The 72,089-nt window shown below is 34.8% G+C and overlaps 1 pseudogene; it reads left to right on the top strand.

The window, feature by feature from the left end:
• The first annotated feature begins 46,494 nt into the window (after positions 1-46,494).
• LOC124994049 (high mobility group protein B2-like) lies at positions 46,495-47,068 on the top strand (annotated as a pseudogene).
• The last annotated feature ends 25,021 nt before the right edge of the window (positions 47,069-72,089 follow it).

Genomic DNA, 72,089 nt, shown 5'->3' with positions numbered 1-72,089 from the left:
AGGACACCAAATATACAAAATTACAACAGATCCACACCAAGTCACATTATAATGAAAATACCTAACATATAAATAAAAGATATAATCTTAAAGACTGCAAGAGAAAAAAATTCAAATTACATTCAGGGGAAAACCAATACTTATTTTTCAAGCTCTGAAAGAAAATGGATGCCAACCAAGAATCTTATACCCAACAAAACTTACCTTCAGATTTGAAGACAAAATAAAATCCTTCCATGATAAACAAAAGCTAAAAGAATTTACAAATAGAAAGTCAGTGCTACAGAACATTCTCAGCAAAATATTCCATAAGGAAGAAATGAAAAACAATGATGTAAGTCAGCATAGGGAGGAACTACCCTAAAGGAATAACCAAATAAAGGAGAAATCAAGTCAAGTTAATAAACAAAAATAAGCCAAAATGACCAGGAATACAAATCATATCTCAATAATAACCCTGAATATTAATGGCCTGAACTCATCAATCAAAAGACACAGACTGGCAGAATGAATTAAAAAGAAAGACCCAACAATTTGCTGCCTTCAAGAGACTCATCTCATAGGAAAAGATACCCACAGACTAAAGGCGAAAGGATGGGAGAAAACATACCACGCACATGGACTCATTAAAAAAGCAAGGGTTTCCATTCTCATATCAGATAAAGCAGACTTCAAGAGAAAATTAGAAGGGATAAAGAAGGACATTTCATACTGCTTAAGGGAAGCATAAATCAGCAAGACATAAAAATCATAAATATTAATGTCCCAAATAATGGCTCAATCATGTTCATCAAACAAATCCTTCTCAATTCCAGGAACCAAATAGGCCACAACACAGTAATACTAGGTGATTTTAACACACCTCTCTCACCACTGGACAGATTTTCCAAACTAAATTTGAACAAAGAAACCATAGATCTCAATAACAAAATCGATAATTTAGACTTAACAGACATATATAGAATATTCCATCCATCAATGAGTGAATACACTTTCTTCTCAGCAGCACATGGATCCTTCTCTAAAATAGACCATATGTTATGCCACAAAGCTACTCTTAGCAAATACAAAAAGACAGAGATACTACCTTGTATTCTATCAGATCATAATGGCATGAAATTAGAAATCAGTGACAAAATAAAAAGCAGAAACTGCTCCAACACCTGGAGATTAAATAATATGGAATTGGATGATGCATGGATAACAGAAGACAGCAGGGGGAAAATAAAAATATTGTTAGAGGTAAACAAGAACAAAGATACAACATATCAAAATCTCTGCAACACTATGAAAGCAGTACTTAGAGGAAAATTCATTGCATGGAGCGCATTGAAAAAAGAAGACAAAGTGAACAAATAAACAACCTAATATTACGCTCAAAGCCCTAGAAAAAGCATAGAGCAACATCAAAAGTAGTAGAAGACAGGAAGTAGTTAAAATCAGAGCTGAAATTAATGAAATTGAAACAAAAGAAACAATCAAAAAAATTGACAAATAAAAGTTGGTTCCTTGAAAAAATAAACAAAATTGATAAAACCTTAGCCACACTAACAAAGAAGAGAGAAAACTCTAATTACTAAAATTTGGAATGAAAACAGAAATATCACAACATACACTATTGAAATACAAAACATAATTTGATACTATTTTGAAAATCTATAACAAAATAGAAAATCTGAAAAACAAAAACAGGTTTCCAAAGACATATGATCCACCCAAACTGAATCAGGAGGACATACACAATTTAAATAGCTCAATTTCAAGCAATGAAATAGAAGTCAACAAAAGCCTACCAACAAAGAAAAGTTCAGAACCAGATGGACTCTCAGCTAAGTTCTACAAGACCTTCAAAGAAGAGATCATTCCAATACTCCTCAAAGTATTCCATGAAATGGAAGAAGAGGGGACCCTTCCAAACTCATTCTATGAACCTAATATCACCCTGATATCAAAACCAGACAAAGACACAATAAGAAAAGAAAATTTCAGACCAATATCCTTAATGAACATAGATACAAAAATTCTTAACAAACATTTAGCAAATCTCATACAAAAACATATGAAAAAGATAGTGCACCATTATCAAGTGGGTTCCTCCCAGAGATGCAAGGTTGGTTCAACATCAGGAAATCAATAAATGTAATTCACCACATCAACAGACTTAAAGTTAAGAATTATGAAATTATTTCAATAGATGTGGAAAAAGCATTTGATAAAACACAGCACCCCTTCATGCTCAAAACACTAGAAAATATTGGGATAGTAGGAACACTCCTCAACATTGTAAAGGTGTCTATGCTAAGCCCACTGCCAACATCATTCCAAATGGAGAAAAACTGAAAGCATTCCCCCTAAAAACTGGAACAAGGCAGGGATGCCCTCTTTCACCACTTCTATTCAACATCGTCCTTGAAACTCTAGCCAGAACAACTAGACAGACCAAAGAAATTAAAGGGATACAAATAGTTAAAGAGGAACTCAAACTCTCCTTATTTGTCGATGACATGATTCTATATTTAGAGGAGCGAAAAATTCCACCAGAAATCTTATAGAACTCATAAATGAATTCAACAAAATAGGATATAAAATCAATGCTCATAAATCTAATGCACTTTTATTCTTAATTGATGAATCCTCTGAAAGAGAAATTAGGAAAACTACCCTATCCACAATGGTCTCAAAAAAATAAATAAATAAAATAAAGTACTTGGGATTCAATCTAACAAAAGAGGTGAAAGACCTCTACAATGAGAACTACAGAACACTAAAGAAAGAAATTAAAGAAAACCTTAGAACATGGAAATATCTTCCATGTTCTTGAATAGGCAGAATTAATATTGTTAAAATGGCCACACTACCAAAAGTGCTATACAGATTCAGTGCAATTCCAATTAAAATCCCAATGACATACCTCACAGAAATAGAGCAGGCAATCATGAAATTCATTTGGAAGAATAAGAGACCCAGAATAGCTAAAGAAATCCTTAGCAGGAAGAGTGAAGTAGGGGGTATCACAATACCAGACCTTCAACTATACGATAGAGCAATAGTAACAAAAATGGCATGGTGTTGGCACCAAAATAGACAGGTAGATTAACGGTACAGAATAGAAGACACAGAGACAAACCCACATAAATACAGTTTTCTCATACTAGACAAAGGTTCCAAAAACATGCAATGGAGAAAAGATAGCCTGTTCAACAAATGGTGCTGGGAAAACTGGAAAACCATATGCAACAGAATGAAACTAAACCCCTATCTTTCACCCTGCACAAAAATCAACTCAAAATGGATCAAGTACCTTGGAATCAGATGAGAGACCCTGTACCTTATAGAAGAAAAAGTAAGTCCAAGTCTTCATTATGTCAGTTTAGGACCAGACTTCCTTAGCATGACTCCCAAAGCACAAGAAATAAAAGCAGGAATCAATAATTGGGATAGATGCAAACTAAAAAGCTTTTTATCAGCAAAAAAAAAACTATCAACAATGTGAAGAGAGAGCCTACAGAATGGGAGAAAATCTTTGCCACACATATTTCAGATAAAGCACTAATCTCCAGAATCTATAAAGAACTCAAAAATTTTGCACAAGAGTACCAATAACCCAATCAATAAATGAGCTAAGGAACTGAGCAGACACTTCACTAAAGATCTACAAGCAATCAGCAGATATATGAATAAAAGTTCAACATCTCTAGTAACAAGAGAAATGTAAATCAAACCTACCCTAAGATTCCATCTCACCCAATTAGAATGGCTATTATCAAGAATACAAGCAACAATATGTGTTGGTGAGGATGTAGGGGAAAAGGTACACTCATACATTGCTGGTGAGGTTGCAAATTAGTGCAGCCACTCTGGAAAGCAGTATGGAGATTCCTCAGAAAGCTTGGAATGGAAACACCATTTGACCCAGCTATCCCACTCCTTGGCCTATACCCAAAGGACTTAAAATCAGCATACTACAGAGATACAGCCACATCAATGTTCATTGCTGCTCAATTCACCATAGCCAGATTGTGGAACCAACCTAGATGCCCATCAGTTGATGAATGGATAAAGAAACTGTGGCATATATATACAATGGAATATTACTCCGCAATGAAGAATGATAAAATTATGGCATTTGCAGGCAAATGGATGAAATTGGAGAACATCATGCTAAGTGAGATAAGCCAATCTCAAAGAAAACAAAGGCCAAATGTTCTCTCTGATTAGCAGATGATGATACATAACAGGGGGTGGGAGGGAGGGAATAATGGAGGAAGGATGGTTTAGTGGAAAAAGAGGGGTGGGGAGTGGGGAGGAAGGAAAAATTAAAGACAAACATCCTTATCCTATGTACATGTATGATTACACAAATGTTGCGACTCTACTTCGTGTATATCCAGAGAAACAGGTTGTACCCCATTTGTTACAGTTAATCAAAAAAATAAACTTTTTTTAAAAAGTTATCACAAAAACTAGCACATACATTCATTTTGTTTGTACCCTTTTCTACTTCCCCATCCAAAATACAGAGTAGTTCTGTGGATTAAAAACAGCAAAAAAACAACAAAAAAACAAAAAAAACACTATATGTTGCCTAGATTGAATTCACTTCATTTTTAAGTTTTAGACTTGAAGTAAAGGAATGGAAAAACAGTACATGTAAATGGAAACAAAATAGCAGAATGATAGCTATATTTTCATCAGAATAACTTTAACTTCTCTATTTTAAGCCAAAAACTATCATAGAAACTAAAGGAAGTTGTGATGTAATAATAAAGAGGTCAATTCATCCAAAGAATATAACAATTATAAATGTATAACATCCAACATCTGAACACCTAAATATAAAATTAGCATATCTGAATGGAGGGATAGATAGCAATACCATAGTGTTAGGAGTCTTCAGTATTCCATTTTCAAAAAAATATGTTTTCTAGACAGAAAATTGAACATTGAACTTGAACTATATTTTAGACTTAAAATATAAGGGATATACAGAACACTTCATTCAGTTGAATCAGAGCACACATTCTTTTAAAGCACACAAGAAACAGTATCCTGGATGAATTATGTATAAGGTTACAAAACAAGTGGTCACAAACTTAAGATTGAAAACATATCAAGCATCTTTCCAAGTACTATTGTGTGAAGCTTGAAGTTAATAAGATAAAGTGGAAAATTCACAAACATATGGAAATTAAACAATATTCTCCTGAGCAACCAATTGGTCAAAGAAGAAATCAAGAGAAATAAAAACAGATGTTGAGACAAAAATGATAGACAACTCATTGAAAATTATGAAATGCAGCAAAAGCAGTTCCAATATTAAAATGATAAATGCCTACATTTAGAAAGATCTCAAACGAACTAATTTCACATCTAAGGGAATAAAAAAATATGAAAATTTGTGCCAAAAGTTATTAAAAGGAAAATCAGAACAGAAATGCTCAAAATAGAGACTAGAAAAACATCAAAAAAAGACAAATTAAGAGTTTGATCTTTGTTTACAAAGCAAGATTAGCAAACTTTTAGATAGACTAATAGAAAGAGGACTCAAAGTCAGGAAAAAATGAAATATTGTAGCTTATATTACAGAAATACAGAGCATAATACAGGACCATTGTGAACATTTATACTCAAATAATATGAATAGGATGGAACACAATGGATAATTTTAAAAACACTAAACTACCAAGACTGAATCATGAAGAAATAGAAGTTGAAAAATAAATACCAAATAAGAACATTGAGTCAGTTATTAAAAATCTTTCCAAGAAAAACTGGGACTGGATGATTTCTTTGGTGAAATCTATCAACCTTTTAAAAATAATACCAATTCTTTTTAAAATCTTCAAAAAAATTAATAGCAGGGAATACTTCCAAACTCTTTTTCTGAGGCCAGCAGTATCCTGATATCAAATTCAGACAGGGATTCTATACTAATTTCATAGAATAAGAAAATATTTCATTCCTATTTGTCTTCTTTTCAATGTAGAAATTTATAGAACCCTAAATGTTTGAGAATATTGAAGTAATAGTAATACAACATGGCCTTATGAGGAATAAATTCTTTCAAGTAAATTTTGTTTTCCTTAATGGAAAAATGATTTGAGATTTGTAGACACTTGTGCCTGCCCTTAATAAGATTTAACTTCTCCTGCCTATATATGCAAGCTCATAAGGAAATCTGAAAAAACAGTAAGATTTTTCTTCAGATAGTTAGTCATTTAATGAGAAATATCTGAGTATGTTCCAAAAATAGATTAAATACTTAGTACAGACCTGGTATGTAAGGCAAAGTTCTTTAGAGACAAGTTCTGCTCTTGTTTCTGTTAAACCTTCTCAAGTAAGCGTAAATTTGCAAGGATTATGGATATTATATATTTGAATTAAGATTACAAATACATTCTTTACTTAATAAGAATTATCAGAAATTGAACTTTTGAATTTCAGAATGTCACTTGAGGAGTGCTTGACTTACATCAGGAAAAGTTGTATATTGACAATTACAAGATAGCTTTGATTGTCAGAACAACCTAGTATAGTATCAGAACTGACTGCAGTTGTCACACTAATTTTCTAATAGGAACACAAAACCTTGTCCTGCATCAACTGGATTGTACCATGCTATAAAACATACTTTTCCATACTTGTGACTGAAAGGAATTGCCTCTTTTTTATTTAAAACACCAATTTTTTTTTGTAATACTGTCTAAATGTCTTGATTAAATATACAATAAAAATTCTGTTTCCTTGTGTTAGTAATCTTTTCTTTCCTGTGACCAAAATACCCAAGAAGCACAACTTAGAGGAGGATAAGTTTAGAAGTTCATGATTTCAGAAATTTAGTCCAAATTGTCTGAGTTTATTGCTCCAGGCCTGAGGTAAGGCAGGACACCATGACACGAAGGTATGGCAAAGAAAATCTTCTCAGGTCGTAGCAGCCAGGAAGAAAAGGCGAGAGAAAACAAGGAACCAAGGGCACAATAAAGTCCAAGACCTGCCCCAAGTATCCTATTTCCACCAGTCACACCCAAATAGCCTATAGTTAACACCAAGTAGCCCAAACAAATTATTAATCCATCAAATAGAGCAATCTTCTGATGAGATTATAGATTTCATAATCTAAAAATTTCACCTCTGAACATTCTTATATTGCCTCATACTTGAGTTTTTCAAGAGACATTAAAGATCCAAACCATATTATTTCATCCCTGACCCTGTAAAGCTCATCTCTAACTCACAGTGCAAAGTACATTCAGTCTGTCTCCAAGAGTCCCCATAGCTCTAAGAGATCCAGAATTGCTCAAAAGTTTAAATACAAAATTTGATCTCATTCCCAAGACAAACACTTGACTGTGAGCCCATGTAAAATACAAAGCAAGTTATATGTATCCAATATAAAATGGCACAGAGTAAACATTCCCATTCCGAAAGGGAGGAATAGGGCATAGAGAGAAGGCATATGATCACAACAAGTCCAAAACCAGTGAAGCAAACAAGCCCTGTAGCTCTACATCTGACTTCTGGGGTACATGGTGGCAATATGTGCCCTCCAAAAGGCTTGGGCTGCTCCACCCACACGGCCACTTTCTTGGTCTGGTTCTGCTCACTCTCTGCAGCTTTCCTTGGTGAACATTCCATACTCCTGTTATCTCTTAATTCTTTTGTTTTGGTACCAGGGATTGAACCCAAGGGCCCAGGGATACTTAACCACTGAACCACATCCCCAGTCCTTTTACTTTTTTTTTAATTTTTAGGTGGTCTTGCTAAATTGCTTAGGGTCTTACTAAATTGCTGAGACTGGCTTTGAACTTGCAATTCTCCTGCCTAGCTCCTGAGCCACTGAGATTATAGTCGTGTGCCATGCTGCCTGACTGGTATCTTTTAATTCCTGTGGTGGTCTCCACTGCAACTTTGGCTTCAGACATTGCTCTCTCAGAGGTTGCCATCAGTTATTCCAGTCCTACTATAGTTTGCTTGACTTCCCAGGCCTTCTTTAGAAATCAAATTGGAAACTTGCGTAACCCCTTAACTTAGCATCCTTTATTCCTGTAAAACTAGCTCCATGTGGATGATACCAAGCTCTGTACCAGTTCAAATCATGGCAGGGCCCCCTTGGACCAGGGATACAGCGATTTCTGAGTGCCTAGGTGGCTAAGGACAGATAAATGAATCCTGCGGTAACAGCATCCACAGGCACCCTTGTAGGAACAAGCTACCCCCAGGGTCTTTTCTCAAAAGAGTTTACATGCTTCAGCCTGCCACTGGTGTGGTCTTTCTAATTCCTGAGATGCCTTCAAGGTATCTTTCCATTTGTTTCTGTGCAAAGTACTTAGTTTCCCTCCATCTCCTAATTTTTTCAAACTCCTCCCACAAACCAGTTCGAAAGGCCTCTAAACCATATGGTCAGGTTACTCACAGCAATGACCCTGCTTCTCAGTTCCAATTTCTGTGTGAATCAGTTTTTCCCACTGTGGCCAAAATATCTGACAAGAATAACTTAGAGGAGAAAAAGTTTATTTGGGCCTCATGGAGGATCCAGACATTTGGTTCATGACTCCATTGCTTTTGCCAGAATGAGACAGAAAATCATGGTAGAAGGACTTGGAAGAGAAAGATGCTCAGTTTATGGCAGCTGAGAAGGAAAGATAAGTAGGGGGAAGAGAACATAAGGAGTCATAATCCTGACGGGCATGCCCCCGTGGCCTAACTTTCTCCAGTTATGCCCCAGCTGCCTGTAGTTACCACCATTCAAATCATTAATCCATCAAATGAATTAATCCCCCATGAGGTGACAGCTCCAATAATCTAATCATTTCACCTCTGAATATCCCTGTATTTCCTACACATGGGCTTTTCAGGAGTTATTAAAGATCCAAACCATAACATTACAGTTTAGAACTCCATTTTGAACACTGAAGCATATATTAAGAGCTCTTAAAGGTCATATTGTGAAATAAATTGCTCAACTTTTTTAACCCAGCATTGCCTGAATCTACTTGTTCACAGAACTTGTTTTTAATAGACTATTTTAGTTATTAATTTTGGAAAATATTGTCCCCAAATTATTTTTTTATTATTTATGAAAGTGTATGGAATAAACTTAAACTTAGAAAATTACTTTTTGTACTAATATCATCCATTTTAAGAAATGAACAGCACATTAAAATTGTATGATTTTAATAAATATAATTATTTTCAATTTAGAATCTTAATTTGTCTTTTGAGTATTCTCTTCTACCAAGACATTTCTATATGAAAGTAATCAGAAATCCCTATTCTGTAATTGTAGAAATTTTGCATTGCACAGCTGTTGGAAAAAATTGAATCTTCTACAAAAAGATGAGGTAAGCTTTTTGTTTTAACACATAACAGATAAAGATTCAGATTCAGCTATAGATTTGATAAGTAATTTGGAAGTACAAATTGAGTGTCAAACATGATATTAGTAGGTTCTTCCATATACCTCCAATTATCAAAAATTATTACAACACAGAAGTAACCCACAACACTTTTCCAGAAACAAGTCATGGTACATAATTGAATCTGACTTTCCAATTGATTGGAGCTTACTAGAAAGAAAAGTACATGATTCTTTTATTCCATTTTAACATTGTATTTTGAGACACATATGAATCTGTGGTGTTTTTTTCTTCTTCCCCTTCTTGCTAATAAAGGCCAGTCTCTTAAATTTGCCCCATTTCCTATTTTCTACAGGTTATTAGTGGGAAGATCTAAGTAGGTATATATAATCACATTGAAAGATTTATACACAAGCATCTGTAATCCAGGATCCATTTTTAAAAACAATTTAAAACAAACACCCATATAAATTAGTGGTTTCACTGAAATGTACTTGATAAATGTTTCTCCAGAGAATGGAATCCCATATCAAACTGAATACCCAGCCCAACCACAGAATTCCCTGAGAACTAAAATTATGCATGCACAATCTGGTAATGTTTTGTGGGTTTTTTGTTTTCTTTTCTTTTTTTTTGTCTCAACAGGAGAGAAAAATTGTTAGAAATTCCCTGTTCTTTATAACTTCACTGAGATATTTTTGAACATGTTTGACAAATCAATCAAGGTTGTCCCATCCATGTTTTTAGATTGTTTTGTATAAGAATTATTTTAATGGTGGCAAGAAAACATCTACTAATGGCAAAATATTTCTGAGTAATATGGCATAATTTGTATTTAAACTAATTGTTCATCAGAACAATTAGAATAATTTGGAACAATTGTATGAAACAAGCATGTTTTGTAATAAACTTGATATAAAAAATCTAAATTTTAAAAAAAGGAAAAATCTACAAAAACCTCTGATGTAACAGCCAAAATAGTTTGTGTGTGTATGTGGGGAGGGGAGGTTATCTTTGTCTACCTACCAGTGCAACAGACTTCGTAAATTGGGGGTTTTGATATTTTGAAGTGTGGAAATTTCACTAAGACAAAGTATATTTTTTCCTTCTGCAGAAAAAAAATCTATTTGCCTGTGAAAAACTCAAAAGATCTTTGGAAGACTTTACCATGCATTTGTGAACCTTGTAAAAGGAATAGTAAGTAGATCTAGAAAGAGTTAAAAGTCTAAGAAAAAATAAAATGCATGCAGCAATTTATTTTTCATACTGTGACTGATATAGCATATATACCCCAAAGGGAGGGGAAAATAGAACCAAATACTATTTGTTCATTTTTAGAGTTGATTTTGTGCTGGACACAAAAAAACAGTGAGGCATGTTTATTTCTCACTTCTCTGTTTTAATCACCAGTAATGTTTCTGTTATAACTATGTGAAGAAAAGTGTCTAATATTTTGGATAGTTGGTTTATATTTTAAGTAACACATAAAAATTATGTTGGGGAACCATGTGATGTTTCAATACCAGGATACATTGTGTAATATTTATATCAGGGTAAGCACACACATAAACATTTATTATTTTGTTGTGGTGAAAACAAAATACTTCCTTCTAGCTTTATTGAAATATAAAGAATTTTAAAATTTCTTAAAAATTTCAATATTTAAAAATTGAGGCTGATTCCTTACACATTTAAGATATATATTGAAATTAACTGGAATTTATTTAGTACACATTTGTGGATCTGCTGTAACATATTAATAAGTAGAAACCAGTGGTTGATCATTGGTAACATATTAATAAGTGAAACCAATGGTTGATCATTCTTGACAAATGAATAAATAACCAGGCTATTCTGAAGCTATATTGTAGCTATTATGTTTTAATATCACAGTAGAAAACTTTGAGTATATTTGCTTTTAACTTTCTGTTTGCCATGGGTAACAAGAAAACAAGGCACCTTTATATATTATATCACCATGAGAGGTAATAAGATAATTTATTTAACTAATATTTATTGAATGTCTACTTTCTTTTCTAAACACTTGGGACACAGCATGTCCTACTTGGGATAAAGTTCTTGGTCATAATATTCTTGTATTTTTATTGGAAGAAAAGAGGCAGGGATAAAACACAAGCCAAAATACATAACTTCACATGAAGAACTGGTATATATTGTGGAGAAAAATAAAGCTAAGTAGGGATATAATGATGAGAATTAATATTTTAGATAGAATAGTGAGGGAGTAATTTGTAGGTTTCAGATGTTTGCTATATTCTGGATACAACACAGCTAGTGGAGTTCAAGCTCAAATGGGAAGAAACACAAAGGTAAGTAATGAGAAAGTGTTGGATCCAGATATTTGATATTTATGTTTTTCTAGCAGATCCTGGTAAGAACTTTAGTCTTTATTTGGATTTTATATGGTATTTAAAAGATAAATGGTATAAACATATTGATGGGTTTAAAAATTTTTTTGATATAAAAATTTACATATAAATATGGGGTTCCATGTAATGTTTCAATATGCATACACATGTATAATGTTCATGTCAGGGAAAGTATGTATCTCCTAAAACATTTATGAATTTCTGTGGTGAAAACATTAAAAATCCTTTCTTCTAGCATTTTTCAGATACATATCACATTACTAGTATCCAGAATCACCCTACCATGTAATAGAACACCAGAGCATATTTCTCCTATCTAATTGTATCTTAGCTCTTAGTGTCATTGTCCAATCTTTAAAAGTTGCACTCTATCTGCTATGTCATGAATAGAAGAAAGAGAAACTAAGAAGTAGAGCAGGAATATCAATTAGGAAATTACTTCAGTGGTCTCCAGAGCTCAATAGTAGCAGGTGAGAAAGTAACAAATGGCCAGATTTTGAATTGAATTTTGAAGAGAGCTATAATAGTATTATGCTAATTAATTGGGTATAAAATAAAAGGACAAATCAAATATTACTCTGGAAATTTTTACTCAGGCAATTGGAGGTAAAACAATTACCATCAACCAAGCTGAGGAAGGTGGTAGCTCAATAGATTTTAGGAAGATCTGAATTTTAGTTTTTGTTAGGTTTTCAATGTCTGTTAGTTATTCAGGAGCATATGCAGGTTGGCAAATCGGTATGTCAATCTTCAGTTAATGAGAAACAGTGACATTTATAATTTCTTAATAATCTTCAAACCTACTATCCTCAGTTAGAAAAGGGATAAAGGCAGTGGGTCTTGGGTTTGCTAGCATTTGGACATGAGGAAAAAATCAGAAAAGGATGTTCATCTTGATTTACAAGGTGAACCAGTAGGAGATTTTCCTGTGGAATTCAAGTGCAAAAAGTAAAGATGGGGCAAACGCTTGTGTCAAGGGTTGCTAACATTTATGATATGAGTGACAATGATCAAAATTTTGCAAAATAGGAAAATTATTTTGTAACAGATTTTTTGACTTTTAATTGTGAGATGAAAACCTAGAGGAAAAGGTAAGGAAGAAACTACATCCATTCTTCTCTTTCTCCCCTAGCTCCCAACCCCCATTATATATTATCATCCACTTATCAGGGAAAACATTTGGCCTTTGGTTTTTTGGATTGGCTTATTTCACTTAGCATGATATTCTCCAATTCCATTCACTTATCTGCAAATGCCATAATATTATTATTCTTTATGACTACATCATGCACAACCTTAGAAATGAAAAGATATACCCCTTTTGTGTACAATGAATCAAAATGCAGTCTGTAAAAATAAAATAATTTAAGAAAAAAGAAAAAAAGGAAAAAAAGAAAAAAATGTTGGGGAGATTAGAATGTGATCTTAGTGATTAAGCACCCCTGGGTTTAATCCCTGGTAACAACAACAAAAAAAATCTAATGGGTTTCAAATGTTAATATATAGATACAGATATAGATATAGGTATAGATTAGATATATAGAAAAAAGTGTAGTTGGAAATATATACACAATACAGTAAGAATAAAGATGTGTGAGCAGATTATTGGTTTTTTTATGGTCTAAAGTTTTCCAATTTTATTACAATTTGCATATATTACTTATCAACTCACACATGTTGCATTTGATTTAAAAATATTAACCAGTTCTTGCCAAAAAAAAAAAAAAAAAAAAAAAACAGAAAAAGAAACTACATCCAAAGCGTAGGCCACTCTTTGAACTAGAATTAGACCTTACATGCACATACTAAGAATGAATTAACTGTCTTTCTAATTAGTTAATAAGTAATGCAATTTTTGCTTCTTTTCTCATCAAGCTTTTAAACATATTTTACCTTTTTATATTGCTGATCACTAATCATGCTATTTTGATTTATAGCTATTTTGATTTTTCTCATACTTTTGGTGTGCAATTTGCAGAAACCATCTACCTGTCCTATGTTGTGAAATAAATTATTTTCCCTATTGTCTCACTTTCTTACCTTTACAATTAGTCTTGAGAAGTTCAGTGAAACCTATTTCCTACTCTCATACTGTGCCTTTTCAACTCAGGAATCCCGTTAGTATTTCTAAACATTTCTTTTCTATCTTACTTTTGTTTCTCTCTTCCCTTTTTCATGCTCTTACTGATCCTTTTCCCATCTTGAGGAAGTGTTTCAACCTCAATATTACTTCCCTGGAGAGTGAAGCAGGGGAGAATGTTCTGAATTACCCAAAGTCTCTTGTGTTTTAATTAATTTCACCATCTATCTGTGTTTATTAGTGCTTGTGGTAGATTCTTTCCCAAAGTTGTCTTCGTGATATTGTATTTTAAAAATCTCTCCAAATTCTTATTTTCCTCTTTTTTAAGAACCTAATACCTGGTACCTACAATAACTGGAAATATGCAAAAAGACTTACAAACTTAAGACAAACAGAACAGCTTTATACAGCTTCCCATCTCCTGTTCTACCTTACAATTCCTATTTTACCCACTATCCTACATATCAAATTAAAATGCCTAAAGTTAGAAGTGGCACTCTGAACTATTTCCTTAAAGTCATTTGAACAGGGACATTCTATGAAATAAAATAAAACTCCTTTGCCTTGCTCCCTTTTCTTATGATATTTAAATTAAATTATGGTGACATACATTAAAAGTCACACTATACTCGAGGATTATAATGACAAACAGCATTCTCTTGCTCACACACACACACATACACACAAACACAGAAACATACACATATACATACTACCTACACTACAAAGCAATTCTCAATGATGTTTACCATACTTCAGATTAACATGCTTATAGTACTCTTTCTTCATTTATAAATGTGAGGAATTGTCAATTTCCTGCTAGGTTTAACACATTCCCCGAACCTTCATTCTCTTCTCTACACAGCACCCTCAATGCAAGTTATATAAAAGCCGATTAGCTAATGTTCACATACATATACAAATCTTTTAATGCAATATTTATAATAATGTTTGCTTTCTTCTTTTCACTGTGATCCTCATTTTGTTCACTTATTTTAGTAGTTCTGTGTTTTACTTAATGTTATGCCATTTGGCTTGATCATTTTCATTTCATTTCATTTTCTCCCAGAAAATTCACTTCAAAATCCTCTTATTTTGCCACTAGAACTGTTCTCAATTTGTGATACACAGATGTCATCCACATATTTTCTTTCATTTTTCTCCTGAGGTGAATTCCGTTTCTAAGTCCTATATACTTTTCTTACTCAGTTTACTCTCATTCTATCAAATTACTAAGGAGATTTTGTTAAGGCTAAGTATTTTGAGAAATAGAGTGTCTAGATATTATTTTTTTTTAACCAATCCAACTTGATTGGTAGCTTATTTTGCATAGAAAACACACATATTTTAAGTATTTGAATAGGGTTTTGAAGGCATTGTGCTATAACTTTTTGTATTTCAGTTTTTCTGTTAAGGTTATTCTAAATATTAGCACTTTGCATATAGCTGTTATTCCTTTCAGAAAATTTTGGACAATTTTTGATATTTTGATATTCTGAAATTTTATAACATCATGGCTAACTGTCCTTTTTAAAGTAATTTTGCTAGAGATCAAAGGGCTTTTAAATCTGTAGACACATATTCATAATTTGGAATATTTTTATAGCATTATTTGTTTGATAATTTGCTTCCTATTAATTTTCTCTTCTCCATTTCTAATAGTTATTGTTTCCTGGTTTATTATTCAGGTTTTTCTTAACGTTTCTCTTCTACTTTCCATTGCATTTAATCTCATTACACTTCAGAGAGATTTTCTGAACTTTGTCATTAAAATATTCCATTGATTTTCTTTGCTATTATATGGTCAATTCCCAAGAACTTTTTCTGATTATTTGATCGATCCTATTTATGCTAGCATGTCATTTTAAAAAGTTTTAAAATTAAAGCATAGCATACATAAAGTACACAAATCAGAGGAAATAGTTCAATAAATATTTGCAATTTTACCACATCTATGTAATCACTATACAAATCAAGAAATACAGCATCACTAGCATTTACTGGAACCCGTGCCCTCTGCTCCCAGTCACTAATCACCCATTCATACCCTTCCACTTCAGTTAGAACCACCATCCTGACTTATAATGACATGGACAGCATAGGCTCCTTTTAAACTCTATATAAATTGAATCATAACAATACTCTTTTGTATTAGTCTTATTTTACTCAGTAGCATTTGTCATACAAATGCATATTCTTCGGTGTAGTTACGATTAATTTATTTTTATTGCTATTTATTACCTAACTACACCACAATTTACTTGTCCATCTTTATATTAATGGACATTTGAATTCTTTCCAGTTTTTGGCCATTATATGTAATTCTGCAAAGAACCGTGTTGTATGTGCCATTTTGTGAACATGTATCCAAATTCATTTTAGATGCATATTCAAAAGTGGAATCCCTGGGTTATAGGATAAACTATAATAGGTACTGTCAAAGTGATTATTCTCATTTTTATCTTCCAAAGTGCTATGGTTTTGATTTTGAATATCTGCCAAAGGCCTACATGTTAAAGTTTGGTCTACAGAGTAGCACTCTTGGGTTGTGCTTTAAGAAGTGAGGCCTAATTGGTGCATCCACTCTGGAAAGCAATATGGAGAATCCTAAGAAAACTTGGAATGGACCCACCTTTTGACCCAGTTACCCCACTCCTCAGTTTATACCGAAAGGACCTAAAATCAGCAAACTACAGTAACACAGTCACATCAATGTCTATAGCAGCTAAGTTCACAATAACTAGATTGTGGAACCAACCTAGATGCCCTTCAACAGATGAATGGATAAAGAAACTCTGATATATATATACAATAGAATACTATTCAGCCATAAAGAAGAATAATATTATGGCATTTGCAAATAAATGGATGGAATCGGAGAATATCATGGTAAGTGAAATAAGCCAAGCCCAAAAAACTAAAGGCCAAATGTTTTCCCTGATAAGTGGAGGATGATATATAATGGGGGTGGGGGTGGGGAATGAGAGAATAATGGGGGAAGTTTAGAATATGTAGAAGAAAATGAGAGGGATCGGGCATGAAAAATGGTGGAATGAGACAGACATCATCGCCCTATGTACGTGTATGATTACACAAATGGTATGAATCTACATTTGTGTACAACCATAGAAATGAAATTATGTATCCCATTTGTGTACAATGAATCAAAATGCAGTCTGTAAAAAATTAAAAGCTAAATAAAAATAATAAAAAAATAAAAAGTTATTCTTTAAAAAAGTATGTTTTATAAGTTTTGATATGTAGTTTGACTTTTTAAAAAGAAATGTCACATCTAAATTTCTTGATTAACTACCCTGTGGCTTCCAGTGTAATCAAGGGGATACATAAAAATTGTGACTTTCAACAATGCACACTATTTAGTGTAGACTTTAGCAGCAATGGCCTCTAATTGGTCAATGCTGATATGCATAGTCTATGAAGTTTTCTTCCATACTGACTCTGGGTTGACCAAATGACTTGCTTTAACCAGTGAAAACTGCAAATATGACTAAAGCAAAAATTTTAAAAGCACTTATACTGTGGGATTTTTCTTCCTTCTTTGCTGCTCCTGGGATAACTGACTTCCCCTATAAGGAAGTCCAGGCTAGTCTCATGGAGGAAAACTGACTACATGGAGCTTGAGCTCAGCTGTGGCCCCCGAGGTCAAGAACAACAATTGCCAGACAAGTTCATAAAGTCATCTTAGACCAAACAGCCTCACTGAGACACTATCTGACCAAAGAGATACTAGACTGAATCAAACCGAACTGCCCAGCAAATATGCAGAATCATGGAAAATAATAAAGGTTTGCTGTTTTTGATCATAAGGTTTTGAGAAGATTTTATACAGCAAAATCTAATTAATGTATATCAATCACCTCCAGTACCTAGTAAGATGCCTAGAACATAGTAGATTATCAATAAATACTTGAGGAATTCCAAAATCTTTAATGACTTTATAATATTATATGTCCTGATTAATTTCTAAAAATTAGTATTTTGAATAAAAACTAATGTTCCTACTAGAAATTGAGTTATTTCACATGATTTCTTTCTGTCTTGGTAACAGTTTTAAAATATTACCATTGAAACAAAATGATGTACCCCATTTGTGTACAATGAATGAAAATGCAGTCTATAAAAAATTAAAAGCTAAATAAAAATAATTTAAAAATAAAGTGAGGTCTGGGGGGGTCCTTACCCCATTGTGGGCATACTCTTGAAGAGGAGAGTGAAACCCTGACACCTATTTCTTTCTTTCTTTTACTTCACAGCAATGAAGTGAGTGATGTTGCTCTCACATGTGCATCTGCCATAATATGCTACCTTGCAACAAACCCCAAACGTGAACTGGAACCTCCAAAACTGAGCCAAAATAACCCACTCTCTCTATAAATTAGTTGTCCTAGGTGCCTGTTATGCTAATGAAAATCTGACTAAAATGCAAAATGATTATTCTTATTTTCCACCAGGAGTATGTGAGACTTTCAGTTACCCAATATTTTTTTCATTATTTAGTGTTCTCAGTAGTTTATTTTTACAGTGTATACAAGTACAAGTGTACACAAGTAGTTTCTCATTATTTAAAATATTCTCTGGAAAAGTTTATAAAATATTGTTGCTATTCTTTGAATTGCATTTGTTAAATACACACAATTAACTGAATATTAATACTTCAATAAAAACATCATATGCATTAAATGATAATATATCTTCTTTCCTTTCTTGATTTATACTGCTTATAATATGGTGGCAGAATGATATCCTTATAAGTATATTATAAGATGGAGAAGGAGAGAAGTGGAATATCATGGAAAACATATCTCCTCTCTTGAACTACACCATGACTCAAACTGTGCATTTAGTTTCCCATACTTTAAACATCATATTCATTACTGACAATACAGAAAAGTGAAATTTTGCTAGATATCCAGGAATTAGGAATAACATTGTTTATAAAATTTGGTTTTATACATCTGAAGATATTTACTCATAAAAATATAATGTCCTGAGACATGTAGGATGTATCTTACTACAGTTCTCAGTTATACACAACACACACACACACACACACACACACACACACACAATACTAAAAACTGAAGCTCTGAAGAAAGATTTTTCTGAAGTAAAACTCTGTTAACAATACAAGCAATATTTCACAATATTTCACCAAAATATCACAAAAATTTGGTGACCACAGAATGATAGTTGTTGTAAAATCTTATTGCTTATTATAGATGATGATTCAACTTTACATTCACAATACCTGGTGTTCAGATTTTTGGTGGGACTAGAACAAAATAACCATGTGCTTTCAAAGACCTCTCTAGTTTTACACATTGTTACACACAAAAGCCACGTAAGGCTTTAAGATTGAAGTATTTTTATCTTCATTATTTTTGATAAACATCTTTAAATATTAGGGTCAATTTTTATCATATCTCAAGCTTATAATAGCAGTTTTAGTTCTTTTGCTAAAAGATTGTATTTCCAACAACATGGACTAAAAATGGGACTTAAGGTTTTTGTTTGAAGAACAAAATTGAAACTGTATTCATCCTTTCTACATTGCTGTATAGTAGTACATATATTTTTCCTATATTTTCTATTTTAACTATACTTAATGATTCCTTCAATTCACCTGTTAAACAAGGTACTATTAGACAAAACAAAAATTGCATATGCAAGGCCTGTGCCTAATGATGTTCACAGGTTAAGGGAAGATAAGACTAGCATATGAAATTTGAGGTAAATGAAAATGATAAGTCATGTATTAAAGTATCTTATACAGGTAAATGAAGTAGGAGTTCAGATCAAGGAGGGAAGAAGGCAAAGTCTCTGAAAAGAAAAAAAGAACAAACAACCAGTCTGATTATTATAGAAATGCTCTATTAGTAAATCATGGGAAAAGGATTAGCAGTACAGGGAAAGAGGCAGACATATTATAGAGTGTCTAGTACATAATCAGCCTCATAAAGAGTACAACATGAATCTGTGGCCAGAACAGATAATGCTTAAATGGCTAGGTGAAAGTAGATTTCTGGTCTTAAAAAAAATGCTTACATAATTTCCTAACATCATTTTCAATGCACTGAAGATATTTCCCCCTTAATCTTCTTCACATGAAATTCTCAGATAATTTTAAGAACTTTTATAACTTGTTTAATTATATAATTTTTGGTGTTTCTGTCTTTGTATCATTCCCACTATAGCAATCTTTTAATATTTATGTTCTTTTTGTTAATTATCCAATCTTCGTTCTATGTTCCTATTTCACTAAAGAATCCGTATTAAGAATGTGCTTCTTGGGCTAGGGATATAGCTCAGTTGGTAGAACACTTGCCTCACATGCACAAGGCCTTGGGTTCAATCCCCCTAGCAACACAGGAGGAAAAAAAAAAAAAAAAGAATGTGCTTCTTATTTCACAATAGACTGTAGATAATAATTATGTACTGTACATCTCAAAAAAATCTAACAAATGATTTTGAATATTTTCATCATGAGCAAATGGTAGATATTTGTGGAAAGGAGATATATTTACCCTGATTTAAACATTACATTATATATTTATATTATATTATACATCTATATGTATAGATAGAGATGTGTATACATACGTGCACAAATATATACACGCACAGTATATGATATTCCATTAATAAGTGCATTTTGTAATATTTTTATATATCAGTTAACACAATGTGTTTGTAAGGTATTACAAAAAATAAAAGATTATGATCTAAATAGGAAGAACTAAATTCAGTGAAAAATATGGCATATATACATGGGCATTACTATATTCATAAAAGCTAATACATCTCCCACTCATTCACTCTCTGCTACGTTAAGTGACTGCCTTGACAACCATATGTTGTTTTTGATGTTTTACGTGTTGGGTATTACTGGATGCTGAAAAATGCCTTTGCAACTTAAAGTCTATATATTGATTGTATGTTACAGAGAAATAATCTTTAAAATGTGTCTCCTGTGTGTACCTGTTCATTGATCCAATACCTTGCCTTATGGTAATGCCCACATTCAATAATCATTATTACAGAAATAACAGTGCTTGCCTACTTCAACCAGTAGTATCAGCAGATGCCAAGAGTACTAGAATTCACACAGGCTTTCATGCATACTTTTTAGACTGACTGACTGCTTTTGACCGGGGAATTTATGAGAGAATTTTCATTCTTTTTTCCACCTGTTTTAAATCTTCAGAGAACTAAAACTCATGCTCCATTATTTTAGTACTTTAGTGTGGTCTTATTTATGTCCTTTCCTCTCATTGACTGCTCAAAAGAATCTGCCAAAAAGTTTAGGGGCAGTATCAAGGAATCATAAATGTTCTAAAACATTCTGAAATGATGTTAATCATCTCAGTTTTCTGAATTTAAAAAACAACATTTTGCCAGATTACTTGAGTTTTGGGGCATCTGTGTTATTGGTAAACACATTTCAAATCTTAATTGTATCCATAGTTAGTCAGATGAATGGTAGGCAAGTGACTTGAGTTGTACTGAATTTCTATTAATGGAATCATACAGATATATTTTGGGGAGAACCTGGTCTCTGTTGAGAGCAGTGAAAGAGAATGGGAGAGCAGTTACTGAGATCAGGGTTCTCTGATGCCCTCATGGCTGTGACATACCAGGCCATGGCTGTGGCATACCGGGTTCCTGGGAATGTTTCTGTGCAAGGGCACAGGATGCTACTGCTGTAGCAATGCCCTGCATGAGGAGGCTCTGTGCAAGAACCCTATCAGTTCTAACCTTGATCTCGGGCACATGGTTCCTGGAAAGAAAGGAATTATTGTGCTAGACAACCTCAGTGTTTCACCAGCTCTGTTTCCCCAGTTGCTGCCCACCTTACAGTAACTTTAAACAATGGACTTTGCTGAGAGCTACACAAAGCTCCTAACATTGCACTTTGCAAATATGGATTGCAACTGTGGAAAAGCTACATAGATGTCCTAGTTTCTGTAACTTTCTTGAATACAAAGAATAATGTTTGCATAGTCTTTAAACTGATAATGAGATATATATAAAAAAAAAGATTGCTGAGGTAACTCTTTAGATCTGCATCTCCATAAGAGGACAGACTCCACCTGATCCCAGCTTAATCTTCAAGATCTGTGTCTGTTAATCTCTATTTTCCAATCTCCCTTCGCCTCTGGCTGGACCCCAGAGTTTGCCCACTGGTCCTGACATCTGTCACTCAGGATAGTTATTTTGAGATTGTGCATGCATCTTTTGAGTAGCAATACTTCATATGTTTTTATTGTTGATTACAAAACAGTTGAAAGAATATATCACTGTTCCTGTACTTACTCATCTGTTGATGGACATTTAGATGTTTTCCAGGTTTGAGCTATTACAAATAAAGCTATCATGAATATCCATACCTTTGAATGAACACATGCTTTCATGTCTCTTGAATTAATACCTAGGAATGGAATGACTGAATACAGTCACTGCAGGCATCATTTCAAAAGAAACTGTGCATCAGTTTTCCAACTTATCTCTCAAAAAATAGTGTATGAGATTTCTCAATGCTCCATTTTATAACCAACAATTGACATTGTCTTTGAGATTTTATTCCTTCTAAGAGGTATATAATGGTGTACCAGCATGATTTGAATTTGCTTTCCCTAAGGACTAACAATGCTGAGTGTCATTTCATGGACTTCTTAGGTAAAGTGTGTTCAAATAATTTTCCCACTTGAAAAATTTCTGCACCTTATGCAGACCTCACCTGACAACAGAAGCAGAAAAACACCAATCTTGCCTGCTAGCAGAAGCTATTTCAAAACTCCAGTTTTGTTATTATAAAAGTTAATATAATATGAACAGACACCCTTTACCCACCAATCCTTTTTACTTTTAGTTCTATAACTGAGATTCAAGTCCCAGAAGACCCATAAAAGTAGGGTACAAAGTATGACATGTAATCAGGTATGCCACATTACAACACAGCTCCTTGAGTTTTGTATTTTATACAGACAGAAATCTGGGAAACATACATAGAAATAGAAATAAAAGATGCAGGATAATGGTGACTAGAATATAAATTTGAATCAGACAAATTTATTGATATAGTCTCACTAAACAACTTTTATATTTAATGTTGTGACTTAAGGAATTGAAAGAATTCTAACAGCTGGTTGTTTGAAACATGAACCGAAATATGACCCAAAGTGAACAAACTGGAAATGGCAGACTTGTCTTGGTTCATGTAGAGGGAGACTGAACTGTTAGAGTGGATCTGTCATTTAAGACCCATTTATTGATACTGAGATTGTGTAGGACACATACAATTACTGTTAGAAATAAATTTGTGAATAGAACTTCAGCATCTTTGAAGAGCTTTGTGATACACCTTCTTTATAGTGCAGTTTCTTACAGTGGGAACTGCAGCCACTAAATCGAGAAACCCAAATGCAATATTAGGAGTTAGATCTTATAGTGGTAAGGCCAAAAGTTGTCGCTCAATTGCCAAAGGCAAGTGGATGTAGTTACCATTATGAACAGTAGAGGCAAACTAATAGGAAGAATATTCAAACTCAAACAGACATGTGGAGTTGACTAGTTAGGTGGTCATGGTATTCTTAGAATGGAGATAGATATGAAGTATATTGAATTCTTACTTGATCTGTATAAGCAGGAAATTTTAAGTCTAGGGAACAAAATTCTAATTTGAATCCTAGGAAAAGAACAATGGCCCCTCAATCAATTTCCAATTCCAAATGAACCGATTTACATTGATGCTAGTTCTCTTCAAGGAAGAACTCAGAAATTTTATACTGTTAATTATAATCCCTTCCAAAGTGGGCTCATGATTTTTTCCAAGCATAAATGTTACTTACAGAAAGTAATCAGATCTTCTGTGATAACTACACACTGTCTCTAAACTGGCACTAATTCCAGGAAACCCCAAATGTCACTGTGGTCCATGATTCCAAGTAAGGGTTTAAGGAAGTCAGGTGATAAATGGAATTTCAGCTGAGCTTTGTCTTACAGTGGGCCCCATCCTGTAGTTATTTCCCAGGTTCTGGAATTTTAAATTGGAAAAACTATTATAAGGAGCTGGTAGAATCCCCTCATTGTTTCCATATTCAGTGGGATGGGGCATCGTACAGTAGAAAAGGCCAAGTGGAAGCCACTGGAACTTCCTTTATCAAGGAAAATGGTAAGCCAGAAAATACTGCTTTCCTGGAGAAATTGAAGAAATTAGTGCTACTATCAATGAGTTTAAGTATTTAGGGAGGGTGGTTTACTCAAAATCTCTATTTATTTTGCCTGTTTGAACAATGTACTAGAAACTAATGGGGCTTAGAGAATAACAGTGAATAAACTTAACTGATTACAGCTCCTGTACCAGACAGTCTAACTGTTTGAGCATATTTGCACATTCCTTGGTACCTTGTATCCAGCTATTGATCTCAAAAATGTTTCTTATAGATAACTGTTTCTTCGTCTCTGTCCCTATTCCCAGTGGAAGTGGTTTTCTTTCAATTGACAAAACCAGCAATACACTTTCACCACTCTTCCTTAGGGATATATCCATTTCTATTCCTGTGTTTAGTTCACAGGGATCTTGATCATCTTGCCCTTCCACAAGATATCTCTGAGGGGGCAATACTTTGCTTATTGCGCAGAGTGCATTACATCAATGATTTATGCAGATTAGACCTATTGAGAAAGAGGAAGTAAATGCTCTACGCTTACTTAGTAAGACATTTGGACATCAGAGGGTAGGAAATAAATCTAGCAGATATTTAGATGCCTTGAACCAAAGCAATTTCTAGGGGTCCAGGGGCATGAAGTTATGTTAAAATATCTATTTTAAGATGAAGGATATTTTATTGCACCTGCCCCTTCCTCCTCTAAACAGAGGTACAATGCCTAGTTGGAGTCTAACTTTTATATCTTGAAAGCAACATATGCCTCATTTGGGTGTGATATTCTAGTTTATTTATCAAGTAACCTGAAAGGCTACTAGTTTTGACTGCAGTCAACAGCAAGGCTCTGTAACAAGTCCAAGCAAGTTGCTCTGACATTTGGACCACATGCACTTGCAGATCCAATGGTGCCTTAAGTGACAGTGAAAAATAACAGATAACCTTCGCAGCTTTGGCAGGAACCAAAAGGTGAATCACAATTCATGACCCTTGAATTTTAAAGCAAAGTCCTACCATTTTGTGCAGATCAATACTTTAGTTTTATGAAACAGATTTTTACCTGCTACTATACCTTAATAGAAAGCAAATACTTAACAATGGGACACCAAGTCATCTTGTGACCTAGTTACCCATCTTGATTTTGGTGTTATGTGATCCAACGGGTTATACAGTTGGGTAAGTACAGCAACAACTTCAGCATCAAATGAAAGTGGTGTATATCTAATTGGTGGTCTATAAAAGTGCAAGAAAAATGAAATAAATAATAATTGACCCAAAAGCCCATGAACTACATTCCCGCTACAGTGTCTTCTCTTTCCCAGCCATTTCCTATGGTTTCATGAGGAGTGCTTTATTATTTTGAGAAGGAAAGCGAAGAGTAGAGCCTGATTTATTCAAATGCAGACACTACCCCAAAAGGGATGGTTGCAGCATTAGAATCTGGTTTTGGAATATCCTTGAAGAATGGTGGTGATGATAAATTCTCTGAGGAGGCAAATATTTACTCATTGCACAGGGTTGTTCGTTTTGCTTAGATAGAAAAATGACCAGATATGTGATTATATACCAAGTCATGAACCATGTCCAATTGTTTATCTGGAGAGACAGAACATCGGAAGGACTTCGATTGGAAAGTAGATGACAAGGAAATTTTGGGAAGAGGTATGAGGGCATACCTCTCTAAACGGGAATGTCATCCCTTGGAATGACCAGCAGACAAGGAGTTCAACAGAAGAGAATATTAATCAGGGGGATAGGATGACCCCTTCTATGGGAAACAGTTCAATATCACATTACAATCTATCCCACAAGGTCTTATGGCAAGATGAAATATTGCATCAAAATGAACTAGTTACATTTATGGATCCACCATCAAAGAGCAGAAATGAGGTTTCATAGTAGAAGCCATTATAAACACATCACTATGACACTGTCCTTAGACTTGATCACAGCTTTACTTGAATTCCTAGGAGAATCAACTTCATGAGGTAAAGTCAAGACAAACTTATAGGAGGAAGGTTTAAAATTCAAATTCAGTTAAATCATACAAATATCAAATTTTGCATGCAAGAAAATTATGGCCTGAGAATTTTGGCCCTTCAACTAATAAAAATCATTAGGACCTACTGAGTACTTGCTATCCATCAAATATTGTACTAGTTGTCTTAAAAAATCATCTTAGTTTTGTCAACAGTAAGACATATTGAAATATGTTCTCCCTAAGCAAATGTTTGTAATGACAGATCCATTGCACTCTGATGATAAAACTTCATATATTGTCCTATAGATGCTTAACACCATAAATCTTAGATCAACATTGGATTAATTATAATATATACCTGGAATTTTAGATCCAACAATTAAAGATCTGTGTTCAAACCATAATTAACTTCATATTCATGTTCCCTGACTTTTAAAGTCACTTCCTATTAGCAAGATCTATATGATTTCCCAGCACAGCTGGCAACGATTTTGTTTCTATCAAGCAAAAGACAATAATATGTTAGAGGTATTCATTGTAAAATAAATAAAAAACATTAAAGGTTTTATCTTGTCTTGGGCTAACTTCAACCTTCAAAAAAATTAATTGGCCTCACAGGCTTAGATGAATTTTAAATTTTTGAAGAGGGAATTAGATAGGAGAAGATATGTTAAAATCATCTCTTCTTTCCTAAGGCACTCCCTAAAAGGCTGCTCGGAATAGGAAATCTGTGCTTGAGGCCTTGCCCAGCAAGAACTAACAGGAACCACAAGTACATTCAGCTGTGACCTTTACAGTACATTTCTAAGAAGTGATTCAGCCTTAAGCTTTGCCAAAAGGTATAAATAAGCTTTATAATTTTGACCTTAGCTAACTGGGGAGCAACCAGATAAGCCAGTATCAAAGGCAATTTGATTATTTTAAAAACATTCCCTTCATACTTGAGAAATCTAAAGGTGTTCTGAGGGAGGTTAGGAATGGGGTGGGCCAAGTCCTCCTCAGGACTCAATAAATGTAAAATAAAGGAAAAATTATTTATTGAAAAAAAGAAAAAAAATTCATTTTATGTTACCATTGGTCTACATATTTCTTTCTCTTGGCTTTGTATGCACGCATGTGTGTTTGTGTATAAGGAGACAGTGTGTGTGTGTGTATGTTGAACCACTGCACTTAGGCCTAGAGTGCAAAGATGATATGTTAAACCCCTCAGATACAAAAACAACCCCTTAGATATTTTTATTGACCCTGTTTAAAAAAAAAAAAAAAAAGCATCAAATAGGTTTGCCAAAGGGAACAGATGTTTCTGTTGTATATTTCTTACTCCCTAGGCATATTTGAGAATTCTAAATATAACATTCAAACAGACAGGGTGCAAACACAGGAAACTGGGGGAGTGTGAGGATTCGTTTAGGTGATTCAATCTGATTCACAACATTTCACATGAATCAAAAATCAGAAAATTAGAAAAGAAGATTTGGCCATATTAACGTGTAAATGGCAAACATTTTAAAAAGAAAACAAATTCCAAGAACTACCCAATTTGCAGCTCCAACTTAAACTACATAAAGAATAAAAAGTGAACATTTAAAAGACTTACACATACTCAATTTTACTTGATCATTTCAATGCTCTTATATTGGGGTCACGTAAATATCTAAGTTTCATTGATATTTATTGCAGTTTTAAATTAAATAAAATAATAAAAATCTATCTGTTGACGTGAAGGAGGAGATAGAAACACATTACTTGGGACATAATTGTCTAATATTCAATGTAGTCTAAATCTAAGCTTTCTAAATAGGAGGCAATTAAAACTAAATTAGGCTCCAATTCTACAAAAAGTTGTGACTAAACTTTTATCCCCATATTTAGTTGATCTCCTTTATCAATAGAATAAACAATCTCCTTTTCAATGGTAATATATTTATTATGAAAAAAATTTGTTTTAAAAAAGTAATTATAAGGAAAAAGTATCTTGAGCTTAACTCCTTCAAACCCAGTGGGTTGCTTTTCTTGTATTGGTAAACAACTGTGTATATTCCTAGTATATTCCTCAGGACTAAGATACTTTATATTGTATTATATGGAATTTTAAGACCTTAAAAACTAATTTACTTGTTATATTAAATCTAGATTTACTTTCACAACATAAACAAAAAACTGTTTTGACCTTTATATAATTAAATGTTACTGATGCCCTGCTCAGATACTTACCCCTCCTCCAAAAGTTTATCAAAAGTTGTTTTAAAATGGCTCACCTCTACTCCTTCCTCCAGAGAACAGAACTTTGATGAAAGGAGTCACCTTACAACATAATTTATGATATTCTTTAGTTCGAGTCCCATGGGTAGTGTACTATCAATGAAAACTTACTCAAAGACACAAAATGTCACCATGATTTCCTGTCAGAATAGACAGGTCAGATACTAAAAGTAAGTTTTCTTCCAGTTAATCCATTGGTTGAATGAATCCACCTTTTCATGACCTAGATCATGTCTCTGGTTTCTAAATATAAAATCAAATGGCCATATTGAACAGGGGTCAGAATCCTTATTTTGGTTCCTTATGAGAAAGAGTTATTGGGAAAGAAAATATGGAGACCCCTGAAATCTCTACATCTTTTGCTGAGATGATGAATGAGAAAGCAATACCACAACCTATGGGTAAAGATGGATTTAGTGTTACCTTTAAGCCTTAAAGGATGGAATGCTACTGAAGATACTCCCCCCCCCCTTATTCATTAGTCTAGGCTCTACAAAATCCAGATGGATGGTGGTGGATGACAGTGGATCAGCCACAAATTAATCTAGTATAATTTTAATTGCTGTGCCAGATGTAGCATCTTATTTTCCAGATGTGGTATCCTTTCTAAAGCAGATTAAGTAAGCCTCTTGGTATGTTCAATAATTGACTCAGCCATTTTTTTCTCAGTGGGTTTTAAAGAAAGAAATAGAAGGAGGTCATGTTCATAAGGGATGGATAAGACTACATAATTACTGCCCAAGCCTAGGATTGTGCTTATTCTTCTGCTCCTGTTCTGTCATTTCCATATTCAGCAGAATATCACATTAGTCCAAAATGTTGGTATCTTCTTAATTGCACCCAAAGGGCAAGAAAACTTGGGAAATAATCTGAATTACTGATTAAGCCTATATGGTCACTGGAAAATAGGAGATAAACTCTACAAAGATTCAAAATTCTTCCAAATAAAGGAACATGTTAGTGGGTCTAATGTTACATGGCTTTTGAGGGCATCCTTTCCCATAAAAAGAAAAAGACAATTCAGTTTTGACCACCTACCACTGAAAGGAAGTCCAATAATTAGTAGGTATCTTCAAATCTTATAGTTCAATATCCTACACTTTAGGATACTCTTCCATTCCATTTATTAGCTGATTCTAGTCTACTATGTGGAGTGGCCATAAAGAAGCAAGTTGCATTCATGAGGGATGGGAAAAAATCTATTATCAGGCCCAAGATCTTAAAAAATAGCATTGACACTGGAGAAAGAGGACACTTCAAATAACAGAGTAGAGGTGAGCTTGGTAGACGAAAATGTGTGACAGTGTCATGTCAAACCTCTACAAAGATTCAGTGTGAATGTCATAAGTAGAGCACAACTCCTGTGGCTCCAGAGAAAGAATTTATGCTGTCCATAGGAAAGAACTATAACCCTTACAAAAAGAAGTCCCTGAGAAGAAACATTTAGAATGATTTATGTGGTACTTCATTAGACTATGAGACATTAGAATGAACTTTGTCTTAATGAAGATAGACATGATAGAACTAATTGTAGACATATTTGTATATCCCATTTAGGATCCACACATATATTTGTTTGTTCTGTCAGTCAAGAGGCCTAGAAGTAATGGCGTCAGGGTAGTAATTGGCACCCCTGGACCACAGAACTTTGTACAATGAACGGAACAAGGTTTTTGGAGAAAGGGTTGATTCTAGGCACATAACAGAAAATATGAATATCATGTTAAGAGTATCTTCTTGTTCTGCCCACAAAGGAATTCTCAAAGCAAAATAAGACAAGATCATAATGATTTGGGGGAATATCCCAAAGGGACACAAGGGTCAGATTTTTTAGAGCTACCAACAATTAAAGCAGGAATGATTTCAGCAATAAAATGAAATAATTATAACACAAAGTATAAGATACATGAACATGTGTCCATAGAGATAAACCAATGAAAAAGAAGAGGCAAATATCCTGTGTTGAAGATTAAGTAATTCTGCTCTCCAGAAGATGGATTGTATTTCTCTACTCCAGTGTACAATACACACAGTGTTTTCTTCCAAAGAGTAAAGTATAGAAGTGGAAGAAGAGGGATATTGTTGGGAGAAATCCTAGTTCTTGTCTGACTGCAGTGACCGTCTCAAGTGTGTAAGGAAAACTTCTGAGAGGAGCGTTCTGCCTTGGCCACCTAGGAAAGTAAACAACTGCCCCAAATTGGCTCAGTGTTACCAAGGGAACCCATATAGGAACCTGGTGATCTGATCCCCCGTGGCACATTGTGATTGGGTTAGAAACCTATAAAATGTATAGCTGTTCCCACAATAAATGAGTTTGCAGGCTGCTCACCACAAGCCTGCTTCCACCCAACTCACGGAGTCTGGGTCTTGACTCTCACCCTTACCCCGAGTATGAGCTAGCCCAGCACAAGAGGAAACCACAGGATATCAAGTAAGGATAGATTCAAAACACCTGGCAAACACTACCTCAAACAAGTGATTAAGGTTAACACCAATAGTGGCAAGTCAGACTGATAACATATACCTTTGAAATGATGTGATGTGATTTTACTTTTGTGGGTTTCCTTGCAAAAATACCCAAGGTCTATCTAGTCATGAGAAAAACATCAAACAAATCTCAGTTGAGACATGCTTTTACAATTATCTGACCAGCACTCCTGAAAACTGTCAAGGCCATTAAAAACAAAGAATATCTGAGAGACTGTCACAGTCAATGTGAGCCTAAGGAGACATGACAACAAAACATAATGTGTACTGGATGGGAGCCCAGAATGGGAAAAAAAAAAAGGGTATTGAATAAAAATAAGGAAGTCTGAATAAGTGATAGATTTCAGCTAATAATAATGTCTATACTGGTTCACAAATCATTATAAATGTAGCATATCAACATAAGATGTTAATAATAGAGAAAACTGGGTCCAAAGTATATGAGTAGCTCTGTGCTTATCTTTAAAATTTCCCTCTAAATCTAAAAATTTCTAAAATAAATGGATTTTTTAAAATCCATTTTAATCCATTTTAATGTAGCTTCTGGAATACTACTGAGCCCAAGTTAAGATTGATCATCAGACTATGGAACATCAAATAAATATGTATATAAACTTGTCTGTCAAGATCTAGGTACAGATGGGACCAACACATCCTAAGGTCAGATGATTCCAGTAGCAAACCAGTGTAAAATGAAAACAGCACATTTTCAAACAAGCCCAGAGGAAAGGCACAAGCTGCCCAGGCAATAGCCAAGACAACTATCTCATCCATACCTTTATCTCATTTCACACCTACAACCTCATGCAGGTTTCCTATGACCTGTTTTTAAAGGAATTGCCAACTGGGTTTGTGATTGTGAGCCAAAAACTACACAGCAGCTTAACTAGGTGACAGCCCTGAAAGACTGTGGTGAGAAAGTTCACCCAGTGGGCAGCGCTCAGGGCAGAGCACCCGGGGATATACCTGGTATGGAGAGACTTGACCTGAGTTAAAAATAAACATAGGTTCACAGACAGTGAAGAATGGCTTGTGGTCTGGTTACTTGGCACAAAGTGACAGGATATTTGTATTGCACTCTGATGTCCATCTGCAAGACTTTTCTGCAAAATAAATACTAAAACCAAGAGAGAGAATTTCCTGGTCAGTAAACTTAATATGCCTTTGTCCTCAGTTACTCTAGTAATTATAAAATAGACTCTGAACAGAAAATCATTGTTTTCAAAGATGGAAGCTGTGCATATTTTAATAGTTGCTGTTGATAGTAAATATATGAACCAAAAACAATGGAGATCAACACTGAGTTCCACTAAAGAATCTTCCTCAAGGGGACCAACACCTGTTTGTTGGCAAGATGATTTGCTTGGCTCTCTTTTATTATGAAAAAGGAAATTATTTATCCCAACTAGGGTTGATATGTATTTCGGGTAGGGATTTGTTTTTCTTAGGCACAGTGCCTCACCTAGCATTGTTATCAGAGATCCCAAAAGAAGTCTGATCTGTTGTCTTGAATAAAGGCACCGACCTTATTTCAAAGATCATTCACCAGTAAGTATTTAATTACGAAATATAATGTTCAACCTCATACCACACTATTCCTAAGCAGTCTTTCAGAAGTACCATTTATGAATTTCTTAGAGGTAACACCCAGTGAACACACAGCACTGTATTTCAGGAAACATGCACATACACTGCACACCAATGACTTTCATTAATAAGTAAAGTACATAGGTTGTGGGATATAGGGATAACAAGAGGGATGGCTCTCCTCAGTTATTCCTAGGATCCCTCATAGAACTTAAATTTATAGGGACAAAAATCACAAATTTGCTAAGTATTTAGAGGTTTCATTTCCTGAGGAAGAAATGTGTCCACAAGAAAACAGTCAGTGCTCCACTAAACTTAAAGCTACAGTTACTGACTGAATATTTTGAGGTCCCCGTGCCAATGATCAGAAGGAAAAAAAAAAATCAATAATGAATATGCCTGTAATCCCAGCGACTTGGGAGACTGAGACAGGAGGATGGAGAATTCAAAGCCAGTCTCAGTAAAAGCAAGGTGCTAAGCAACTCAGTGAGAACCTATCTTTAAATAAAATACAAAATAGGACTGGGGATGTGGCTCAATGGTCGAGTGCCTTGAATGCACCTGAGTTCAATCCCTGATACAAAAAAAAAAAAAATTAAAAAATAAAAAATTCAACAACAACAAAAAACCTGGTGGGCAGGTATAATTGACCTTGATTGTTATATAGACATAGTACTGTTTCTTTACCTAATGGGGAAAAGGAAGAATATATTTGGCATTTAGATTATAATGATATTTTGAATTTTTTCTTCCATCTTCAATTTAATTAAAAATGGGTGAGTTTATAGGGATGTAAATACAGTCTTAGATACCTTGAAGATGTGGAGCCAAATCACACACCAGGCAAGTCAGCTAAACATACAGAAGTGCTAGCCACATGGAAGGAGAAATATAAAAGAGAAAGAGGGAGACAGAATCTGTCATAGCCATGATACCAAGTACAGAATCGGGAACTGTTATTCATTGCTACTAGCTTCTTCTAATAACTTTTTTCTAGAAATTGTGACCAAACCAAATCCTAAAGATGTGCACCTGCATGAATGAACCTATTTGACAAGCGAGTGGAGTTCATTATTGTGAAGTGTTGACCATAGTGGACATTGTTTACACTGTATGAACATCTCACAATGAGTACTGGATGCCAAAATCTTAACAACTTCCCCATTTCCTGAGGAATTGTTCACAGCCAGAGGGGAGTCCCTCATATAAAATTTTATTTCTACCTACCAGGATCAGTCCCCAATAATTGAATGGTAAGTGGTACAAAAATCTGGCTTCATTGCTTTAAATGAAAGGAATTCTATAGTGCAATAGATGCTCTCCCTGAGATACAGGTGAAGAAAACTTCATGGGAGACCATTTTCTTACCAATTCTGCTTTCTTTCCTATTCCTTTTCCCTTGTCAATAAACCAGGTACACACAAATCCCTACCTCAGCTTTTGCTTCTAGACAACTTGGTTGGGATCGAGCTACTCCTGAATAAATGTTAAGTAGAATCATATTCCGGTAAGAGTTTGGGTAAGTATCTTTCAGAAAGCCCCTACTATCATTCAGCTTTTTCTTAATTGCTTTCTAAAGTTCCTGTAGTAGATATTAGCCTACTGTTCAAAAAAAAAAATACTTTCTACATGACTATTTCTATTTTATCTTTAATAATAGCAAAATTTTGAGCCCTTATATGTGTTGTCTTAGTCCATTCATGCTGCTAAAACAGAATACATAGTCTGGGAGATAAACAACAAACATTTATTTTTCACAATTCTGGAGCCTGTGAAGTCCAAGATCAAGGCACATGAAGATTCAGTATCAGGTGAGGGCCTACCTGGTTACTCACAGAGGGTGCTCTTCTTGTGCTGTGTTCACTCAGGGCAGAAAAAGCAGGAGCACTCTCTACTTTAGCCTTATAAAGGCACTAACCTTTAAATTCCCTTCACAAGGTGTCTGCCCTCATCACCTAATCGCCTCCCAAAGGACTCACCTTCAAATACTATCACTTTGGGGGCTAGGATTTCAAGACATGAATTTGAGGAACACATTTAGGCCATTGAACATGCCAATCACAATATTCAGTATTTTATATGCTGCTATGGTTTGGATGTGAGGTGTCCCCCAAAGTTCATGTGTGAGACAATGCAAGAAGGTTCACAATGCACGATTGGGTTTTAAGAGTCTTAACCCAATCAATGATTTAGTCCCTGATAGGGATTAACTGAGTGGTAACTGAAGTGGTAGGGTCTGACTGGAGGAGGTGGGAATTTGGGTTGGCTTTGGGGGGATATATTGTATCTGAAGAGAGGAGACTCTCCTTCCTTCCTGATTCCTGATGTGAGCTGCTTCCCTCCACCACACTCTCCCACTATGATATTCAGCCTCTCCTTCTTAAATGGAACAGCCTTCTAAGGACTAAGACCTCTGAAACCATGAACCCTCAAATACCCTTTTTCTCCCTTAAAACTGCTCTGGTCAGGTCCTTTAGAGACAACAGTGAAAAAGTTGACTAAAACACATTCTTTATTTAATTTAATCACAACTAACCCTATTCAACAATAGCACTTTAATGATGTCCCTTTGATAATTGGGAAAATGAAAGTTATACAGGTTTTTTTATTTTATTTTTTATTTTACTCCAAGGTTATATGTTTAGTAAGGGTAGAAGGCAGTATCCAAGTCCAATTTTTAGTTCAAACTCAGATTTACTGAAATCTAAGTCTGGAAAATAATAAATCTGTTTACAGCTTACTGGCTTTCTGTTTTTCAGAGTTTGTTCCAAAACTGTGCAAAGAAACATTATATGATGAAGACAAAATTATGTTTGGCTTCTGTACTGGAGACAGGGTTGCAGAACATGGATATATACCTCCATGATTCTATCCCAACTGGGATTGAAAATGACTGCTTCATACTATAGCTGTTTTGAACCTAACTACCCACTGTGTGGCACCAACTTATCTACCTTTTCCCTCTTTCATCTTCGGAATACAAGACAGTCTGGAAAATGGATCACAACTTGCCTAAACTAGCAAGCTAATCCTATTCCTACTGATCAATGACTTTCCAAAAGTGGCTTTTAACCCAATGTGACTAACGAGGTGTATCATGAAGTTTCCTACAGCTAATTGTGCTTGCCAGATAAAACATGCTGCTTCCTAAAGAGCTCTTTGTCCCTTTCTCCCAGTTTTTCTACATAAAACATCAGCACAGCACCAGAAATTGCAGTAGACACATATAACTCTATGGCAACAAAGCCAAGGCATTTTGCTAGACCAGTAAATCTAAACCAAAACAAGTAGAAGAAAGGATACAATATAAATAATAGAAGAAATGGAAGAAAGAGAAAAATCAAAAACGTCTTTGCCAAGACTTCATGCTATTGGAGTAATATAACACCTTATTTGTTTAAGCCACTAATATTTGGCTCAGTCCATCATTTATACAGATGTCTGTGTTCCTGCTTGTTAAAGCAGGTATTTGCAAATTCACAAACTTAGTCTATAAAAAAGATTAAATTATTGTTTTAATTATAGTGACTGTCAACTCCTCCAAATGAAAATATTGAAATTCAATAACTATTTTAATACCATCTTCAGGATTTGCCAAGAATTTCCTGGATTACCTAGAGTCTTTTACTCTACCTGCCCTCTTGCTCACCTGCTGCAACATTTAAAGTCAGATGATTTCTAAAAATATTGTAAAATAAACAATGATAGACAACTACATAGAAAAATTGAGCTGACATTAGCAAAAATGGTAATATAAAATGCCAAAACCATGAGAAATGTTGCTCAACTTCCGCTTTTATCCTGAATTTGATCATTTTGGTTTTCTTCTTCATAGTCTTGTGAGATGTTCAATAATTTTCTTAATTAATTTGAAGAATATTTGTTTATCTTATTTTTTCCTATTTTGATTTTTCTCTTTCTTCCATTTCTTCTATTATTTATATTGTATTCTTCCCTCTTCTCGTTTTGGTTTAGGTTTACTGGTCTTCATGTAGTGATTGAAAGTATAAACTTGAATCATTTAAGCATTTTTGTTTTCTTATATAAATCCTTAAAACTGAAATTTTCCTTAGAAATACTGAAACACTGCTTTAACTGCATCTTGTGAAATTTTGCATATTGTATTTACCATATTAAATAGCTCCAAATTTTTTATAATTTCATTATTGATATCTTTTGTTCCTAATTTGAAAGTTCATTGTTTCATTTCCAAATGACACTTTTCTATATGATTATACTAATTATACTAACTTCTAATTTAACCCATCATGGTCAGAGACCATATTATACATCATTTTAATATTATAATTTTTTGAATTTATTTATTGTTTTATGACCTAGCATAAGATGTACCAGCATGATTATTCTTTGGACGTTGGAAAGAATGTATATTCCACAATCATTGAACATCTTATATGATTTAAATTAACACAATGGTGGTGCTCAAATATTCTACATCATTACTGATTTTTTTTTCCATATTTTAGCAATTACTAAAAAGAATATTACTATCTCCAATATGATTGTGAATTTGATACTTTATTCCTTTATTTGGTCAGCATTGCTTCATATATTGTAAAGTCATCTTACTGGTGTACATAAGTTTATAACTGTTCCATCTTCCCAAATAATTAATATTTTTAATTTTATGCACTTTACCTTTTTCTTTAGTAACATATTCCTGCCCATAAAATTCCATTCTTATATTCACATGCTCACTCTTTCTTATGGATAATGCTTACCTAACATTTGAATTCCATTTAATTATTTAAAATCTTCTTAAAGTTCATCTCTTGTAGTCAAAATATTTTCCTTGATTTTTTGACCAAGTCTTAAAATGCATGCATTTGAATGAAATATCGGTTCATTTATTTTCAATATTATTTAAAAGATTGTATTAAAGTCTATTATTTTGCTTTTTTTCTTTCTGAATTCTATCCAGTTTTCTTATTATTACTACTTTCCTACCTTATTTGGGTTAATAAAATTAGGCTAGTAATAAATTTCATTTCTTGTATCTTAAAAGATATTTTAAGCTATACATTTTTTATTTTATTTTTTTTTATTTTTTTTATTTTTTTTTTACATTTACATAGGGTAATGATGTTTATTTTATTTTTTCCCTCCCCCCACCCCTCCCACCCCTCTTTTCCCTCTACACAGTCCTTCTTTCCTTCATTCTTGCCGCTCTCCTTAGCCTAACTCTAAACCTAACCCTAAACCTAATGCTAGCCCCTCCCACCCCCCATTATATGTCCTCATCCGCTTATCAGCGAGATCGTTCGTCCTTTAGTTTTTTGAGATTGGCTTATCTCACTTAGCATGATATTCTCCAATTTCGACCATTTGCCTACAAATGCCATAATTTTATCATTCTTCATTGCGGAGTAATATTCCATTGTATAAATATGCCACAGTTTCTTTATCCATTCATCAACTGAAGGGCATCTAGGTTGGTTCCACAATCTGGCTATGGTGAATTGAGCAGCAATGAACATTGATGTGGCTGTATCTCTGTAGTATGCTGATTTTAAGTCCTTTGGGTATAGGCCAAGGAGTGGGATAGCTGGGTCAAATGGTGTTTCCATTCCAAGCTTTCTGAGGAATCTCCACATTGCTTTCCAGAGTGGCTGCACTAATTTGCAACCCCACCAGCAATGTATGAGTGTTCCTTTTTCACCACATCCTCGCCAACACCTATTGTTGCTTGTATTCTTGATAATCGCCATTCTAATTGGGGTGAGATGAAATCTTAGGGTAGTTTTGATTTGCATTTCCCTTATTACTAGGGATGTTGAACATTTTTTCATATATCTGTTGATTACTTGTACATCTTCTTCTGTGAAGTGTCTGTTCATTTCCTTAGCCCATTTGTTGATTGGATTATTTGTATTCTTCGTGTAGAGTTTTTTGAGTTCTTTATAGATTCTGGAAATTAGCGCTCTATCTGAGGTATGGTTGGCAAAGATATTCTCCCACTCTGTAGGCTCTCTCTTTACATTTCTGATAGTTTCCTTTGCTGAGAGAAAGCTTTTAAGTTTGAATCTATCCCAGTTGTTGATTCTTGCTTTTATTTCTTGTGCTATGGGAGTCCTGTTAAGGAAATCTGATCCTGAGCCAACAAGTTGAAGATTTGGACCTACTTTTTTTTCTATAAGATGCAGGGTTTGATTCCAAGGTCCTTGATCCATTTTGAGTTGAGTTTTGTGTAGGGTGAGAGATAGGGGTTTAATTTCATTCTGTTGCATATGGTTTTCCAGTTTTCCCAGCACCATTTGTTGAAGAGGCTATCTTTTCTCCATTGCATATTTTTGGAACCTTTGTCTAGTATGAGAAAATTGTATTTATTTGGGTTTGTGTCCATGTCCTCTATTCTGTACCATTGATCTACCTGTCTATTTTGGTACCAATACCATGCCGTTTTTGTTACTATTGCTTTGTAGTAGAGTTGAAGATCTGGTATTGCAATACCCCCTGCTTCGCTCTTGCTACTGAGGATTGCTTTAGCTATTCTAGGTTTTTTATTCTTCCAGATGAATTTCATAGTTGCTTGCTCTATTTCTGCAAGGTACATCATTGGGATTTTAATTGGAATTGCATTGAATCTGTATAGCACTTTAGGTAGTATAGCCATTTTGACGATATTAATTCTGCCTATCCAGGAACATGGGAGATCTTTCCATCTTCTAAGGTTTTCTTGAATTTCTTTCTTTAGTGTTCTGTAGTTCTCATTGTAGAGGTCTTTCACCTCTTTTGTGAGATTGATTCCCAAGTATTTTATTTTTTTCGATGCTATTGTGAATGGGGTAGTTTTCCTAATTTCTCTTTCTGAAGATTCATCACTTATGTATAAAAATGCATTGGATTTATGAGCATTGATCTTGTAACCTGCTACTTTACTGAATTCACTTATGAGTTCTAAAAATTTTCTGGTGGAATTTCCAGGTTCCTCTAAATATATAATCATGTCATCAGCGAATAGGGATAGTTTGAGTTCTTCTTTTCCTATTCATATCCCTTTAATTTCTTTGGTTTGTCTGATTGCTCTGGCTAGAGTCTCAAGGACGATGTTGAATAGAAGCGGTGAAAGAGGGCATCCCTACCTTGTTCCAGTTTTTAGGGGGAACGCTTTCAGTTTTTCACCATTTAGAATGATATTAGCCATGGGTTTAGCGTAGATTGCCTTTATAATGTTTAGGAATGTTCCCACTACCCCAATTTTTTCTAGTGTTTTGAGCATGAAGGGATGCTGTATTTTATCAAATGCTTTTTCTGCATCTATTGAAATAATCATGTGATTCTTAACTTTAAGTCTGTTGATATGGTGAATGACATTTATTGATTTCCGAATGTTGAACCAAACTTGCATCCCTGGGATAAAACCCACTTGATCGTGGTGCACTATCTTTTTAATATATATTTGTATGCTATTTGCTAAAATTTTGTTGAGAATTTTTGCATCGATATTCATTAAGGATATTGGTCTGAAATTTTCTTTCCTCGATGTGTCTCTGTCTGGTTTAGGTATCAGGGTGATATTGGCTTCATAGAACGAGTTTGGTAGGGTTCCCTCCTCTTCTATTTCATGGAATAGTTTGAGAAGTATTGGAATGAGCTCTTCTTTAAAGGATTTGTAGAACTCGGCTGAGAACCCATCTGGTCCTGGACTTTTCTTTGTTGGTAGGCTTTTGATGACCTCTTCTATTTCATTGCTTGAAATTGGTTTATTTAAGTTGTGTATGTCCTCCTCGTTCAGTTTAGGTAGTTCATATGTCTCTAGAAATTTGTTGATGTCTTCGAGGTTTTCTGTTTTGTTGGAGTATAGATTTTCGAAATAGCTTCTAATTATGTTTTGTATTTCAGTCGTGTCTGTTGTGATGTTTCCTTGTTCATTCCGAATTTTAGTAATTTGAGTTTTCTCCCTCTTTCTCTTTGTTAGTGTGGCTAAGGGTTTATCAATTTTATTTATTTTTTCAAAGAACCAACTATTTATTTTGTTAATTTTTCCAATTGTTTCTTTTGTTTCGATTTCGTTGATTTCGGCTCTGATTTTAACTATTTCCTGTCTTCTACTACTTTTGGTATTGGTCTGCTCTTCTTTTTCTAGTGCTTTGAGCTGTAGTGTTAAGTCGTTTATTTGTTGATTTCTACTTCTTTTTTTGAATGCACCCCATGAAATAAATCTTCCTCTAAGTACTGCTTTCATAGTGTCCCAGAGATTTTGATATGATGTGTCTTTGTTCTCGTTTACTTCTAAGAATCTTTTTATTTCCCTTCTGATGTCTTCTGTTATCCATTCATCATATAATAGTGTATTATTTAGTCTCCAGGTATTGGAGAAGTTTCTGTTTTCTATTCTGTCATTTATTTCTAATTTCAATCCATTATGATCTGATAGACTACAAGGTAGTATCTCTATCTTCTTGTATTTGCTAACAGTAGCTTTGTGGCATAAAATATGGTCTATTTTAGGGAAGGATCCATGTGCTGCTGAGAAGAAAGTGTATTCGTTCTTTGTTGGATGGTATATTCTATATATGTCCGTTAAGTCTAAATTGCGATTGTGTTGTTGAGATCTATAGTTTCTTTATTCAATTTTTGTTTGGACAATCTATCCAGTGGTGAGAGAGGTGTGTTAAAATCGCCTAGTATTATTGTGTTGTGGTCTATTTGAATTCTGTAATTGAGAAGGATTTGTTTGACGTACGTGGATGAGCCAATTTTCGGGGCATAGATATTTATGATTGTTATGTCTTGCTGATTTATGCTTCCCTTAAGCAGCATGTAATGTCCTTCTTTATCCCTTCTGATTAGTTTTGGTTTGAAGTCCACATTATCTGAGATGAGGATGGATACTCCAGCTTTTTTGCTGTGTCCGTGTGCATGGTATGTTTTTCCCCATCCTTTCACCTTTAGTCTATGGGTGTCTCTTTCTATGAGGTGAGTCTCTTGCAGGCAGCATATTGTTGGATTTTTCTTTTTAATCCAATCTGCCAGTCTGTGTCTTTTGATTGATGAATTCAGGCCATGAACATTCAGGGTTATTATTGTGATATGATTTGTATTCCCAGTCAATTGACTCATATTACTTTTGACATGATTTGGTTTCTCCTTTATTTGACTATTCCTTTAGGCCAGCGCCTCCTGTTGCTGATTTGCATCGTTGTTTTTCATCTCTTCCTCATGGAATATTTTGCTGAGAATGTTCTGTAATGCTGGCTTTTTTTTTGTAAATTCCTTTAGCTTTTGTTTATCATGGAAGGATCTTATTTCATCGTCAAATTTGAAGGTAAGTTTTGCTGGGTATAAGATTCTTGGTTGGCATCCGTTTTCTTTCAGGGCTTGGTATATGTTGTTCCAGGCCCTTCTAGCTTTTAGGGTCTGGATTGAAAAATCTGCTGATATTCTTATTGGTTTCCCTCTGAATGTAATTTGATTCTTTTCTCTCGCGGCCTTTAAAATTCTGTCTTTATTTTGTATGTTAGGTATTTTCATAATAATGTGCCTTGGTGTGGGTCTGTTGTAATTTTGTATGTTTGGAGTTCTATAAGCCTCTTGTACTTGGTTTTCCATTTCATTCTTCAGATTTGGGAAATTTTCTGTTACTATTTCATTGAATAGATTGTTCATTCCTTTGGTTTGTTTCTCTAAGCCTTCCTCAATCCCAATAATTCTTAAATTTGGCCTTTTCATGATATCCCATAATTCTTGTAGATTCTGTTCATGATTTCTTAACATCTTTTCTGTTTGGCCAACTTTGCTTTCAAGATTAAATATTTTGTCTTCAATATCTGAAGTTCTGTCTTCCAGGTGTTCTATCCTATTGGTTATGCTTTCTATGGAGTTTTTAACTTGGTTTATTGTTTCCTTCATTTCAAGTATTTCAGTTTGTTTTTTTTTCAGTATCTCTAACTCTTTATTGAAATGATCTCTTGCTTCCCGTATTTGGTCTTTTAACTGTTGATTGGTGCGATCATTTAATGCCTGCATTTGCTCTTTCATCTCCTCCTTCAATGCCTGCATTTGCTCTTTCATCTCCTCATTAGCTTCCCTGATCGTTTTAATTACGTACATTCTGAACTCCCTTCCTGACATTTCTTCTGCTGTGCTGTCATTGGGTTTTATTGATGTAGTATCTAGGTTTGTTTGGGACATTTTCTTCCCTTGTTTTCTCATATTGGTCAGCTGTCAGTGGGACCCTGAGATATTGCAGTTTTCCGCTATTGGCTTATAGTGTCCCGGTAGATTTCCAGTGTATCACCTCCCAGCCTTCAGTAGCCTGATGTCTTGGAGGATTCTGATAAAGCAGCTCATCCAAAGAAAACTGCCCCTAGCCCCCTACTGGTTCCACGGTTTGGGACTGGCTCTGTGCGGAAATGCTCTCACTGTGGGCCTGCGCCGTGCAGCTGGCCGTGTGGGAGGAGCCCACTGCCGGAGTGTGGAAGGCTACCTTGGGAAGACTCTAGCTGTCCTGCCCGGCTCCAATAAGCCACCTCTATCTGGGCCTGCCACCCGGGCCAAGCTTTACCCAGTGGGCAGACTCACCTGTGGCTCTATTTCAGTCCGAGTCTCTCAATGCCTCCCCTTCTTAACTCCTGGGTTCTGGAGCGACTAGGGGTGCAGTCTCCCTCTAGGCCGCCATCTTGGATCGCCCCGTGAAGAGAGCCTGCAGCTGGAGTGGGCAGAGCCGCCTGAAGAGGTCTCTGGCTGCCCTGCCCTAATCCCAGAGGTTGCTTGCTGATCGCGGCTCTCCGCTGGTTCATTGCTGGAGTACGCTGTGCTGCAGTGGCTCCGGGACTCGGAGCTTGTTCTGGTCAGAAAGGCTCTCACTAGCGGGCCAGTTCCATTCCGAGAACCTGGAGAAGCTGGCTGTGTGGGCGGGGCCCACCGCCGGAGTGCGCAGGGCTGCCTGTGAATGACTCTAGCTGCCCTGCCCGGCTCCGATAAGCCACCTCTATCTGGGCCTGCCACCCGGGCCAAGCTTTACCCAGTGGGCAGACTCACCCGTGGCTCTATTTCAGTCCGAGTCTCTCAATGCCTCCCCTTCTTAACTCCAGGGTTCTGGAGCGACTGGGGGTGCAGTCTCCCTCTAGGCCGCCATCTTGGATTGCCCCGTGAAGAGAGCCTCACATTTTTTATTTTAAATGTTTGTTGATTACCATTTTTATCTTAACATATCAGAGTTGATTTGATTAGCATTGAACTATATCATAAAATATAGATATTTGTAACAGTATAATTTCATTTACCCTGTTATGTCACTATTAATTCCAGTATGATAATTTTCCTTTAGCATTTTTGAAATATGAGTCTGCTAAACTTTTTTCTTAGCACTTCATTTATTAAAATGTGTTCTCATTTCACCTTTATTTTGGATTATATTTTGACTGGACATCGATGTCTGTGTTGGCCTTTTTCATTCAACTTTGTAATCATGCTTTACCACTGCCATCTGACGTCAATTTTTATCTTATTGGAAGTCATCTATGGTTCCATCAGTACCATAATATGTATTTTCCCCTACAGCTGCATTCAAGATTTTCTTATAGTTGGTTTTCAATAATTTGTTTACAGTGTTACTTGGTGTGATTTTCTTTGTATTCATCTCATTTGGGCATTTTTTTTTTCATTGTTTTTTGTTGTTGTTGTAGTTTATTTCAATCTTTTTATTTATTTATTTATTTTATTGTAAACAAATGGCGTACATCTTGTTTCTCTGTACATGAAATAGAGGCATACCATTTGTATAATCATACATTTACATAGGTAATGGTATTTGATTCATTTTGTTAGTTTTTCTTCCCCCCCCACTCCTCCCACTCCTCTTTTCCCTCTATACAGTCCCTCCTTCCTCCATTCTTGCCTCCCTCCCACCTCCCCATTATGTATCATCATCCGCTTATCAGCGAGATCATTCATCCTTTGATGAATTTTGAGATTGGCTTATCTCACTTAGCATGATATTCTCCAACTTCATCCATTTGCCTGCAAATGCCATAATTTTATTATTCTATATGGCTGAGTAATATTCCACTGTATATATAAACCTCAGTTTCTTTATCCATTCATCAATTGAAGGACATCTAGGTTAGTTCCACAATCTGGCTATTGTGAATTGAGCAGATATGAACATTGATGTGGCTGCATCACTGTAGTATGCTGATTTTAAGTCCTTTGGGTATAGACCGAGGAGTGGGATAGCTGGGTCAAATGGTGGTTCCATTTCAAGTTTTCTAAGGAATCTTCACAGTGCTTTCCAGAGTGGCTGCACTAATTTGCAACCCCACCAGCAATGTATGAGTGTGCCTTTTTCCCCACATCCTCACCAACACCTATTGTTGCTTGTACTCTTGATAATTGCCATTCTAATTGGGGTGAGATGGAATCTTAGGGTAGTTTTGATTTGCACTTATCTTGGACTTTTTTACCTTCCTAAATCTATGAGTTAAAACTTGACACTATAATTTTTTTCATTATTTACTCAATTTTTAATGATTATTCTACATTCTGAAGTTCTTAAGTTTCAGTTACCAAGTGATATTTTCCCAATTATCCTGATGTTTTTTCCTTTTTCATTGTATTTTTTGTAACACTTGGGTTGAAAATTTTCCATTGATATATCATAAACTTCATTAACCACATATAATACAATCTACATGAGATTGTAGTTCCATCCATTGAGGATTTTCTTCCCAACTTTTATACCTCTGAATCCCAGCCTTTGCTTTTTTTTAATTTAGTTTCCTTTTTCTACTTAGATTTTCCATACTTCTAATAACTACAATTATCTTTTCTATCAATTCTAAAATCATATTTACAATAGCTGCTTTGAAGTCCTTGTCTTCTGTCTTTAACATCTAGGTGATCATAGAGTTCATTTCTATTGATTACCTTTTCTATTGACTTTGGATAACCATTTTGCTTCTACTTATGTCAAATAATTTTTCTTATATAATAGACAATGTGGGTGACATATTGTAGGGACTATTGTTAGTTTATCATCATCTTAAAAGCAATAATTGTATCAAGAAATTAAGTTGGTTAAAATTCATATACACTTTCTCATCTTTATGGGCAATAGCTGAAATCTCTGCTCAACACCCCAACCTTCCATCTCCTTACTTTGAGTTCCACAGAATCTTCCTATAAATGGAAATAAAGCAATCATCTAAGAGCCTGCTTGTAATTCACACAAATATTTTTGGGCTTCCTGAACTGTGCTCTCTACTTAAGGGATATGTCCTCTTATCTTATAATTTTGATACTCTCAAAGGTCCAAAATGTGTCCTTTAATTTCTCAAGCCAGAGAAACTTTAACTGCTTATTTCAGAAGAAAAATATATTCCAGACTATATAAAGCAATATAACATTAAATTGTTATATAAATGCAAATCTCATCCACTTTTTGTCATTTAATGATTAACTATCCAGTATTCTTCATGATTTGGTGACTCTGCATTCCTTCCATATTCTTCTTTTTCCTTTTCATTTGGAACTTATAGTTAATACCTCAGAAAAAATTATTTTAACACAATCTAGAAATATATTTAACTTCAAAAATGATACAAAATAAGATATTACTAGACAAACATAAGAAATTTGACCCCAGAGATTTGAAGCCCATGTTTTACACTAAAAGTAATATAAAGGGTATCCCTCATACACAAAGAAATGGTCAGAGACAGAAGCACAACAATGTTCAAAAGAATGAACAAGAATGCAGAAGAAAATTATGAGAATATAAAAATGAAACATTTGCATAAAATAATCATTGAAGTCTAGGAATCATAGAATATATGGAGAATAAAATGTATAATAACATGACAAAAGAAAATTAAATGGAATTAGGACTTCAAAGTTCTAGAATTGTATGGAGAGTTTTGAAAAATCTATTAAACTTAGTTGGAAATACTCATAAGTCAAGAATGCATGCATTAATATTTAAGGCATCTAGTAATGTAATAACAAAAAAATTTATGTCCAGAAAGTTAGTGCAAAAATAAGAGGAATTCAGGCATGGAGAACTCTGCAAAAAAAGATTCTAAGAATTGCAATAGTGATAAACCACTTCACTCCCGAGCCCAGTGAAGGAAGCTCCTCTGCCGGATCCGGCAGCTCTGCGGTACTCTGAGGAAAAGCTCATACCAGGTAGTCGGAGGCTGCCACCATGGGTAAAGGAGACCCCAACAAGTCAAAGTCCAAAATGTCCCCGTACGTCTTCATGCAGCCCTGCCGGGAAGACCAAAAGAAGAAGCGCCCTGACTCTTCCATAAACTTCGCTGAATTCTCCAAGAAATTCTGGGAGAAATGGAAGGCCATGTCTGCAAAGCAAAAGCTGAAGTCTGAAGATACAGTAAAAAGTGACAAAGCTCGCTATGACAGGGAGATGAAAGATTACGTTCTTCCCAAAGGTGACAAGAAAGGAAAGAAAAAAGATCCCTGCGCTCCTGAGACCACCATCTGCCTTCTTCCTGTTTTGCCCTGAACATCGCCCAAAGATCAAAAGTGAAAACCTAGGCCTATCCATTGGGGATACTGCAAAAACATTGGTCTGAGCAGTCAGCCAAAGATAAATAGCCATATGAACGAAAAGCAGCTAAGCAGAAGGAGAAATATGAAAAGATGTTGCTGCACACCACGCTAAGGGCAAAAGTGAAGCAAGAAAGAAGGGCCCTGGTGGGCCAATCGGCTCAAAGAAGAGTGAACCCGAAGATCAACAGGAAGAGGAGGAAGAAAAATAAATGACTGTCCTGTAATGATGTGTGTGGACTGTGTGTGTGTGCTTAGGCAACTATTTTGGTAAAAATGTGAAATCAAGTGCAGTTTAACATTAGCTTCAGTATAAAAACTGTACAGATTTTTGTATAGTTGATAAGATTCTTTGTAGAAAAAATACTTTTGTTAAAAGGCAGATTGTACCTTTTTGAAGGGCTAGTGCATACAGTTAGATTTTAAAGCTTCTGATGTTGAATGTTCCTAAATTTTTTTTTTTTTTAATTTCTTGTGTAAGGTAGCATAGCAAACTTGTAGGGATTATATCAGTAGCAGATTTTTTTTAAGATGTTGCATTTTGTGTTTTTTTTAAAAAGATTTGTAATACCAAGCCATTCATTTTTTATTTTATTTATTTATTTATTTATTGCAGTACTGGGGATTGAAACCAGAGCCTTGTGCTTATGAGGCAAGCACTCTACCAACTGAGCTATGTCCTCAGTCCCAGGTATATGTATGTTTACATGAATGGTGTGAATCTACATTGTGTACAACCATAGAAATGAAAAGTTGTACCCCACTTGTATACAATGAATCAAAATGCAGTCTGTAAAAATAAAAAAGATTTTAATAAAAAATATTTGTAATAAAATTATGTGTATTTTAAGAAATTCAAAATTATCCAAAAAAAAAGTGAGGGGAGAATTAAGCTCAATGGGGTCAATAGAAAACAGGTAGTATTATGAAACAGAAAATCCAATTATAACACGAATGATTTTGAGTGTAAATGAATTAAATACTAAGATTTGTCAACTTGAATTTTTTTAAAGCAAAACACATAAACCAATATCTAATTATAGCTTGCATATAGGGACTTCATTTCCATTTGAAGATACAAAAGGTTTAAGGTAAAGAGAGATAAAAGTCATAATACCCACAGGTTTTTAAAAACTGACTTTTTAATATTAAATCAGGAAAAATAGATATTAAGGTAAAAATTATTGATAAAAAGAGAGAGACATTTCAAAATGTTAAAAATGTAAATCTTACCAGAAAATTGTACATGCGTTTGCATCTAAACTAAAAAATTTCAAACCTTATAAAGCAAAAGTTGACACAACTAACCAGAGAAATTAATGGTTTCACCATCAAAACAGATTTAGCGGTTTCTTTTGTGATTTACAAAATAAGCAGAGCCAAAAAATCTTTATAATATAGAAATTTTTCTCAAAATTAATCCAATCTAATTAATATATATGGCTCAATACAACTAATAATGTTTAGATTAGAGGCCATGGGACACTTACCCAAATAAACCTATTTTAGACTATAAATCATAACTCAAAAAATGTTAAGGGAATATAATTACTTAAAATTATAATACAGCCCTTGTAGAAGTAAGCTAGAAATCAACAATAACAACAACAGAAGTTAATTTATGCATTGTCCAATGTTTGGAAATTAGACATATTTATAAATCACAATGGAAATGAGAAAATATCTTTTGTTTTAAAACTTTTGTGATATAATTTCATTTAATTAAAACAAACTGTGTTATTTCATATGTTCCTCTCCTCCCCCCCCCCCCCCCCACACACACAAGCAGAGTACTATGATGACACATTCCCTTTGGATGAGAGAGATTATTACTAAGGAGATGACTAGAATTCAGTGAATTTAAAAGGGCTTTCATTAAATGTGTATTATTTCTATTTTTTACAATGAGAATTTACATATTTTATTTAATATAATGTAATTTAAACTTAAAAATTGGAATAATTTAATATTGTATCAGTCAGAAAACATTATTTTAAAATGTTGTTTTACAAATTATAAGTTAGTGTAATTCCAATCAAAATAGTAACATATTTTTGTTATTGGTTTACATGTACATTCTGTCCACTTTTGCAGTGTTAAAAATGTCTGTAAAATTTTGAAATGAGAAAATATTTTATCTGTATAAAAATAGAAACTCATAATATCAAAATGCCTCATAGTTGTGATCAGAGGAAATCAATAGATTTTAATGCATATATTAGGAAGAAGAATGAATGAATGTTGATGCATTCACTAGCCTTCTTATACTTCAGAAAATTAAAACTAGTTAAACCCAGGGAAAGCAGAAGAGGAAACTGTTAATATAAATTTATGAACTAGAAAAGCAAATAGTTTGAAAATCAATAAATCCATATGAGATATACTACTTCATGGATCTCCTGTGTTTCTACAGCTCCTGTGAATGAGACACTAACTGTATTTTGTTTCAGGATATCTTTTCAAGGATGATTGCATAACTAACAAATTAGAGAGATATAGTGCCTCCCTCTGTAGCAGGGAAGGCATGCTTACAATCCTATATAAAATATTTGGGTTCCCTAAACTCCTATAAGGCAGTTTATCTTCTTCAAACTTTTCACCCTCATGACACTCTGGAAATTAAAGCTCAGGAAACAAGAGCAAATGTTGAGAGTATGATTACTAGTATCATTGTGAATAATAAACTATCCTTTTCTGTAATCTGGAAATCTTGTGCTTTTTATCACTATCAATGAAATTTTGGACTAACTAGTTAGACTGCAAGTAGGGTAAAAATCTCAGATATTTCACAGTTTTTGACAATACAAGATGATGTTTATTTAGAACTCTAATATACTTACTAAGTACAGATGAAAATAATCCCGAAAAAAAAGACAAAAAAGCACAAACTATAAATATCAGTATGTAAATAGTATAATCCCATCAGATTATACATATATTAAAAAGAAGAGAAGAGGATGTTATGTAAAAACCTATGCCAGAATTTACCTGAAATGAACATATGCCTCAGAGGAGTGACTTACACAATTTATGTGAGAAGAAATATATATTTAAATAAATTGAACATGTGAGTTTAAAAGTCCTCAAATTCTTAGTCTGTAATTTTTTTTCAAATATTTAAGATTAATTAATATCCATCTAACATGAGATCTTTTGAAGAGTAAATAGAAAAGCAAAAATTTCCCATTCATTTTCTGGGGTCTCCGGGACCTCCCCAAACTAAGACACGATAAAAGTTTTATAAAATAGGATAATTATAGGCCTTCATATAGGTTCCTCCAAATTCAGAGTCTGAGATGAGAAATGGCAGTTTGTAATGTATTATTTGTTTACCCCAAGGAGCACAAGTGAGGGAGTTTTAAGGAAGACATGGGAAGAGAGGAAAACTAAAGCCAAGGATGAATTATTGCAGGGGGGGGGGGTTGTAAGAATAGTGGCTCCTTATTGCTGCAAACTCCTGAGAAACTTATAAAATACAAGTAAAATATGTCTTAAAAAAACAAGGAAAGGTTATTTATCATCCAGTTCTCCACACTTCGTTAGTGAGGGATACTTCTGGTACCATAACTCCCTTCTACTTTGGGGACAGTGCCCATGTTGGATGTTCAGATCCTACAGTATGACGTGAACCTTGGAGCAGAATGTAAGGAGATGCATGGTGTGCTCAAGGTGAGATACTGGAAGCACATGTGGTTCAAGAAACAGAACAAATGTAGACTGCATCTGTCCCTACTGCAATGTTCTCTCTTGCCTTCAGCCCTAACAATATTGATTGGGTGAGAATAAACTGTTACTGAAGAAATACCCATTAGGCAGATTTTCAACTATGTTACATGCTGCCTCAGAAATGAAAGAAATGCCACAGTTCAGTTCATCTTGTAATATAGAATAAAATATGCAATAAATTACCTTATACTTTCAGTGAAATATACCAAAATGTCCCAGATCACTAGACCATTTAATCTTTATATGTTTTATATGCCAATCTTGTAGCATCTATGTTTGCTTCTTCTTTTTAACCAGGTCATTTTAGGATTACTCATTAAAACTGGGACGTGGTAAGAGGCAATAAACGCAAGGTGTCTATGGGCTAAAATGAGACGGAGAAGGAAAATTAATATCATCGTTGGACAAGATATTAATGCACATTGCTATCCCTCCTGAATGAATGCAAATACTTTGAATCCCCTTTTCTGAAGTTGATTAAAATGAATAATTTTCCAGATCAGTAAAGGTTATGTTAAGTTCCAGGACAGGTCCCACATCCAGTAGAGTAGCTAGCTTTGAGGTTTTCATTTGATGTTCTATATTTCCCACAATTTATTTTTTTGTCCTCTAGGGATAGACATATTAAATTGGGATCTGAAAACTTTGAGTTCTCGAGGATCAACTTATTTATTGAGAATTATCCTAAGATTAAATTGTGCTTTTATTTACTGCTTGGCCTGAAATGAGGGCGATTTTTTGGACATTTTTTTTTCTTTTGACTTTTCTTAACATAGATGCTTACTATATAGCTGTTGATATGTCATTTGTTAAGTACACTACAACCAAATATGCATTCTTGGAACCTAATAACTACTTGGAGGTTCTGTGAAAATAATGGTTTCACTTTGTAAGAATGATTTGGAGAAGGATTTCTGGCAATTCATTAAGTTTCCATTTTCACCTGGGGACCTTGATAACATTTATGCTTTTCTAATAAAATAATTTTTTAGGCTTGTTATCTAATAGTTAACACATTAATAAAATTTCGTATATTTCTATGTACTGTATTCAAAGGCAGCAGATTTTGGGGGAAAAGTTTACACTAAATGGTTTAAGAAAGTAATTTTCTAAAGGAATGTAGCCTCCACTTCAATCCTTATGCTCAGGGTTTGAGATATAAGTCAGGTCTAAAAATAGGGTGAGTGATAACTATCTTCCATTTTTGGAGATAACATCAAACCTCTGCTTGTCAGATTTCAGTTTTGTGTTTTTTTTTTTTTTTTTTAAGGTTATGTGTGTCAATACCAAATTCAGCAGTCTAACACACTAAAATGATCATGGGCTATTAACTGTCACCACAGATCCCTATGAGAGAAAGCACCTGGATGTCATTCTGGCAATGCTATTAGGATAATTACGTTTATAAAAAATATAAGACCATATTTTAAAAAAAATCTGTATGAAATGATGTGAATACATGTCTTTCTCACCAGGAGCAAGAGGGCTAGGTTTTTAATTCAGATTCCTTTAATCATGTCATGGGCATACTCTCAAAGAGTGTTAATCACCCTGATATTCTGACCTGTTTCCTATGCAAAGTGACCTCCAAATCTTCACAAGAAAACAAATCAACAAATAAAAAAGCTGCAAGCAAAGTAATGCAAGTGCTGTCAGTTGAAAATGGCCCAACATCACTGAAAGGGTACAGATTTGGGGCAGCAGGGTCTGCTACACCATACCCCCTATTCTATTCAGACCCATGTACCTCCCTAAGATATGGAAACATTCTTTGTTATAAAGATAGAAGCACAAGGCTTATCTCCCCCTAGAGAAAACCGTTTTGACTCCAGAGTATAGGAATTCAAGATCCTTCCTATTTTGACTCTATAGAGATTCTTGGAAGGGGAAGAACAATTGCCCTTTTCTTTTATGTAGATACACAAATTAATTTTTTCCATGATCTTTACCTATAATAGACTTTATTACATATAGGATGCTATCCAGTTTTCCCCAAATCTCCTTAGGGGTAATTGAGACAAAGGCAACCCAATCATTTATTATAGCATACATCCTATTCAAGAAACTCCTGCCCTCATGAGCTAATCACCACCAAAACAAAACACACACACACACACACACACACACACACACACACACACAAAACACTCTACTAAAACTGTTACCTTGGGGTTAGGATTTTAATCATACAAACTTTGTGAAAGCATATTCAGACAATAGCACTAGTTCACATGCTACAAATAATAACACTTTTACCTAACAATTCAAAAGTAGAGTATAAAATAAAATTAAAAATTAATTTCTATTCATGATATCCAAAATTTTTAGGCACTTAGGAATAAGTCTGATGAGGCATTTAAAACCTTTTTGGAGAAATCAAAAACATTTTTTTAAGTCAATGGTATAAAAAGAAGTTTAAAAATAATAGAAGACTTTCTTATATATACAATGGAATTAAACAGAATAAAGAATCTCCTTCACATTTCTCAGATGTGATCAAAATAGTAAAATTCAGCTATTAATTTTATAGTTATAACCTAATATGAAGTTGTTACATCTATCTTCCTCAAAGAATGAGAAAATATATAATTGTACAGTATTTAAAATGAACTGAAATTGTTAAATTTTTCACAAAATATTCAGTATTTGAAAAAATTATGGTTTGTTAAAAAAAGTTAATTAACTAATATGTGGGAAAACTTAGAGACAAGGAATATTACCCAATCATTTATCAAAAGAAAATCATAAGGTTACCACGGCTGTTTGAAGATCAACAGAGTAGTAGACGATTTTTTTGGCACATAAGATCTGCTTCATTGTGCTATGGATGAGTTGGGTCTCTACTACAAAGATGGTACTAAGAGAATGCTAGAGTCAAGCAACATATACATTTTAAATAGAAATTTTAAATGGTCCTTTTACTTCACATTCATTCCTTTTTTTGAGAGCTACCAGAAATTTTAGTTTCCTCCAAGATGATCATTTTAATAACAACTGTTATAAATGTTATTTATAACGTTATAAATGTTATTATATAACATATAAACTGTTATATATGTTAATTTCCTGCCATTTTGACATTTTCAGTTACCTCAGCAAACCAAAATTTTGTTCCACTGTCTACTTTTTTATAAATACATAATTTAAATTTTAGAAGGAACTTATTAAACTCATTTTCTAGACTAATTTGAATTTATGTAGGAACAAGCAAGAATTTCTCAGGAGATTAATGATTAAGAGAAAGCAACTATAAATATGACCTCTGTTGTCCCTTTATTATGGTATAAATTTGAAGTCAGTAAATAAAAGGAACATCCATGAGGATATAACGATAACAAAAGCCATCTATGTTGATTCTTAGTTCTCTAATCCTCTGGATTCCTAGTGGCAAGTCAAAAACCTACAAACTGATTATTGCAGTTCGAGTCAGGTTTCCAATTTCTTCCAGCATAGGTCATCTTAACTGATGTGCCTGTCTAGAGATTAAAAAGTTTTATCTATCATAAGTAAAGTGAATGATAAAAAAGAGAATTGAATTGCAGTTCAGATAAGATAATAAGAAGTATTTCTCTAATACTTTAAGGTGGTAATTACCAAGTTAATGGTTTCCAAAATAAATCCTCAAGTGGTATAAAATTCCACCTGTTCTATGAATTGGTGTCTGATATTTACCCAACCCAAACATATATTTATGCTTATATTCTAGCTTTGAAATGAAAAAAAAAAAAAAAACACGCAATAGCAATTTTATATGGAACAAAAACATTTACATTGTCAAGGATGTAAGTATAATACTGTAATGTTGCATTTGTTATCATTTTCTGTTTTTATGTTTTCTCATATAGCCAATGAGATAGAAACTAAGCTTATCAAATGAATATGCCTAATCCCTTCCTTCAAAGAGTTTATAATTGATACCTGGTAGGTATTAAGTAATGAATGAAGTTCATAGGTCAATTGATATTGAGAACATGCAAATAGCTGAGAAATACAACAATTTAAAAATCCGAAATGAAAAGGAGGACCACAGGAAGCATGTAGAACAGCAATTCCTTACCTAGAAATGAGTAATCGCTTTGTAAATAACAATAATGATCATCGTATCTTCACTTAATTATTCCCTGATTTGTAATTAAAATCACAGAAGTTCAAGAAAGTATATTTTTGTATCTTCCTTGGTAAACCATGTGGGATCTTTTCCTCTTAATTTTGTGCAAGAGAAAAATAAAACATACAGAGAAAAACACATATAGCAATACATCTTGGTTATGAGGCATTGTAACGGTTTATTTTTATAGGGAACATATACACTCTTTTTTCCAGATATAAGTTAAGCAGATAATGTTTAGGTACAGACATGTTTACAAGCAGGAGCATCTGGAAGTTCTGTAATTTGGTAGTTATATAAAGAAAATGTATAATCCACAATGTTTAGTATTGGTTTACACATAAAACTTGAGCTACAACATTTGTTCACCATACAGGATATGTTATTCTTTTATTGAGAAAAATGGAAATAAAGCTGTGAGGAAATGTTCTGAATAAGTTCCAGGTCTAGAAAGAAATTTAAGGTACAATTCAAACTAAAGAACATGCTGTTCATTTTGTTTTCACGATATGGAATATACATTTAATTCTGGAATGAAAGAAAAATAAGGGCTTCCTATCAGATTCATAGTCATTGTAAATCCACCTTTGAGTTTAGTAAGCTAGGACAGTATGACATATTTATTCTGAATTTCTCTGTCTTTATATATTTATTTATTTGAGAACCTGAATTGAAATAAAATCAGATATGCAAGCTGAAAATATATTTGGAGAAGAAGCACTTTGGGAATGGAAATTTAAGACCTCTGAAAAACTGCTTCACCATAAAGTAAGAATTGGAACAAAACATTTACATTATAAAAATATTGTTGTTAATAACCAACCTCTTCAGATTTCTGACATTTAACAAAAGACATGGTCAATTATTCAAGATATTATTGAAGTAAAAATATGACCCTCAGTAATGAGTGAGATTTGAGATGTCACAATAGGCTCTGTATCTCTCCCTTCTTCTAACTTCATAGTAGCCTTGAAAAACAGCAGCAGAACTAATAAAAGCTATGAAAATCAGCAGCATAGATGACAATTACAAAAAAAAGAATGTGTTTGGGAATCTCCATAAAGTTAAACAACAATGAACTGTCACCATTAACCTGTTCGAATTATTCCAAAAAAACTCAATTCTCAGGATTTGTTTTAATTTAATGTAATTCAGAATTTGTTGTTAAATAGCCCTTACTAGGGAACATTGTCTGAGACAATCACAGACAATTGTTTAAAATCTCACCTGCCTGAGGTAACAATAACTGGGGCTAAAAATAAGTTAACCAAAACATAAAGGAAAAGAGGGTAATTAATATGGGACTTAAAAAGTTCTAAAGTATTTCTGAAAATCAAGAAGGTAATGCCCACATGCAGGGTTATGTTTATGCCTAAGAAATATCAAAAGAAGCCCAATACGTCTGCTCTGACCTTGAGGATCTGATGAAGAGAAACTGAAATCCCAAAGAAGAGCTGTTTAGACTCAGAGCGAGTGCTCCTGAACACCGGGAGGTTGCCCGGAGGAAGAGGAGGAGCGCGGCGGGTCGCTTGACCGAAGAGTGACTACATCAGAGCCACAGGCGGTTGCCAGAGGAGGAGCTGCGTGGCGAGCTGTTTGAACTCAGAACGACTGCTCCAGAACACCAGTGCCCTGCCTGGAGGAGGAGCGCGGTGGGACGCTTGGTCTAGGAGTGACTGCATCAGAGCCACAGGTGGCTGCCAGAGGAGGAGGCGAGTGGTGAGTTGATTGCACTCAAAGCGACCGCTCCTGAACACCAGTGGCCTGGCTGGAGGAGGAGCGCGGTGGGTCACTTGGTCTCAGAGCCACCGCTCCTGAACACCCGGGGGGGCTACCCCAAGGAGGAGGAGGAGGAACAGGGCGGGTCACTTGGACTTGGAATGACTGCCTAGGGCTACGGGTGGTTGGAGGGAGAAGGAGACCTGAAGTGAGTTGCTTGGACTCCTAGTGACTGCGTCGGAAACCGGGCGGCTGTCTGGAGGAGGAGGTGTGTGATGGTTCTCTGGGTCTCAGAGCTATTGTACGGGGCTCCAGGTGGTGGCTCAGAGGAGGGGCTGCATAGCCAGGTGATTGGTGCAGAGCAGGGTCCCAGGAGCTAGGTGGCTTCTTGCTGGAAGAGCCGCACAGAGACACGCCTAGGGGCGGAGCAAAGTTTCCAGGGCGGCGGGCAGATTCTCTGGGAGAGGCAGCCTAAGGAGACTCGCCTGTGAAGGGTGAGGCTCCCAGGCCCTGGACGTAGGTCCGGGCCCCTGGGATCATTGCAGAGGAAGACAGCCCAGCACAGGCGATAGTTGTAGATAGAGGGGAACCTCTAGGAGGACAAATGACCAGCGAGACGTCCCCACCGAGTGAGTCTTCCCTGCCGGGGGAGGTTTTCCCACAGGGACGGTACAACCAGAGACACAGGCACAAACAGGCCTTGCCTCAGCCCGCAGTCTAGTTCCCCATTGGATGACCATTGGTCAACAAGTGGAGGGACCTCTGCCCACTAGCAGGGAATATACGCCTCCTGAGGGTCACCACCCCTAGAGAGGCAGCTTCTTCATGGACCTGCGCATTATCAACTTCCTCCAAGACTTCAGGCTACTGAAGGATAAGAGGGGATATACTAGCAATCTTCAGGGACATTATAAGTCGATAGAGGAAATCTGCAATACATTAATGACTCATTGATTTCTGAACAATATGAGAAAACAAGGGAAGAAAATGCCCCAAACAAATCTAGATGTTACATCAATAAAATCCAACGACAGCATGGCAGAAGAAATGACAGAAAGGGAGTTCAGAAAGTACATAATTAAAATGATTAGGGAAGCAAACAATGAGATGAAAGAGCAAATACAGGCATTGAATGATCGCACCAATCAACAGTTAACAGAGCAAATTCAGGAAACAAAAGATCATTTCAATAAAGAGTTAGAGATATTGAAAAAAAACCAAACAGAAATCCTTGAAATGAAGGAAACAATAAACCAAATTAAGAACTCCATAGAAAGCATAACCAATAGGATAGAACACCTGGAAGACAGAACTTCAGACATTGAAGACAAAATATTTAATCTCGAAAACAAAGTTGAACAAACAGAGAAGATGGTAAGAAATCATGAACAGAATCTGCAAGAACTATGGGATATCATGAAAAGGCCAAATTTGAGAATTATTGGGATTGAGGAAGGCTTAGAGAAACAAACCAAAGGAATGAACAATCTATTTGATGAAATAATATCAGAAAATTTCCCAAATCTGAAGAATGAAATGGAAAATCAAGTCCAAGAGGATTATAGGACTCCAAATACACAAAATTACAACAGATCCACACCAAGGCACATTATAATGAAAATACCTAACATACAAAATAAAGACAGAATTTTAAAGGCTGTGAGAGAAAAGAACCAAATTACATTCAGGGGGAAGCCAATACGAATATCAGCAGATTTTTCAATCCAGACCCTAAAAGCTAGAAGGGCCTGGAACAACATTTACCAAACCCTGAAAGAAAACGGATGCCAACCAAGAATCTTATACCCACCAAAACTTACCTTCAAATTTGACGATGAAATAAAATCATTCCATGATAAACAAAAGCTAAAAGAATTTACAAAAAGAAAGCCAGTATTACAGAACATTCTCAGCAAAATATTTCATGAGGAAGAGATAAAAAACAAAGAAGCAAATCAGCAAAGGGAGGAATTATCCTAAAGGAACTGTCAAATAAAGAGGAACCAAGATGTGTCAAAAATTTTAAATATGAACCAAATGACCGGGAATACAAATCATATCTCAATAATAACCCTGAATGTTAATGGCCTGAATTCATCAATCAAAAAACATAGACTGGCATATTGGATTAAAAAGAAAGATCCAACAATATGTTGCCTGCAAGAGACTCACCTCATAGAAAGAGATACCCATAGAATAAAGGTGAAAGGATGGGGAAAAACATACCACGCACATGGACTCAGCAAAAAAGCTGGAGTATCCATCCTCATTTCAGATAATGTGGACTTCAAGCCAATGTTAGTCAGAAGGGATAAAGAAGGACATTGCATACTGCTTAAGGGAAGCATAAATCAGCAAGATATAACAATCATAAACATCTATGCCCCAAACAGTGACTCATCCATGTATGTTAAACAAATCCTTCTCAATTTTAGAAACCAAATAGACCGTAACACAATAATACTAGGTGATTTTAACACGCCTCTCTCACCACTGGACAGATCTTCCAAACAATAATTGAACAAAGAAACCATAGATCTCAATAACACAATCAATAATTTAGACTTAACAGACATTTATAGAATATACCATCCAACCAAGAGCGAATACACTTTCTTCTCAGCAGCACATGGATCCTTCTCTAAAATAGACCATATATTATGCCACAAAGCTAATGTCAGCAAATACAAGAAGATAGAGACACTACCTTGTATTCTATCAGATCATAATGGATTGAAGTTACAAATTAATGAAAGAGTAAAAAACAGAAACTACTCCAACACCTGGAGATTAAACAATATGCTACTATATGATGAATGGATAACAGAAGATATTAGGAAGGAAATTAAAAAATTCTTAGAGGTAAATGAGAACAAAGAAACATCATATCAAAATCTCTGGGACACTATGAAAGCAGTACTTAGAGGAAGATTTATTTCATGGAGCGCATTTAATAAAAGAAGTAAAACTCAAAAAATAAATGACCTAACACTACAGCTCAAAGCCCTAGAAAAAGAAGAACAGACCAACACCAAAAGTAGTAGAAGACAGGAAATAGTTAAACTCAGAGCTGAAATCAACGAAATTGAAATGAAAGAAACAATACAAAAAATTAACAAAATAAATAGTTGGTTCTTTGAAAAAATAAACAAAATTGATAAACCTTTAGCCACACTAACAAAGAGAAGACAAGAGAAAACCCAAATCACTAAAATTCGGAATGAACAAGGAAATATCACAACAGACACGACTGAAATACAAAACATAATTAGAAGCTATTTTGAAAACCTATACTCCAACAAAATAGAAAATTTTGAAGACATCAACAAGTTTCTAGAGACATATGAATTGCCTAAACTGAACGAGGAGGACATACACAATTTAAATAGACCAATTTCAAGTAATGAAATAGAAGAAGTCATCAAAAGCCTACCAACAAAGAAAAGTCCAGGACCAGATGGGTTCTCTGCCGAGTTCTACAAAACCTTTAAAGATGAGCTCATTCCAATACTTCTCAAAGTATTCCATGAAATAGAAGAGAAGGGAACTCTCCCAAACTCATTCTATGAAGCCAATATTACCCTGATTCCTAAACCAGACAGAGACACATCAAGGAAAGAAAATTTCAGACCAATATCCTTAATGAATATCGACGCAAAAATTCTCAACAAAATTTTAGCAAATCGCATACAAAAACATATTAAAAAGATAGTGCACCATGATCAAATGGGTTTCATCCCAGGGATGCAAGGTTGGTTCAACATCAGGAAATCAATAAATGTAATTCACCATATCAATAGACTTAAAGTCAAGAATCACATGATTATTTCAATAGATGCAGAAAAAGCATTTGATAAAATACAGCACCCCTTCATGATCAAAACACTAGAAAAAATAGGGATAGTGGGAACATTCCTTAACATTGTAAAGGCCATCTACGCTTATCCCATGGCAAATATCATTCTAATTGGTGAAAACCTGAAAGCATTCCCTCTAAAAACTGGAACAAGGCAGGGATGCCCTCTTTCACCACTTCTATTCAATATCGTCCTTGAAACTCTAGCCAGAGCAATTAGACAGACCAAAGAAATTAAAGGGATACGAATAGGAAAAGAAGAACTCAAACTATCCCTATTTGCTGATGATATGATTGTATACTTAGAGGAACCAGGAAATTCCACCAGAAAACTTTTAGATCTCATAAGTGAATTCAGTGAAGTAGTGGGATATAAGATCAATGCACATAAATCTAAGGCATTTTTATACATAAGCGATGAATCTTCAGAAAGAGAAATTAGGAAAACTACCCCATTCACAATAGCTTCGAAAAAAATAAAATACTTGGGAATCAATCTCACAAAAGAGGTGAAAGACCTCTACAATGAGAACTACAGAACACTAAAGAAGGAATTAAAGAAAACATTAGAAGATGGAAAGATCTCCCATGTTCTTGGATAGGAAGAATTAATATTGTCAAAATGGCCATACTACCAAAAGTGCTATACAGATTCAATGCAATTCCAATTAAAATCCCAATGATGTACCTTACAGAAATAGAGCAAGAAATTATGAAATTCATCTGGAAGTATAAAAAACCCAGAATAGCTAAAGCAATCCTTGGCAGAAAGAGTGAAGCAGGGGGTATCACAATACCAGATCTTCAACTCTACTACAAAGCAATAGTAACAAAAACGGCGTGGTATTGGTACCAAAATAGAAAGGTGGATCAATGGTACAGAATAGAGGACACGGACACAAACCCAAATAAATACAATTTTCTCATACTAGACAAAGGGGCCAAAAATATGCAATGGAGAAAAGATAGCCTCTTCAACAAATGGTGCTGGGAGAATTGGAAATACATATGCAACAGAATGAAACTAAACCCATATCTCTCACCATGCACGAAACTAAACTCAAAATGGATTAAGGATCTCGGAATCAGACCAGAGACCTTGCATCTTATAGAAGAAAAAGTAGGTCCAGAGCTTCAACATGTCGGTTTAGGACCAGACTTCCTCAACAGGACTCCCATAGCACAAGAAATAAAAGCAAGAATCAACAACTGGGATAGATTCAAACTAAAAAGTTTTCTCTCAGCAAAGGAAACTATCAGCAATGCGAAGAAAGAGCTTACAGAGTGGGAGAAAATCTTTGCCATCATACTTCAGATAGAGCACTAATCTCCAGAATCTATAAAGAACTCAAAAAACTCTACACCAAGAATGCAAATAATCCAATCGATAAATGGGCTAAGGAAATGAATACACACTTCACAGAAGAAGATCTACAAGCAATCAACGAACATATGGAAAAATGTTCAACATCACTAGTAATAAGAGAAATGCAAATAAAAACCACCCTAAGATTCCATCTCACCCCAATTAGAATGGCGATTATCAAGAATACAAGCAACAACAGGTGTTGGCGAGGATGTGGGGAGAAAGGTACACTCATACATTGCTGGTGGGGCTGCAAATTAGTGCAGCCACTCTGGAAAGCAGTATGGAGACTCCTTAGAAAACTTGGAATGGAACCACCATTTGACCCAGCTATCCCACTCCTTGGCCTATACCCAAAGGACTTAAAATCAGTATATTACAGAGATACAGCCTCATCAATGTTCATAGCTGCTCAGTTCACAATAGCCAGATTGTGGAACCAACCTAGATGTCCTTCAATTGATGAATGGATAAAGAAAATGTGGTATATGTATATATATATATACAAAGGAATATTACTCAGCCATAAAGAATGATAAAATTATGGCATTTGTAGGCAAATGGATGAAACTGGAGAATATCATGCTAAGTGAGATAAGCCAATCTCAAAAAACCAAAGGAAGAATGATATCGCTAAGAAGTGGATGATGACACATAATAGGGGGTGGGAGGGGTTAGTGTTGGGGTTGGAATTGGGTTTAGGGAGGGGGGCAGGAATGGAGGAAGGAAGGACTGTATAGAGGGAGGGGAGGGAGGGGAGGGATGGGAGGGGTGGGGGGGAAGGGAAAAAATGGCAGAATGAATCAAACAACATTACCCTATGTAAATTTATGATTACACAAATGGTATACCTTTACACCATGTACAGACAGAGAAACAACATGTATCCCATTTGTTTACAATAAAAAAAAGAAAACCTTAGAAGATGGAAAGATGAGATCCAAGATGGCAGACTAGAGGGAGGCTGCGTTCCTTGTTGCTCCGTAATTCCAGTTTCAAGCAGAGGATATCTGTTTCTCGGTGAGGCAGTTTTTGCTGCATATCGATCCCCTGGTGTTTGCACCATTTGTCTGCTGTGATGACCTGCACCCTGCCAGCATATCGACGCCTTTTTTGAGTGCAGATTGCTCACTGTCAGGCGTCTATCATCCACCATTTGCCTGCCTCTCGCCTGACCATCGCCTGCCTTACACCCATCCATCACTCAATGCAGGAGGTTCACCTCCCGATCGTCCGACAACAGTCAGCAAACTGATCGCCAATCACCAGTGGAACACCAGCTGACTGCTGTCGCCTGGAAGTTCACTGTTACAGTACCTGCAGGTTTGATTACACGTGGCTGCCACCATTTTGAGACAACAGTCAGGCCCCGTAAGACCCCTGGTCGGACTGACTGAGCCCCATCTCCAGGATCCCACAGTCCAAACGATCACTCCCTTCCTCCAGGGCCCTCACATTACTGACTGCTCCCTGCTGCCAGGACTCCCAGACCAACTGACTGCGCCCTATCACCTGGACCCCAGACCGACTGATTGCAACCGGCCTCCAGGATCCCACAACTACACCAAACAAACCTGACCATCAGGAACCCTGCCTGACCAACTGCTTTCCGCCTCCAGGACTTCCTGGTGACCACGGCTATAACCTGAGCTGCAGCTCCCCATTTGCCAACACATTTCAAAGCCAGAGCAGCCATCATGGATAATCATGGAAGACATACCTCCGATCTTTAGGTGGGGCAAATCCCATCCTGAGATGCCTGCTGGAGGCTTGAAGTTCATTGTCAGGTACCTCTCATGAATCAGGCCACTGAACTCTGGGAGGTTTCATTACTATATGACTGTTATACTGTAGATTTTCTTTCTTCTCCTTATTGAAAAAGTTTAAGTTTTTCTTTCTTTACTTTTCTTGCTCTCTTTTCATTTTGTTTACCTGTTCCCTCAGAGTCTCTTTCTCCCTTATTTGCATGCTAACATCCAATTTCTTTTGATAACACTCTCACCCTTTCTATTATCTAGAACTTCTATATATTCTTTTCTTATCCCATTAACAGCCACATTCTACATCCCTCTGCATCCTCTTGGTCCTCCATTTGAAAATGCAGACCTTATTGCAAATCTGTTTGTTTTACTGAAGATAATATTTGAACTCATTCTGTTTATTATGACAATTTTGTTATTGTCCTCATAGGGGCTATTTGGTCTAGGATTGCATAGTGTGTGAATTAGGCACTGCTAATATTGATCTCCCCTTAAAGAAAGGGTTTTGGAAACCTATAGGGCCACTATAAGCCTATGGCGGGAAATCTGCAATACCCCAGATCTGCAGTGCTAGAGGGGAAGATACATGAACAACATGAAAAAACAAGGGAAGAAAATGATCCAAACAAATCTAGATTCTATAGTAATAGAATCCAATGACAGTATGTTAGAAGAAATGTCAGGAAAGGACTTCAGATTATACATCATTAAGATGATTCGTGAAGCAAAGGATGAGATAAGAGAGCAAATGCAGGCAATGAATGATAATACCAATAAGCTGAAAGAGCAAGTGCAGGAAACAAAATATCATTTTAACAAAGAGATTCTCAAAAAAAAAAAAAATGGAAATCCTTGAAATGAAGGAAACAATAAACCAAATAAAAATCTCAATGGAAAGTATCACCAAAAGACTAGACCACTTGGAAGACAGAACCTCAGACAATGAAGACAAAATGTTTAATCTTGAAAATAAAGTTGCCCAAACAGAGAAGATGGTAAGAAATCATGAAAAGAATCTCCAAGAACTATGGGACATTATGAAAAGACCAAATTTAAGAATTATTGGGATTGAGGAAGGCACAGAGATACAAACCAAAGGAATGAACAACCTATTCAATTAAATAATATCAGAAAATTTCCCAAACCTGAAGAATGAAATGGAAAATCAAATACAAGAGGCTTACAGAACACCAAATGCACAAAATCACAACAGATCCACACCAAGGCACATTATAATGAAAATGCCTAACATTCAAAATAAAGATAGGATTTTGAAGGCCGTGAGAGAAAAGCATCAGATTACATATAGGGGGAGACAAATACAGATAGCAGTTGACTTCTCCACCCAGACTCTAAAAGCTAGAAGGGCCTGGAACCAACGTATTTCAAGCTCTGAAAGAACATGGGTGCCAACCAAATATCCTATACCAGCAAAGCTTACCTTCAGATTTGAAGATGAAATAAAATTTTCCATGATAAACAAAAGTTAAAAGAATTTACAAATAGAAAGCCTGCACTACAGAATGTTCTCAACAAAATATTCCATGAGGAGGAAATGAAAAACAACATTGGAGGTCAGCAAAGGGAGGAACTACCTTAGAGAAAAACTACTCAAAGGAGAAACCAAGCCAAATTAAAAACTAAAAATAAGCCAAATGACTGGGAATACAAATCATATCTCAATAATAACCCTCAACTTTAATGGCCTAAACTCATCAATCAAAAGACATAGACTGGCAGAATGGATTAAAAAGAAAGACCCAACAATATGCTGCCTGCAAGAGACTCATCTCAGAGAAAAAGACATCCACAGACTAAAGGTGAAAGGATGGGAAAAAACCTACCATGCACATGGACTCAGGAAAAAAGTGGGGTTTTCCATCTTTAGATCAGATAAAGTGGACTTCAAGCCAAAGTTAGTCAGAAGGGATAAAGAAGGACATTTCATACTGCTTAAGGGAACCATAAATCAGGAAGACATAACGATAGTAAATATTCATGCCCCAAACAATGGTGCATCCCTGTACATCAAACAAATCCTTCTCAATTTCAGGAATCACACAGACCACAACACAATAATTCTGGGTGACTTTAATGCACCGCTGTACGACTAGATAGATCTTCCAAACAAAACCCAACCAAAGAAACCATAGAACTCAATAACACAATCAATAACCTAGACTTAATAGACATATACAGAATATTCAATCCATCAAGGAGCGGATTCACTTTCTTCTCAGCAGCACATGGAACCTTCTTGAAAATAGACCATATGTTATGCCACAAAGCAGCCCTTAGGAAATGCAAAAAAATAGAGACACTGCCTTGTGTTCTAGCAGATCATAATGGACTGAGAGTAGAAATCAATGACAAAATAAAAAAGAGAAATTACTCCAACACCTGAAGACTAAATAATATGCTATTGAATGAAACATGGATAACAGAAAACATCGGGGAGGAGATAAAAAAAAATTTTTAGAGGTCAATGAGAACGACGATACAACATATCAAATTCTCTGGGACAATATGAAAGCAGTACTAAGAGGAAAATTCACTGCATGGAGCACATTCCAGAAAAGAATGAAAAGTCAACAACTAAATGACCTAACATTATAGCTCAAAGCCCGAGAAAAAGAACAGAATAACAGCAAAAGTAGTAGAAGATAGGAAATAATTAAAATCAGAGCTGAAATCAATGAAATTGAAACAAAAGAAACTATTCAAAAAATTGACAAAACAAAAAGTTGGTTCTTTGAGAAAGTAAACAAAATAGACAAACCCTTACTCACACTAACAAAGAGGAGAGAGAGAACTCAAATTACTAAAATTCGTGATGAAAAAGGAAATATCACAACAGACACCACTGACATACAGAACGTAATGAGAAGCTACTTTGAAAATCTGATTCCAAAAAATAGAAACTACCAAAGACATTGACAAATTTCTAGAGACATATGCTCCTCCCAAAATGAACCGGGAGAATATACACAATTTAAATAGATGAATATCAAGCAATAAAATAGAAGAAAACATTAAAAATCTACCATCCAAGAAAAGCCCAGGACCAGACGAATTCTCAGCTGAGTTCTACAAGACCTTCAAAGAAGAACTCATTCCAATACTTCTCAAAGTATTCCAGGAAATACAAAAGGAGGGTACCCTACTGAACTCATTCTATGAAGCTAATATCACCCTCATACCCAAACCAGGAAAAGACACATCAAGGAAAGAAAATTTGAGACCAATATCCTTGATGAATATAGAAGCAAAGATCCCTAACAAAATATTGGCAAACCATATCCAAAAACATATAAGAAAATCGTGCACCACAATCAAGTGGGGTTCATCTCTGGAATGCAAGGATGGTTTAACATCCATAAATCAATAAACATAATCTGTCATGTCAATAGACTTAAGGATAAGAATCATATGGTTATTTCAATTGACGCAGAAAAAGCGTTTCACAAAATACAACACCCCTTCATGCTCAAACACTAGAAAAAATAGGGATAGTAGGAACATACATGAGCATTGTAAAGGCTATTTATGCTAAGCCCATGGCCAACATCATTCTTAATGGAGAAAAATTGAAACCATTCCCTTTAAAAACGGGAACAAGACAGGGATGTCCTCTTTTACCACTTCTATTCAACATTGTCCTTGAAACTCTAGCCAGAGCAAGTAAACAGACTAAAGAAATTAAAGGGATATGAATAGGAAAAGAGGAACTTAAGCTGTCACCATTTGCTGATGACATGATTCTATATTTCAAGGATCCAAAAACCTCCTCCAGAAAACTTCTAGACCTCATCAATGAATTCAGCAAAATAGCAGGCTATAAAATCAACACACATAAATCTAAATCATTTTTATACGCAAGTGACGAAGCAGCTGAATGGGAAATGAGTAAAACAACTCCATTTGCAATAGCCTCAAAAAAAAAAATAAACTACTTGGGCATCAATCTAACCAAAGAGGTAAAAGATCTCTACAATGAAAACTACAAAACATTGAAGAAAGAAATTGAGGAAGACCTTAGAAGATGGAAAGATCTCCCATGCTCTTGGATAGACAGAATTAATATTGTCAAAATGGTCATACTACCAAAAGTGCTATACAGATTCAATGCAATTCTAATTAAAATCTCAATGATGTACCTTACAGAAATAGAGCAAGCAATCATGAAATTCATCTAGAAGAATAAGAAACCCTGAATAGCTAAAGCAATCCTTAGCAGGAAGAGTGAAGCAGGGGGTATCACAATATCAGAACTTCAACTATAATACAGAGCAATAGTAACAAAAATGGCATGGTATTGGCACCAAAATAGACAGGTAGATCAATGGTACAGAATAGAGGACATGGACACAAACCCAAATAAATACAATTTTCTCATACTAGACAAAGGGGCCAAAAATATGCAATAGAGAATAGATAGCCTCTTCAACAAACAGTGCAGGGAAAACTGGAAAACCATACGCAACAGAATGAAACTAAACCTCTATCTCTCACCCTGCACCTCACAATGGATCTAAGACCTTGAAATCAGACCAGAGACACTGTATCTTACAGAAGAAAACAGTAGTTCCAAATCTTCACCTCGTTGACTTAGGATCAGACTTCCTTACATGACTCCCATAGCACAAGAAATAAAAGCAAGAATCAATAACTGGGACAGATTCAAATGAAATAGCTTTCTCTCAGCAAAGGAAACTATCAGCAATGTGAATAGAGAGTCTACAGAGTGGGAGAAAATCTTTACCACTTATACTTCAGATAGAGCAATGATTTCCAGAGTATATAAAGAACTCAATAAACTCTACACCAAGAATGCAAATAACCCAATCAACAAATGGGCTAAGGATATGAACAGACACTTCACAGAAGATCTACAAGCAATCAACAGATATATGAAAAAATGTTCAACATCTCTAGTAATAAGAGAAATGTAAATCAAAACTACACTAAGATTCCATATCACCCTAATTAGAATGGCAATTATCAAGAGTACAAGCAACAATAGGTGTTAGCAAGGATATAGGGGGAAAAGGTACACTCATACATTGCTGGTGGGGTTGCAAATTAGTGCAGCCACTCTGGAAAGCAATGTGGAGATTCCTTAGAAAACTTGGAATGGAACCACCATTTGACCCAGCTATCCCACTCCTGGGCCTCTACCCAAAGGACTTAAAATCAGCATACTACAGTGATGTAGCCACATCAATGTTCATAGCAGCTCAATTCACAATAACCAGATTGTGGAACCAACCTAGATGCCCTTTAATTGATGAATGGATAAAGAAACTGTGGTATATGTATACAGTGGAATATTACTCAGCCATGAAGAATAATAAAATAATGGCATTTGCAGGCAAATGGATGAAACTGGAGAATATCATGCTAAGTGAGATAAGCCAATCTCAAAACAAGGAAGGACAAATGATCTTGCTGTTAAGCGGATGATGCCACATAATGGGTGGTGGGAGGGAGGCAAGAATGGAGGAAGGAGGGACTGTATAGAGGGAAAAGCGGGGTGGTGGGGGAGGGAAAAAATAGCAGAATGAATCAAACACCATTACCCTATGTGTATGATTACACAAATGGTATGCCTCTACTTCATGTACAACTAGAGAAACAAGTTGTCCTCCATTTGTTTACAATAAAAAAAAAAAAGAAGAGTAGCACCTAATTCTTCATCAGAAAATGGTGGCCATTTGGTAGTAGGATCAAAATGTTGAAAGAAAATAAATGTCAACAAAGAAATCTATATTCAGTAAAACTGGTGTTTCATAATTAAAGAGTCCTACATACCTGGATAAATAAGAACAGAAACATTTCATCTCTTGTAGACCTGTTCTATGACAAATACAAAAATGAGTCCTTCTAGATAAAAGCACAAGAGTAACTCAAATCCAGAGGAAGAAATAACCAGACTATTACGTAAGTAAAGTAAAAGACATCATGAATGTATTTTTTAAAATACTTTAGTTCTACAAAACTTTTTAAAACCGTGTTGATTTAATTATAATACATTGAATTTATTTTAGAATAAGATGGAGAAGAGGGAATGTGGTTACATTGGGGCAGTTTTTATACATTTTATATATTAAATTTGCTTTAATAAAAATATATTTTTAGTTAAAACAAGAATTTTATGCTTAGGGGGTTCACTGAAAAAATAACTTAAAAGTAAGGTAAAGACAAGACAAAACGATTAAAGTAATACTCTAGAAGATCCATGTTTAGTGAAGTGGAGGCAAGAATAAAGGAATAACCAAATAGAAAGGTATTCAGATGCATAAAAAAAATACATGAAAAATGTCAAATTTAAATTCTATCTTATCAGTAATTGAATTAAACCTAAATCGATGCTTATAACAAGGAGAAGAAAAGGGAGGAGGAGGAGAGGATTAAGAGGAAGAAGAAGGGAACAGTTTGGCAGAAGGAATAAGTGATTCAAATCTATACCGTCTGTAATTGATACACTTTAGATTCAAATACATAAATTGATTGGAAGTAAAAGGAACAAATTAGATATACCATACAGGGATCAAAAGCTACTTTGTTGTTGTCCAAAAAAATAGACATTAACAATAGAGATAAAACAGGGCATTTTATAATGGTAATAATTTTAATCCATCAAGAAGATATAACAATTATAAGCAGATATGCACTTAAACCATTGCCCTGAAATACAGTAGACAAAAAGTGACAGAAAAAAAGGAAATATCACAATACAACAGTCATCACTGGAGACGTAACACCTCATTTTAAATAATGGGTAGAACAATGGGGCAGAAGATGCACATGGAAACCACTGTGTTCTAACAAACAGAGAAATTAACATCAATCCTTCAGAAATGATTAGTAAAAACTACGTTTAAAATAGATTTCCTAAATGATCCAATGATACTGATATTACCCTAGTAGCAAAGTCAGAAAAATATATCACAAGAAATGATCAACTAATGTATTTTATAAATCTACATGCAAAACCACTCAACCTAATGGTAGCAAAATGAGTCTAGCAATTGAGAAAAAAGGATTAAACCTTATGATCATGTTGGATGTATGTCAGTAAGGCAAGGTTGGTTCAAAACACAAAGACAGCAGATGTCTTATCATACTATCTATCATCTTATTTTCAAGAACCAAAACTACAGGTTGTAAAAAAGTCCTTTTGACAGAATGTGATACCCTCTTATTATGAAAAGATTTAAAAAACAAGGAGCAGGGGAACTTCTTCAAACTGACAAGTATTCTTGAAAAATTCTTAGTTAATATTATTTTTTTGTGAATTTAAACTTTATTCTTACTATTTGTAATTCCTTCTTCAAAATGCAATCCCTTTAATTTTGTGATTTAACAGGGGGAAAGGTTTTACTTATTCTTCATACCCTTTAACTTGCTTTCAGTTTTACTTTTTTTCAGATATCTTTCTTAATGGTGAAAGACTAAAAGTGTTTCAACTACAATCAGGAATGAGAGAAAGAAGTACACTCTCACCATGTCTGTTCAACATTAGAATTAGTGTCGTATCCTGCGCATTTAAGCAAGAAGAAAGGAAAGCACTCAGATTGGAAATTAAAAGGTAAACCAACCTCACATACAGATAGCATGGTGTTTTATGTAAAGAGTTCTTAAAAATCCATAGAGCTAATAAAAGAGTTCAGAAGGTTGCTAGATAAAAGACTAATATATAAAATTACTTCATAAAACTATGCAGCTAATGAAGGAGTTCACCAAGGTTAATGAATAAAAGGTTGACATACAAAAGTCTCTTGTATTTTTATCTACTTGCAATGAGCACTCTGAAAATAAAATTGTAAAACAATTCTACTTACAATAATAAGAATAAAATATAAATAAGTTTAAAAGAAGTGCAATATTTTTAAGCTTAAAACTATAGAACATGATCAAAAGAAATTAAAGAAATCCTGAATAAAGGTAAAGACAACCATTTTTATGGGAAAACAATTAGTATATTGAGGCAATATCCTTATATTAAGCCAGATTAAACATAATCTCTATTGAATACCAGATACTTTTTTTGCAGAAGCTGAACTGATTCTAGAATTCATATTGAAATATAAGTGACACAGAATAACCAAAACAAACTTTGAAAAAGGAGAACAAATTGTAACCAGGACTAACATTTTCTCATTTCAAAATTTACTAAAAGCCTCCATTACTCAAGATGTGTAGTATTGACAAAATGATAGATAAATAGATCAATGAAATAGAACTGGGAGTACAGAAATAAACTGTTCCCTTATGATTCACTTATTTGTTTTAAAGGAACCAAGATGGGGAGGTAAGAACTATTTCAGCAAATGATGCAAGGACAACTGGATTCCTACATCACAACACTTACAAAATCAACTCAACAGATCAAAGTCTTAAATATAAGAACTAAAAAGATAAAAATTTTAAAAGAAATTATAGAAGCAACTGTTCACTTGTGTTCATAATAGTTACTTAGATATTATACCAAAAACACAAGTGATAAAACCTTAAAAATAAACACTAAAATGAAAAAAAGCATGATTCAATGGACACCTGAGAAAATGAAAAGATAACATACAGTATGAGAGAAAATGTTAGTAATTATATACCTGAAAAGAATATCATATGCAGAATATTTGAAGAACTCTTAGAATATAAATGGACAAATAAACCAGTTTAAATGGGAGTTTTG

The sequence above is a fragment of the Sciurus carolinensis genome, chromosome 10 (genome assembly GCF_902686445.1).
Source record: "Sciurus carolinensis chromosome 10, mSciCar1.2, whole genome shotgun sequence".
Lineage (NCBI taxonomy): Eukaryota > Metazoa > Chordata > Mammalia > Rodentia > Sciuridae > Sciurus > Sciurus carolinensis.
This window is presented reverse-complemented; position numbering and strand designations above follow the sequence as displayed.